We start from the raw sequence: 72,089 nt of genomic DNA, 5'->3' as shown, positions 1-72,089 counted from the left end.
AGTGCAAAATGGCTAAGCAGGGATGGCTAGAGGACAAATGTAAGGATGTAGAGGCTTGTCTCACTAGGGGTAAGATAGATACTGCCTACAGGAAAATTAAAGAGACCTTTGGAGAGAAGAGTACCACTTGTATGAATATCAAGAGCTCAGATGGCAACTCAGTTCTAAGCAAAGAAGGGAAGGCAGAAAGGTGGAAGGAGTATATAGAGCGTTTATACAAGGGCAATGTACTTGAGGACAGTATTATGGAAATGGAAGAGGATGTAGATGAAGATGAAATGGGAGATAAGATACTGCGTGAAGAGTTTGACAGAGTACTGAAAGACCTGAGTCGAAACAAGGCCCAGGGAGTAGACAACATTCCATTAGAACTACTGATGGCTTTGGGAGAGCCAGTCATGACAAAACTCTACCATCTGGTGAGCAAGATGTATGAGACAGGCGAAATACCCACAGACTTCAAGAAGAATATAATAATTCCAATACCAAAGAAAGCAGGTGTTGACACATGTGAAAATTACCGAACTATCAGTTTAATAAGTCACAGCTGCAAAATACTAACGCGAATTCTTTACAGACGAATGGAAAAACTGGTAGAAGCGGACCTCGGGGAAGATCAGTTTGGATTCCGTAGAAATGTTGGAACATGTGAGGCAATACTAACCTTACGACTTATCTTAGAAGAAAGATTGAGAAAAGGCAAACCTACGTTTCTAGCATTTGTAGACTTAGAGAAAGCTTTTGACAACGTTAACTGGAATACTCTCTTTCAAATTCTGAAGGTGGCAGGGGTAAAATACAGGGAGCGAAAGGCTATTTACAATTTGTACAGAAAACAGATGGCAGTTATAAGAGTCGAGGGGCATGAAAGGGAAGCAGTGGTTGGGAAAGGAGTGAGACAGGGTTATAGCCTCTCCCCGATGTTATTCAATCTGTATATTGAGCAAGCAGTAAAGGAAACAAAAGAAAAATTCGGAGAAGGTATTAAAATTCATGAAGAAGAAGTAAAAACTTTGAGGTTCGCCGATGACATTGTAATTCTGTCAGAGACAGCAAAGGACTTGGAAGAGCAGTTGAACGGAATGGACAGTGTCTTGAAAGGAGGATATAAGATGAACATCAACAAAAGCAAAACGAGGATAATGGAATGTAGTCGAATTAAGTCGGGTGATGCTGAGGGAATTAGATTAGGAAATGAGACACTTAAAGTAGTAAAGGAGTTTTGCTATTTAGGGAGTAAAATAACTGATGATGGTCGAAGTAGAGAGGATATAAAATGTAGACTGGCAATGGCAAGGAAATCGTTTCTGAAGAAGAGAAATTTGTTAACATCGAGTATAGATTTAAGTGTCAGGAAGTCGTTTCTGAAAGTATTAGTATGGAGTGTAGCCATGTATGGAAGTGAAACATGGACGATAACCAGTTTGGACAAGAAGAGAATAGAAGCTTTCGAAATGTGGTGCTACAGAAGAATGCTGAAGATAAGGTGGGTAGATCACGTAACTAATGAGGAGGTATTGAATAGGATTGGGGAGAAGAGAAGTTTGTGGCACAACTTGACTAGAAGAAGGGATCGGTTAGTAGGACATGTTTTGAGGCATCAAGGGATCACAAATTTAGCATTGGAGGGCAGCGTGGAGGGTAAAAATCGTAGAGGGAGACCAAGAGATCAATACACTAAGCAGATTCAGAAGGATGTAGGTTGCAGTAGGTACTGGGAGATGAAGAAGCTTGCACAGGATAGAGTAGCATGGAGAGCTGCATCAAACCAGTCTCAGGACTGAAGACTACAACAACAACAACAGAGGCATATAGGCAGTCATTTTCCCTCGTTCAGTTTGGGAGTGGAAGAGGGAGAGAAGATGCTAGTTGTGGTACGAGGTACCCTCCGCCACGCACCGTATGGTGGATTGCGGTGTATATATGTAGATGTAGATGCTGCTCCTGAATGTTCTTGTCCGTCTGAAGCAAGTAGAACTAAGATAAAAATATAATGCGGGCGAAAAATGTGGCAGAAGCGCCACAGACTAAGGACAAACACTGGCATAACTATACACGAGTGCTTCCTTTATTGTGTTATTGACACTATCGCAAGATTGTTTCAAAACGTGACTAGTTTAAATCCACACACTGCCTTCAGTAACTGAGGCGAGTTAAGGAACGCTCAACTTCCGCCAGGTGCCTGAATATAACTAGGCTGTGGCTGAAATCCGATAAATTGTGAAATGTTCTTATAATTGTGTCAGTAACAGGATAAATCTATATAACGTAATTTTGGTCTGCAATAACTTCACCGATAACAGTTTTTCCACGAGAGAAAAGTAAATTATCTCAAATGTTACGGAGAACTGATTCTCAGCCTATGCCGACTGTTTCTGGCGACAAAGATTAAACGGAATTTAACAAACGTCTGAAATTTCGCAGAATAGATAGCGCGGAATAATCCGTCAGCAAGGATTCGGTGCAGGTTCCTAGTTGTCGACAAATTCCGACGGAGACGAGACGAAGCTTGTGAATACCTACTTATTTCCGTGCTGGTACACATTTGGAATGCAATTTAGCAACGATTATGGGTGGCATGATGTCGACAAGCTTTTGGTTGTCATGAGAGGTCACGCAGTTCCCTTAAATTACAAATGGTTCAAATGGCTCTGAGCACTATGGGACTTAACATCTGAGGTCATCAGTCCCCTAGAACTTAGAACCACTTAAACCTAACTAACCTAAGGACATCATCACACACATCCATGCCCGAGGCAGGATTCGAACCTGCGACCGTAGCGGTCGCGCGGTTCCAGACTGTAGCGCCTAGAACCGCTCGACCACCGCGGCCGGCACGCATGCCTGTACTAATTTCTTTGGCATTTCTGTATACTTTCCTTACCGCAGCGCCAACATACAGCATTCAGTTACGCGTTGGGCAGTGAGCACACTATTTTGGTTCGTCATCGTTTTTCGCAACTACTTAGTGCAGCATCTATGCTCCTAATGTCACTCTACGATGCGTCGCGGAGGTTAGCTGACATCACTCGTACGAGTTTGTGTGACATAATGAATGAGAATTATCGCACAATCAGCTTAACAGCTCATGCATCGAAGCTGCTTACAAGAATAATACACAGGAGAATTGAAAAGAAAATTGAGAATGCGCTAGGTGACGATCAGTTTGGCTTTAGGAAAAGTAAATGGACGAGAGAGGCAATTCTGACGTTACGGCTGGTAATGGAAGCAAGGCTAAAGGAAAATCAAGACACTTTCATAGGATTTGTCGACCTGAAAAAAGCGTTCGACAATATAAAATGGTGCAAGCTGTTCGAGATTCTGAAAAAAGTAGGGGTAAGCTATAAGGAGAGACGGGTCATATACAATATGTACGACAACCAAGAGGGAATAATAAGAGTGGACGATCAAGAATGAAGTGCTCGTATTAAGAAGGGTGTAAGACAAGGCTGTAGCCTTTCGCCTCTACTCTTCAATCTGTACATCGAGGAAGCAATGATGGAAATAAAAGAGAGGTTCAGGAGTGGAATTAAAATACAAGGTGAAAGGATATCAATGATACGATTCGCTGATGACATTGCTATTCTGAGTGAAAGTGAAGAAGAATTAAATGATATGCTGAACGGAATGAACAGTCTAATGAGTACACAGTATGGTTTGAGAGTAAATCGGAGAAAGACGAAGGTAATGAGAAGTAGTAGAAATGAGAACAGCGATAAACTTAACATCAGGATTGATGGTCACAAAGTCAATGAAGTTAAGGAATTCTGCTACGCAGGCAGTAAAATAACCAATGACGGACGGAGCAAGTAGGACATCAAAAGCAGACTCGCTATGGCAAAAAAGGCATTTCTGGCCAAGAGAAGTCTACTAATATCAAATACCGGCCTTAATTTGAGGAAGAAATTTCTGAGGATGTACGTCTGGAGTACAGCATTGCATGGTAGTGAAACACGGACTGTGGGAAAACCGGAACAGAAGAGAATCGAAGCATTTGAGATGTGGTGCTATAGACGAATGTTGAAAATTAGGTGGACTGATAAGGTAAGGAATGAGGAGGTTCTACGCAGAATCGGAGAGGAAAGGAATATGTGGAAAACACTGATAAGGAGAAGGGACAGGATGATAGGACATCTGCTAAGACATGAGGGAATGACTTCCATGGTACTAGAGGGAGCTGTAGAGGGCAAAAACTGTAGAGGAAGAAAGAGATTGGAATACGTCAAGCAAATAATTGAGGACGTAGGTTGCAAGTGCTACTCTGAGATGAAGAGGTTAGCACAGGAAAGGAATTCGTGGCGGGCCGCATCAAACCAGTCAGTAGACTGATTAAAAAAAAGACAAAAAAATGAATGATGTGAATAAAAAACATTGAGTCACTGAAGGCCAGTTACCCCCAACGCCGTTCCCTTATTGGGATCTCACATCGACGATAACGAAGGTTGCGTATCACGCTTATAACTGTGAATGGCATATCTCTCAGCACTTTAAGCGCGTCCACCTGGCGGCCATACAACCGAACATCTCTTCTCGATCATGATTCTCCTTGGCATTCCTGCAGGAACAGAAAATTGTGTTGATAATTATTACTCGGGGTTCGTCTAATGACAGATGAACGAAAATAATTTTTTATGTCACATGCGACTTGCCATTATTACACTCCTGGAAATGGAAAAAAGAACACATTGACACCGGTGTGTCAGACCCACCATACTTGCTCCGGACACTGCGAGAAGGCTGTACAAGCAATGATCACACGCACGGCACAGCGGACACACCAGGAACCGCGGTGTTGGCCGTCGAATGGCGCTAGCTGCGCAGCATTTGTGCACCGCCGCCGTCAGTGTCAGCCAGTTTGCCGTGGCATACGGAGCTCCATCGCAGTCTTTAACACTGGTAGCATGCCGCGACAGCGTGGACGTGAACCGTATGTGCAGTTGACGGACTTTGAGCGAGGGCGTATAGTGGGCATGCGGGAGGCCGTGTGGACGTACCGCCGAATTGCTCAACACGTGGGGCGTGAGGTCTCCACAGTACATCGATGTTGTCGCCAGTGGTCGGCGGAAGGTGCACGTGCCCGTCGACCTGGGACCGGACCGCAGCGACGCACGGATGCACGTCAAGACCGTAGGATCCTACGCAGTGCCGTAGGGGACCGCACCGCCACCGCACGGCATCATGGTGTGGGGAGCGATCTCCTACACTGGCCGTACACCACTGGTGATCGTCGAGGGGACACTGAATAGTGCACGGTACATCCAAACCGTCATCGAACCCATCGTTCTACCATTCCTAGACCGGCAAGGGAACTTGCTGTTCCAACAGGACAATGCACGTCCGCATGTATCCCGTGCCACCCAACGTGCTCTAGAAGGTGTAAGTCAACTACCCTGGCCAGCAAGATCTCCGGATCTGTCCCCCATTGAGCATGTTTGGGACTGGATGAAGCGTCGTCTCACGCGGTCTCCACGTCCAGCACGAACGCTGGTCCAACTGAGGCGCCAGGTGGAAATGGCATGGCAAGCCGTTCCACAGGACTACATCCAGCATCTCTACGATCGTCTCCATGGGAGAATAGCAGCCTGCATTGCTGCGAAAGGTGGATATACACTGTACTAGTGCCGACATTGTGCATGCTCTGTTGCCTGTGTCTATGTGCCTGTGGTTCTGTCAGTGTGATCATGTGATGTATCTGACCCCAGGAATGTGTCAATAAAGTTTCCCCTTCCTGGGACAATGAATTCACGGTGTTCTTATTTCAATTTCCAGGAGTGTATTTACAAGACATCTGCCTGGACTTACGCATACAAATACACTATGTGATCAAAAGCATCCTGACACCTGGCTGAAAATGACTTTCAAGTTCGTGGCGCCCTCCATCGGTAGTATTGGAATTCAATATGGTATTGGCCGACTCTTAGCCTTGATAACAGCTTCCACTCTCGCAGTCATACGTTCAGTCAGGTGCTGGAAGGTTTCTTGGGGAATGGCAGCCCATTCTTCACGGAGTGCTCCACTGATTAGAGGTATCGATGTCGGTCGGTGAGGCGTGGCACGAAGTCGGCGTTCCAAAGCATCCCAAAGGTGTTCTATAGGATACAGGTCTAGACTCTGTGCAAGCCAGTCCATTACAGGAAAGTAATGTGTAACCACTCCGCCCAGGGCTGTGCATTATGAACAGGTTCTTGATCGTGTTGAAAGATGCAGTCGCCATCCGCAAATTGCTCTTCAACAGTGGGAAGCAAGAAGGTGCTTAAAACATCAATGTAGGCCTGTGCTGTGATAGTACCACGCAAAACAGCAAGGGGTGCAAGCCCCCTCCATGAAAAACACCACCACACCATAACACCACCGCCTTAGAATTTTACTGTTGGCTCTACACACGCTGGCAGATGACGTTCACTGGGCATTCGCCTTACCCACACCCCCACATTGTGTACTGTGATTCGTCACTCCACACAACGCTTTTCCACTGTTCAGTCGTCCATTTTTGTGATACAATCATGTGCTCAGGTATCAAATTGACGAAAAGTGCTTTGTAATCTGTGTCCCTGCAGGCATCTTCACTTTCAATGGACGACGTGACTATAATCGGCTCGTGTACTAGCACGATGCGACTAACGTTTGGTGTGAGCACAATGGGCCGAGTGGGAAGGGGAAAAGGGGGGGGGGGCAAGGGGAAAAACAGCACAGCTACGGTTCGTAGTGAACAGGCGAACGCTGATACACCCCTGTAGAATCTGTTTGCATTTTCTCACTGTTCAGGACGCACCTACATAGACTCAGCTCTAATCGACAAACAGTAGGCGCTAAATCTGGAGATAGTAGCCCCTGTGTTTTGTGTTATTTCTTTATTTTGGCTTTGAGTTACAAGGAAAATACAGGGTTATTCTAAATAATGTACCAATTTTCAGAACTTCGTATTTATTCAAGTACAAAGCGAAACAAGCTATATGCCAATGAAAAGAGGAAGTTTCAAAGATATTTTCATAATGACAAACTGCCTATTGGCTTCTGTCTCGGGTTCTTCGGCCGACTGAAACTTGCACCAAACGACATCCTGGTCAGCTTTGATGTTGTTTCGTTATTTACGAAAGTGCCACTCAGTGACGCTCTGGAGCACATCGGTTCCATTTTTCCGCTAGACATCAGAAAGCTCTTCCATGCATGTCTCACCACGAGCTATTTCACGTGGAATGGCGATTTCTACGAACAGCTGGAAGGCGTCGCCATGGGTAGTCCTCTCAGTCCAGTGGTGGCCAACTTCTTCATGGAACAATTCGAAGCACAGGCACTGGACTCGGCGACTTGCAAACCTAAGGTGTGGTACAGGTACGTCGATGATACTTTCGTGGTGTGGAGCCATGGTGAAGAACAGCTCGGTGACTTCCTAAGACACTTGAACAGCCTCCATGCCAACATAACATTTACCATGGAAGTAGAAAAGGACAAGAAACTGCCATTTCTAGATGTTCTGGTCACAAGGGACGGCGAAGATCTGGGACACAGCGTGTATCGAAAACCGACTCACACGTCCCGATACCTGCACAAACTGTCAAACCACCACCCGAGCCAGAAAAGAGGCATGATTAGTACGCTCGTAACGAGAGCAGGACGAATATGTGAGCCGCAACACCTCAAACGAGAAATGCAACACCTGGAAACTATCCTGAGGAGCAATGGTTACTCCACAAATTATATTAGAAGTGTAACTGAGCCCAACCCTCGGCGAAGTAAGGAACCGGAAAAAGAATTGTCGGGTACGGCCTTTCTGCCATACATTCCCAGAGTGACGGACAGAATCGGCCGTATATTGCGCAAACATGGCGTAAAGACGATTTTCAAACCGACAAGGAAGATCAAAGAGTGTCTTAGATCGGCGAAGGAGAAAAGAGACCCACTTGCAATGTCGGGAATATACCGCATACCATGCACATGCGGAAAAGTTTATGTCGGAATGACTGGACGATCCATTAACACCAGGATCAAAGAGCATAAGCGACATTGCAGGTTGGGGCAGGTGGAGAAATCGGCCGTGGCAGAGCACGCACTGAATGAGACCGACCATGTAATAAAATTCGCCGACACGGAAGTTCTGGCTGTAGAGAAGCACTATCACACGCGCTTGTTCAGAGAAGCTGTAGAAATACAAAAACACGCGAACAGTTTGAACAAGAAAGAGGAAAGCCTTAAGGTCAACGGATCCTGGCTTCCCGTACTGCAGCGAACGACCGTCGCAGGTAGCAAGAGGAGAACCGCACCGGAAATGACCGCGGAGAAGCCCTCGGACGTTGGCGCGCCAGGTACATATAGCCTGCGCCCGCGAGCTCGGCTCCAGTTCACCACCGGCAATGGAGGGTGAAGCTTTGACAATGCCAGCCACTCGTGCTGGCGAAACGTCAGAAAAATCATTAGATGAACGTCGGCCGAAGAACCCGAGACAGAAGCCAATAGGCAGTTTGTCAACAAGTGGCCACGAAAGCCTCAACAATTTTGTATTTTCATAATGTTTGACATCAATTAAACATGGCAGCTAGGGAAAGGCAGGATTCAGTTACCGGTAGTTGCTCATCTTTTTTAAGTCACGTACACTTTATTTACAACCAATTGCAAATAGGGTTGACTATAATGAACAATTATCAAATTTGACTGTTAAGACACAATGTCTAATAAAAAAATTTCTTAAGCAAGTTGCTCTTATGGCTGAAGGCCTTATTGACCAGAAATTCAAATTATTTTTCGGCTGAAGGCCCCAATAGTAATAACTCAAAGAACAATTTAACAGCTGAAGGTCTGGATAGCAAATTCTTAAGAACAATTACACTTCTCCAAGAGATAGTAAAATATTTTTTTTTGAAAACACAATCATCAAATTTTCACTGAGAGACAATATCTAATTAAACATTCCTAAGACAAATTGCATTCACAGCTAAAGGCCTTATTGACAAGAAATTAAAAAAAAATAAACAGTCATCACAATCTGATCAAACCAAGAGAGATGTGGGCCTCAGACAGTGCTCCAAGGTACCAAAATGTAGACTTTCACGGCCAGAAATGTCATGTCCATTATGGTTATCCGAGCTGTTATGGCGTGGTCGGTTGATGAATTTTTTCTCAATTCCCAACGTTTCGTCCCGGTCTGCGGGAGACATCTTCAAGGGGGTCTGTAGCTCGATGGAAGGTCCAAAACACCCGCTGTAGCGAGCCAGCGGGTGTGTTGGACCACCCTGTATACATCGCAGTAATGTTATTGTTGAACGACTAACATTGGATAATGGTGCTGATAAGAAGTTCTTTGAAGAACAAGGTAACATGGAGAAGGTTAAGTTATGTGTTAGTAACGAGCTAGGAAAATTTAGTATTCAAGGCTTTGATTCGACAGGTGTGTCTTGGAGAAGGTATACCGGCAAAAATTCATACCGCTTTGTGACATGTAGCCGTCCACAGAAATTCGTCCCTGTTAGCAGTGTGACTGATAGGACAAGTATTGAGAAGCAATGTGATGCACGAAATACTGTTTTTCAGACTAATCCATTTTATATTGGTGTTCTGGTATGTGGTAGCGAATCAAAAGCTGATGATAATGTTCAGTCAGAAGTTAAATACACTCCTGGAAATTGAAATAAGAACACCGTGAATTCATTGTCCCAGGAAGGGGAAACTTTATTGACACATTCCTGGGGTCAGATACATCACATGATCACACTGACAGAACCACAGGCACATAGACACAGGCAACAGAGCATGCACAATGTCGGCACTACTACAGTGCATATCCACCTTTCGCAGCAATGCAGGCTGCTATTCTCCCATGGAGACGATCGTAGAGATGCTGAATGTAGTCCTGTGGAACGGCTTGCCATGCCATTTCCACCTGGCGCCTCAGTTGGACCAGCGTTCGTGCTGGACGTGCAGACCGCGTGAGACGACGCTTCATCCAGTCCCAAACATGCTCAATGGGGGACAGATCCGGAGATCTTGCTGGCCAGGGTAGTTGACTTACACCTTCTAGAGCACGTTGGGTGGCACGGGATACATGCGGACGTGTATTGTCCTGTTGGAACAGCAAGTTCCCTTGCCGGTCTAGGAATGGTAGAACGATGGGTTCGATGACGGTTTGGATGTACCGTGCACTATTCAGTGTCCCCTCGACGATCACCAGTGGTGTACGGCCAGTGTAGGAGATCGTTCCCTACACCATGATGCCGGGTGTTGGCCCTGTGTGCCTCGGTCGTATGCAGTCCTGATTGTGGCGCTCACCTGCACGGCGCCAAACACGCATACGACCATCATTGGCACCAAGGCAGAAGCGACTCTCATCGCTGAAGACGACACGTCTCCATTCGTCCCTCCATTCACGCCTGTCGCGACACCACTGGAGGCGGGCTGGACGATGTTGGGGCGTGAGCGGAAGACGGCCTAACGGTGTGCGGGACCGTAGCCCAGCTTCATGGAGACGGTTGCGAATGGTCCTCGCCGATACCCCAGGAGCAACAGTGTCCCTAATTTGCTGGGAAGTGGCGGTGCGGTCCCCTACGGCACTGCGTAGGATCCTACGGTCGTGGCGTGCATCCGTGCGTCGCTGCGGTCCGGTCCCAGGTCGACGGGCACGTGCACCTTCCGCCGACCACTGGCGACAACATCGATGTACTGTGGAGACCTCACGCCCCACGTGTTGAGCAATTCGGCGGTACGTCCACCCGGCCTCCCGCATGCCCACTATACGCCCTCGCTCAAAGTCCGTCAACTGCACATACGGTTCACGTCCACGCTGTCGCGGCATGCTACCAGTGTTAAAGACTGCGATGGAGCTCCGTATGCCACGGCAAACTGGCTGACACTGACGGCGGCGGTGCACAAATGCTGCGCAGCTAGCGCCATTCGGCGGCCAACACCGCGGTTCCTGGTGTGTCCGCTGTGCCGTGCGTGTGATCATTGCTTGTACAGCCCTCTCGCAGTGTCCGGAGCAAGTGTGGTGGGTCTGACACACCGGTGTCAATGTGTTCTTTTTTCCATTTCCAGGAGTGTATGTTTCTATGATGGCTAAGAATACTGTAACACTAACGTTTTGTAAGAGGAAGCGTAATATAACATTTTCAATAAAGGTGTATTTTTGCAGCTAATGTCGGCGTTATTATTTTTTTACGGAAATTGGAACCACATCTGACACTATCCTGACAATCTCCGGCTTACTTTCCCGGTGCCTGATACGGACGCACGAATTGATATTGTTGCCCAGTGATATTCTGTCAGTAGTGGTGTGGTTTGCTGATCTGCTCCCAGTACCTGGTACGCTTCAGCACCTTGAGGTGCTTGACTGCTGAACAGGAATGCAGATCCGAAGAGGCCCTGTTACTTGCTTCTGTGTTGTAAGCACTCTGCAATGCAGTGTTGTCTGAAGACAGTCAGTTTCTCCATGCACATGGTAGGTGGCAAGCAGCATGAAGTTCATCACCTTTACGTCTTCAGCTCGTTCAAAGACAGTGATGGAGCATCTAGGAAGTAGATTTACTGCACTGTCGTACTCATGGAATCCCTTGCTACAACTGCAAATGCCATTGAAGCCAATGATAAACTCGTACGAGAGCTGGAACGCTTGAATATTTAAAGGGAGTTAGCATGTGGCTATGATGCGATGCTCAGCTGGTAATGGCCGCATCTGTCCTCCTTATTTTGCTGTGTTCACTTAACAGTTTGTTAAGTTCAGTGTCAGTTAATTTTTATTTTAATAAACAACAGCCTCAGTTGCACCGTTTGCCTAGAATTTACCTAGGTTTCAGTTGGGATAACCCAACCCTCTTCAGAATAACTACCATGTCCATTGCGCACATCGCCAAACTAAAACTACAAATCTATAAATTACTGCAGTTCCAGTACAGCACTTGTGGCTGCCGCATCGCGGTCGCGAAGTGGGGCCGAGGCAGTTTCAGTTAAATATTTACAGTCTGACGATAATTTGTGGATTTGTAGTTTTAGCTTGACGATGTCCACTATGGACAAACGATAGATATTGTTATTCTGAAGAAGGTTGGGTTATCCCGAGTGAAACCTAGGTAAATTCTAAGTAAACGATGCAACTGAGGCTGTTGATTATTGCCGGCCGGTGTGGCAGTGCGGTTCTAGGCGCTTCAGTCTGGAACCGCGTGACCGCTACGGTCGCAGGTTCGAATCCTGCCTCGGGCATGGATGTGTGTGACGTACTTAGGTTAGTTAGCTTTAAGTAGTTCTAAGTTGATGACCTCAGAAGTTAAGTCCCATAGTGCTCAGAGCCATTTGTTGATTATTAAAATTAAAATTAATATTTATACAGTTGCTGACAGGTCCGCGAAATGTTGAAGATATTTCAGTGTCAGCTCCTCGCTATGTGCTCTTGTGAAAGAGATAGAGTTTCTTGCAACATGTCTTACCAGCTAACAAATATGCTTGTCTCCCTGCCATTGGTTTTCTGTCTTAGTCTCTTTTCTGGCAAATGTGTCTCCTTTACTAGACAGATGATGTCGTAATGGGTCAACGACCTGACCTACTTGCTTCTACCTCTCTCTCTGGCCTGACTTGAATTAGCCTGTGGAAATAATGAGTTTTAAAAAATTTTCTAATTTCTACGAGTTTGGTAACCTATGCGACAACAGTTATAAGATTGTCTATGTTGTAGGTTGTTTCCGTATCTATACTAAGTAATAACAATGGGAATATTGATCTACCAAAGTGTTACTTTCATGTGGCAAAGCAATTTACGATTGCACTGGAAGAAACAGTTGATATAAAAATATATTTTTATGTTTCTCTTTCTTTCTAGCCAAATATGGAGAAATCACGACATGAATGGGACGAAGAAAATGAAGAAGCCGTACAAAAAGTCAGAATTCTTGAAATGACAACAAACTAATATTTAGCTCTAAGGAATAGAACAGGTTCAAATGTTCAGATGTGTGTGAAATCTTATGGGACTTAACTGCTAAGGTCATCAGTCCCTAATCTTACACACTACTTAACCTAAATTATCCTAAGGACAAACACACACACCTATGTCCGAGGGAGGACGAACCTCCACCGGGACCAGCCGCACAGTCCATGACTGCAGCGCCTCAGACCGCTCGGCTAATCCCGCGCGGCTCTAGAACAGGTAATATCAGGGAAAACAAAGAGGTGTCCATGATACCTAGCCCTGGCATTGTCGCGTGTGAAAGGAAATAAGTGCCACCACTGATGCAGCTGCTACCAGATGGTCCAACAGGATGTGTTCGATGTAGTGCCTGGCGGTAAGGCGCCTGTGGACAACGGTAAGATCCATGAGGATCTCACCACTGAAGCCTCACCACAAAAACGCAGAACCTTGGTAAATTGTCGATTTCCTGGACAACATTTGACAGGTACCGCTCACCATGAGCTTCCGCACCTGAACATGACCATTACCTTCTGTCAGACAATATCTGGACTCGTCTGTCAATAACCCATTTCCTAGGTGACAGGGTCGCCAGATTACATGGAAATGGCAGACCTGAAGGCGAGGTACAGGATGTTGTCAGTTGAAGCACGGTACTCGAACAGAGAGTCTCGGTCGTAAGCTCCTTTGTTGTAACCTGTTCATTTCAGTTGATCAGTCACAATGACTTCAGTGATCCCCCTGAGATTGTCTTGTACGAGGTGCATTCAAGTTCTAAGGCCTCCGATTTTTTTTTCTAATTAACTACTCACCCGAAATCGATGAAACTGGCGTTAATTCTCGATGTAATCGCCCCGCAGACGTACACATTTTTCGCAACGCTGACGCCACGTCTCCATGGCAGCGGCGAAGGCTTCTTTAGAAGTCTGTTTTGACCACTGTAAAATCGCTGAGGCAATAGCAGCACGGCTGGTGAATGTGCGTTCACGGAGAGTGTCTTTCATTGTTGGAAAAAGCCAAAAGTCACTAGGAAGCAGGTCAGGTGAGTAGGGAGCATGAGGAATCACTTCAAAGTTGTTATCACGAAGAAACTGTTGCGTAATGTTAGCTCGATGTGCGGATGCATTGTCTCGGTGAAACTGCACAAGTGCAGCCCTTCCCGGACGTTTTTGTTGCAGTGCAGGAAGGAATTTGTTCTTCAAAACATTTTCATAGGATGCACCAGTTACCGTAGTGCCCTTTGGAACGCAATGGGTAAGGATTACGCCCTTGCTGTCCCAGAACATGGACACCATCATTTTTTCAGCACTGGCAGTTACCCGAAATTTTTTGGTGGCGGTGAATCTGTGTGCTTCCATTGAGCTGACTGGCGCTTTGTTTCTGGATTGAAAAATGGCATCCACGTCTCATCCATTGTCACAACCGACGAAAAGAAAGTCCCATTCGTGCTGTCGTTGCGCGTCAACATTGCTCGGCAACATGCCACATGGACAGCCTTGTGGTCGTCCCTCAGCATTCGTGGCACCCACCTGGATGACACTTTTCGCATTTTCAGGTCGTCATGCAGGATTGTGTGCACAGAACCCACAGAAATGCCAACTCTGGAGGCGATCTGTTCAACAGTCATTCGGCGATCCCCCAAAACAATTTTCTCCACTTTCTCGCTCATGTCGTCAGACTGGCTTGTGCAAGCCAGAGGTTGTTTCAGTTTGTTGTCACACGATGTTCTGCCTTCATTAAACTGTTGCACCCACGAATGCACTTTCGACACATCCATAACTCCATCACCACATGTCTCCTTCAACTGTCGATGAATTTCAATTGGTTTCAGACCACGCGAATTCAGAAAACGAATGATTGCACGCTGTTAAAGTAAGGAAAACGTCGCCATTTTAAGTATTTAAAACAGTTCTCATTCTCGCCTCTGGTGGTAAAATTCCATCTGCCGTACGGTGTTGCCATCTCTGGGACGTATTGGCAATGAACGCGGCCTCATTTTAAAAGAATGCGCATTTTTCTATCTCTTTCCAGTCCGGAGAAAAAAAATCGGAGGCCTTAGAACTTGAATGCACCTCGTAAGTGCTCTGGCAGAAGCTGTACGATGCCGCAATGCAGACATTGCCAAATGCACAGCCTTCATATGGGGCTGCACTGCGTTATAGGCCTTGTCCAACTCACTCTGATACTGACCCGTTTCCCTGTGGCATGTCCATGACCTATGGCGACACATGAATTGTCATGTGCAGCAATACGACGGAAATTCTATTCTTTTTGGGTCAACCTGCAGTGCATTAAGATGTAGCACTGCGTATGTCTGTCTGAATACAGCGTTCACAAATAACAGCTGGCTTTTCTGTACCTTGCTATAGAACCATGGGACACGGGTACTGACATTATTGTCAGGGTCACCTGATACTATAAGACCTGACACAGCAATTAGATCGCGAACGACTTAAGCTGTTGCATACATTGATTGCGAACACCTCGAGTTATGTAATAAGACCACAGGTACACCAGTATCAAAATAGATTAAACGTATCGGAAGTTGATACTTGTGATCTACTAATCCTTTTGAGTTGTTTATAAAATTAACGAACGTATATTTTTATGATAACGAGTTTTATAATTCTGTAAAACAACGTGTCTAAGTGTACTTTAGTGTGAAAAAGTTTACCTCAGATTCCCTAGAAACTACTCAGAGAGACACGTACCTGCTTCACATATCATCTGCGAGAGGAATTTGATGACAGTCTCTGTGATGTTACTGCGCTCACTAAATGAAAACTTTAAGGAAAATATATTGTTACTATCTTGTGTACCTGCATATACAAAAGGCAATATCCTGAATAATTAACTCACTGACTCATCACCACCCATTCCAAACCGCTAAGGAAAGAAATTTGAAATTTGGGGAGGGTGTTAATCCTAAACTGCAGGTGTCGTTTTAGAAGAGATTCCTGTAAATTACACTCCTAATGGAGGAAATAATGGATAAAAGTTTTTTTTTTTTGAAAATATGAAGCTGTTAATGCAATTTTGAAGCTAGAGTTCCAAAAATTGGTGTTTTTGGAAATAACGAAATACATGTTTCAGCATTATTGTAAATTTAACTCTTACAGGGCTGACAAAGTTAATGAAAACTTTTTTTAAAACAAGTCATTATTGAAGAACAACTAAAGCACTTTTGAAGCTACGTCGATGAAAACTGAAATTTGACTTATCCCTTGGAAATAAGAAATACATGTTTCAGTGTTTTTGGAAATTCAACCGTTAAAGGGGGATGAAACTCTTTAAGAAAACATGTCATTACGAAAGCACTTTCAAAGCTAAATCTATGATAAATTCTATTTGGCTTCTCACTTAGAAATAAAAAATACGTCTATCAGAGATTTTTTTTTTGGAAATTCAACCACTAAGGGGGTGAAATATAGGATGAAAATTTTATGAAAATATTTTTTGTATTAAAACGTTTTTAAAGAAAAATCTGTGCATATTTATATTTGACTTATAAAGAAATAAGTGTTGGTGGATGAAAGATTCTGTGGCGGTATCACCACAGGAACTCAAAAGGCAGGATTAACAAAGACATCCGACTCCAGGTGCCAGAATGGCATTTTAATCAGAAGTACATTCGGAAAAGACCATGGTTCTATGATCTTAATTAGTGTGCAAAGCTTAGAAGATAGTGCAATTTTTCAACAACATAAAAATTCGATTAAGGGAAAACAAAAACAAAAAAAAAATCTATCTGGACCATACAGTTTACGTAAGCGAAGGAGCAGGCGATAAGCTTGTTATCCGGCCGAAGTGGCCGAGCGGTTGTAGGCGCTGCAGTCTGGAAACGCGAGACCACTACGGTCGCAGGTTCGAATCCTGCCTCGGGCATGGATGCGTGTGATGTCCTTAGGTTAGTTAGGTTTAACTAGTTCTAAGTTCTAGGGGACTAATGACCTCAGAAGTTGAGTCCCATAGTGCTCAGAGCCATTTGAACCATTTGACATGCTTGTTATTCATACACGGTGTTCCAGATTGCCAAGTAATTCTCAAAGATTCGCAACACTAATTTTTTGTAAGCTACTTGTTTCGTGGATGAATTATATTTCTGTAGGGTTCTTCTAATCAGTCTCATGCGTCTATCATCAGAATTATTGCTGTTGCCGTTGGCAGTCGTCTATTGTCAATAATGAAACGGAACTGCAGACAGCTTTCCACGTAACTATTACTAAAAAGCGTGCCTCTGTGAGTACTTAAATATCAACCTGTGGATCGAGAGGTCTGGGGTTTGCCCCTATGTAGGTTAGCAGCACGACTTGCGTCTCTCACTTATCCCCTCTTTGACAGCTGGCAATGTTACATGATATTGAAAACACTAATCTGCGGCGTGGCCACGTTTTCTACGTTAAACTGTAGGCGACCCCAAAAACTGACTGGATATTTCGTAAACTGATCAGAATGAGGAGAACGACAGCCTACCTCCATTAGAGTTACTCAGACCGTCTTCAGGCTGATGGCAATTTTTTCTTGTGCTCGATACGTTTCGCTAACTTTCGCTAAGGACCAGGCGTAGGTATTTCCATTTCACTTCACTGTTTTGTCGTTGTCTTATTACTGCATAGAACAGAATCATTGCGAAATATTCTGCCATGCGTTCCCACACTATCCATGTTGTCATTAATTACGGAAAATTTTCGAAATTTGTTGTAAAGTCGCATAGCACCAAACTAGTGAGGTCATCGGTCCCTAAGCTTACGCACTACTTAATCTAACTTAAACTAACTTACGCTAAGGACAACACACACACAACCATGCCCGAGGGAGGACTCGAACCAGCGACGGGGGGAGCCGCGAGTGCCGTGACAAGACGCCTCAGACCGCTCGGCGTTTATTATGCTTGCAAACGCTCTCGCATAGCACATTTGAAATAAAAAAAAGTTCTGAGCGTTCTCACGGTTTAAAGTTTACAGTGTCATTGATCTGCAGGAATACCATTGCGGGACACGTGCACCAGGACAAACTGGAAAATTGCTTCGCAACACAAGCAGAAACTGTTATACCGGAGCCAAGGTAGCCCCTGAGGGCCGGCAACCTATACAACACCACAGAGAACGAGGTTGTCTATGCCCAAGGCGTACCCACAAGCACTATGGTAAACACCGACTATTTACATACAAGATAATGGAAACAGACATTCCGAGCACTACTTCCTGCAGGGGGAAGCTCGAGCCACGGCCTGCAGGAAGTACCACTACACCGAAACCCGATTGGTTGGAGGCAGCTATTTAGGGGCTTCAACCAGGCCCAAAGTTCAGTTCACGCTGGATGCCGACCTCGTGTACTGCGACCGTTGGAGATTACGTCTTCGTCTCGGAATTGAACTGTTACTAGAGTGTGAGTGTGTTACCATGAACCTTTGTTTAAAAAGTAGAAATGAACTTTTGTTTTCCTCAATTAGAAGCCTTTTTTCGTTATTGTTACCTCTCGTTTGCATGTTCAGTCATCAACCTTGTGAACTTACATCAATACGAGGTGCGGCTAGAAAAAACGGGACTGATGCTGGAAAAAACATTTATTTACAATTATTTACAATTTCATGTTATCTCCTTCAATGTACTCTCCTCCTCGGTCTCTACACCGCTCCATACGAATTTTCCACTGTTCATAGCAATGCTGCAGATCATTTTCGGTAAGTCCATACATTACTTCCGTCGCTTTTTCTTTTACTGCTTCAACAGTCTCAAATCTAGTTCCTTTCAAAGCTGACTTGACTTTAGGGAAAAGAAAAAAGTCACAGGGGGCCAAATCAGGTGAGTAGGGTGGATGATCTAAGATAGGAATGTTGTGTTTTGCCAAAAACGTCTTCACTGACAACGCACTGTGAGCTGGGGCTTGTCTTGGTGAAGGATCCATGACTTTTTCTCCACAAATCGTTCCGTTTTCTCCGTACTCGCTCACGTAGGGTAGCCAGGACGCTAATGTAGTAATGCTGATTCACTGTTTGTCCCTCTGGTACCCAATCAATGTGCACAATCCCTTTGATGTAAAAAAAAAACAATCATCATTGCCTTGAATTTCGATTTTGACATTCGTGCTTTTTTTTTTTTTGTTGTTGTGGAGAACCAGGAGTTTTCCAATGCATCGATTGGCGTTTAGTTTCGGGATCGTAAGTAAAAAACCACAATTCATCGCAAGTAATAACATTTTGTAAGAAGGTGGGATCACTTTCAATGTTTTCCAGGATGTCAGAACAAATCATTCTTCGGCGTTCCTTCTGTTCAATTGTGAGACACTTTGGAACCATTTTTGAACACACTTTGTTCATGTTGAAACTTTCATGAAGAATCTGCCTAACACTTTCCTTGTCAACTCCTGTTAACTCAGACACTGCTCTGATTGTTAAACGGCGATCTTGTCGAACAAGTTTACCGATTTTTTCAATGTTTGCATCAGTTTTTGCTGACAATGGTCTGCCAGTGCGAGTGTCATCACTGGTGTCTTCGCGGCCATCTTTAAATCGTTTAAACCACTCAAACACTTGTGTTCGCGATAAACAATCATCGCCGTACACTTGTTGTAACATTACAAACGTTTCACTTGCAGATTTTCCTAGTTTGATGTTAACACGCTGTTCTTTCTGTACACTCAACATTTTCCGACGCACAGACAAAACGTCAACTACTTAAAACAGACGCCACGGGCAGACTGAGTGCAGGAGGCAGATGAAACTCGAGCAGTAGGCGGAGCGAGAGTCACGTGACAGGCCACGCGTCTTTCAGCCTTATTGCATTCGTTTTATTGTTTCACCAGTACTAGTCCGGTTTTTTTCTAGCCACACCTCGTAAGAGTTGTGTTTGTGAAAAATTGCGAATTGTCAGTGACAACAGAAACCCAAAGTGTGGATTTCATCTACTATCACGTGGAAGCTCCACCCCACTTCCCTCATACTCCTAGTGAGCTTTTAAACAGAATACTAAGAAACTGATCGACTAGTCTGAGGGGGGTTGATGAGCCGCAATTTATGCCATGGCCTGCACACTGTCCCAACGTAACCTGCAGCGATGGAGTTGTGTGGGACTATGTGAAACATTAAATGTTTACACCTACTCTACGAACGGAGCTATTGGAACTACGACCTGGCATCAACAGTGATTTTGAACAGATTTATGAGGACAAGTTGCGCAAAACATGGAAACAACTTGATTAGCGACTTCATTGCTGTACGATCAGTAGAGGGCACATATGGTGCACATGTAATATGTCGAAATAAAGTTTTTGAGTTTTTCTATGAGTGTGCAAAGCCCTGTGACAATATGTCAAATAACAGAGCTACAACAGATATGTGAAATCGCCTCAATCTACATGTAAATCCTCGTTTGTTCAAAATCCTGTAACTCCAAAAACCGGTTACTTTGAACTTTTGTCACAACATTGCCTTCTAATGTAGGTGTGCTTTTAGGTATCTATTTCTTTATATATATACACACGTCTGTACTATTTGAGACTTTTGTAACATTTTCCTGTTATTGAATTTAAAACAAATTATACAAATATTACAAAATAAGTATATAAAAACACACGCATATTCCAGTGTCACGTTCTGACAAAGTTTAAAATCATGTGCTGGAATAATTTCAGAGATATTTGCGGTCAGGAACATTTACAGTTTCTATCTAAGTAAAAAGGCAGTCGTTAGTTTCTACAGAACCTGAAATCTTCGAAATCTGATGGCAGACTGCTTTAAAATTTTGAAACGACATTGCAATCGAATATTCACATGTTTTTACACTGAAGCGCCAAAGAAACTGTTATAAGCATACGTATTCAAATACAGAGATTCGTACAAAGGCAGAACACCGCGCTGCGGTCGGCAATGCCTATGTAAGACAGCAAGTGCCTGGGGCAGTTGTTATATCGGTTACTGCTGCTACAGTGGCAGGTTGTCAAGATTTAAGTTAGTTTGAAAGTGATGTTATACTCGGCGCAGGAGGCATGCCACACAGTATCTCCGAGGTAGCAGTGAAGTGGGGATTTTTCCGTACGACAATTTCACCAGTGTACCGTCAATAATAGGAATCCGGTAAAATATCAAATCTCCGACATCGCAGCGGCGAGTAAAAGATCCTGCAAGAACGGGACCAACAACAACTGAAGAGAATCGTTCAACGTGATAGAAGTGCAACCCTTCCGCAAATTAATGCAGATTTCAATGTGGGGCCATCAAGAAATGTCAGCATGAGAAACATTCAACCAAACATCATCGATATGGGCTTTCTGAGCCGAAGGCCCACTCGTGTACACTTGATGACTGCAAGACACAAAGCTTTACGCCTCAGCTGGGCCCGTCAACACAGACTTTGGACTGTTGAGGACTAGAAACATGTTGCCTGATCGTACGAATCTCTTTTCAAATTATATCGCGTGGAAGGAAGTGTGCGGGTATGGAGAGAACCTCATGAATCCAAGAACCCTGTATGTTCAAGCTGGTGGAGGCTGTGTAGGGCATGAGGCGAGTGCAGCTGGAGTGATATGGGACCTCTGATACGTCTAGATACGACTCTGACCTCCACTCAGTTCTGTTCCTTAAACATTCCAGGAACCTTTCGCTTTGTAGACACCCACAAGTCGAGATAGCAACCACTGCTTTTATATTTTCTCATTGCACACATACAGGGTGACAAGTATTGGACCATACGAAAAAAAAATCGTCATAACTTCTGAACGGTTTGCGTTAGCACAGTCAACTGCACGGTTGCCCTCGGGGTATGATGGGAATTAGTATGCGCTGAATGGTTTGGTTTAGCGACTAAGCTCACTTTCATTTGGATGGGTTCTTCAATAAGTAAAATTGGCGCATTTGGGGGACTCAGAATCCGCATTTCGCGACGTAAAAGTCACTTCAATTTGTAGGGAAATACATCAAGTTTTGTCTCGCGTAGTTCGCTAGTAGTGAATAGCGCCGTAAGGAGCGCTAGCGGCAGTTGCGTTCAAGATGGCTACCTCCACTGAACAGAGCGTCCTAGCTGTGTGTTTTGGTTTGAAGAACAGAAGTCGGCGACAGCAGTTCAGCGTAATTTCCATACCAAGGTCATTAAACTTCCTCCTAGTAGACCTACAATTTATGAGTGGTATAAATGTTTTGTAGAAACAGGGTGTTCGGTAAGACATGGGGAACCATCAGGTCGTCCAAGCACATCTGACGACTTCGTTGAGCGTTTTCTCAAAAGCCCTACGAATTCGACCTGGTGTTCATCTCACGAAATGCATATGCCACATATGACTGTTTGATGTATGTTGAGAAAACTTTGGTCGAACGAAGAAGTCATGTTAATAACAACCAATGACTTGTAAGTTCTACCCACAACTGCAAGACATACGAATTGCGACTACGGGGGCGTTGTGTTGTGCCTAGTGAAAATATCGAAAAAAAAACCTCTAAACATAAGTATGAACGAGAGCTTTCATCTCGATGCAAAATATTATACTGAGTGAGATACAGGCCGCACAGGCTAAAAAAAAAATTTCCCATTTGTATTTTTATTATATAAAATGTTAATTTCAGTTTTCGAGTGCAAAGATTACTAATTATGTACAACACAATCAATGGACGTTTAATGTGAAGAAGAACGGAACTCAGTTGTTCTTTTCGTATCCTTCTTCTCTCTCTCTTGTCTGATGTGGTAGAGGTCGGACATGCTTGTTAATTGCTGGTGAATGTCAGCTCATTTGTGATATTAATTTAATAATATAATAGTTTAAAGTTATTGTTCACTTTTATTTGTAGAAGGTGAGCCCTGTGTCATGTCCACTTCTTTTTTTTAAAATCATTATTCTAAGTAATTTTCAGCGCAACAGCACCAGCCGCCGCTGCAGCAACAGACGTCATTACGTGGCAATTTTAATTCACGAATTTAGCGGAAGCGAAGAGATCACCCGCTCATAATATAACAAATACTTTTTCCACAGCCGCCTGACGCACGGGAAGGAAAGATAGTTTTTGAGATTTTTATTTTCATTTACTCGCCGAGATGCAGAGCCACGACTCAGACTTCAATTGTTTGTTAACGGCGGTAAGAACAATTCTCTCGCCTGTGTGGGCAGTTGCAAATTATAATAAAGAACTAGTGCTTGTAAAAGAAAAATATTAGCCTTGGCAAAATACTAAAATATTATTTCTGTTTTCAAATTAAATGTAATGTGTTCCTAGATTGGCTCTCATTACAGTAATTAATGTGAACAAAAAGTTTGGTCATATTAATCTTTATTAGTCAGCCAGTTATTAAAAGTATAAAGTAAAAAATATTTTCAATTCAGTTTAACGTTACATGCAAATTTCAACCATTTAAAAAGCCTTGCGCTGCCCAATACAAATTTTCATTCTTGCCCCGCGAGAAGGGAAACACATCAAGTTTTGTCTCGCGTAATTCGCTAGCGCCGAATCGCACCGTAAGGAGCGCTAGCGGCAGTTGCGTTAAAGATGGCTGCCTTCACTGAACCAAAGCATCCTAGCAATGTGTTTTCGTTTGAAGAACCGAAGTCAGCGACAACAGTTCAGCGTAATTTCCATACCAAGTTCACCAAACAGCCTCCTAGTAGGCCTACAATTTATGAGTGGTAAAAATGTTTTGTAGAAACAAGGTGCTCGGTAGGAAGTGGGAATTCATCAGGTTGTCCAAGCACTTCTGACTATGTGGTTGAGGTAGTGCGAAAACGTTTTGTCGACAGCCCTACGAAATCGACCCGGCGTCCATCTCGCGAACAGCAAATCCCACATACGACTGTTTGGCGTGCGTTGAGAAACCATTCGCATTTGAAACCATACAGATTGACGATCTTACAAGCAATTAAAGACACTGATAAAATTGCTCTTAAGAACTTCTGTGTGTATATCATGGGCGTACCCAGCGAGGGGCAGGGGGGGGGGGGGGGGGCAGCTGCCCCCCCACCCCAGAAGATATTCGCAGTTTTTCACTAGTTAACTGTTTTATTTAATAAGAAATGCTGCATGTTTTCTCGGATTGTACAAGTGCATTCTTGTATTTATAATGTTTATTAAAAGCAATTTTTCACTGATTTACTGTTTTATTTAATGTGAGACTAGTATGAGCTGCCCCCTCCCCCCTAGTTCAGATCCTGGGTACGCCCTTGGTGTACATGTTAAATCGATTACATGAGGATGAACATTTCTTGAACAAAATCATCGTTTCTGACAAGTGGTAGGGTTAACAGTGTCAGTGAAAATCCACATCAAACATTGCAACATGTTCGTGATAGCCCTAAACTGAACGTTTTTTGTGCATTGAGCGAGAACAAAATGTACGCCCATTTTTTTCTTCAGGAGAGAACCATCAACGGGATATGTTACAACAAATTTTGATACCACAGATCGACGAGGATGACCAAGAACGAAATGTTTACTTCATTTACAGGTAATAACAGTGGCATGTAAAGTGCCCTCCGCCACACACCGTTGGGTGGCTTGCGGAGTATAAATGTAGATGTAGATGTAGATGTAGATTAAAGATGGTGCACGCCCCAATATCTGGCTGACGTCTGGGATTTTCTCAGTGACCGCTTTGCAGGTCAATGGATTGGCCGTGATGCACCAGTTGCTTGGCCCACACGTTTCCCAGACCAGACACCACTGTATTTTTTTTAATGGGGATTCGTCAAGGACTTAGTGTTTGCATCTCATGTTGCGGATTCTCTACCTGAACTTATGTCGCCACTGAGCAAGTTACACCTGCAATGATACAGCGAGTTTGAGAAGAAATTGATGGGATGTGTGCAGGATAACCAGCGGAAGCCACATACAACATATTTAGTTTAAGGTAAAAAAAATCCCGCTCTTTGTCTTCTTTCAAAAATTTTATATGAATTTTTAAAGTTGTAAAGTCCTTTCTGAAACACCCTGTATTGTCTGCGGCTGCGAGCTCGGCTCCAGTTCATCACCAGCAATGGAGGGTAAAGCTACGACAATGCCAGCCCCTCGTGCTGGCAAAACGTCAGAAAAATCATGAGACAAACGTCGACCGAAGAACTCGATACAAAACCCAACAGGCAGTTTGTCAACAAGTGGCCACGAAAGCCTCAACGATCTTGCAATTTCGCACTTGTTAATAGCAAATGCATGAAGTACTGTAAACTGAGCCGTTCCACATATTTATGATATGTCGCGCGCAGTGGACATGTAACTAACTGACTGACTAACTAAGTGAAAAGGAATGAATCGTTAGTCACTTTTTCTTTTCTTCTTGGCGCAGTGTGCCGGCCGCGGTGGTCTCGCGGTTCTAGGCGCGCAGTCCGGAACCATGCGACTGCTACGGTCGCAGGTTCGAATCCTGCCTCGGGCATGGATGTGTGTGATGTCCTTAGGTTAGTTAGGTTTAAGTAGTTCTAAGTTGTAGGGGACTGATGACCACAGCAGTTGCGTCCCATAGTGCTCAGAGCCATTTGAACCATTTCTTGGCGTAGTGGCTCGTCTGACAACTGAAGCTACACTACTGGCCATTAAAATTGCTACACCAATAAGAAATGCAGATGATTAACGGGTTCATTGGACATCTACATTATACTACAACTGACATGTGATTACATTTTCACGCAATTTGGGTGCATAGATCCTGAGAAATCAGTACCCAGAACAACCACCTCTGGCCGTAATAACGGCCTTGATACTCCTGGGCCTTGAGTCAGAACTTGCATGGCGTGTGCAGGTACAGCTGCCCATGCAGCTTCACGATACCACACATCATCAAGAGTAGTGACTGGCGTATTGTGACGAGCCAGATGCTCGGCCACCATTGTCCAGATGTTTTCAATTGGTGAGAGATGTGGAGAATGTGCTGGTCAGGGCAGCAGTCGAACATTTTCTGTATCCAGAAAGGCCCGTACAGGACCTGCAACATGCGGTCGTGCGTTATCCTGCTGAAATGTAGGGTTTCGCAGGGATCGAATGAAGGGTAGAGCCACGGGTCGTAACACATCTGAAATGTAACGTCCACTGCTCAAAGTGCCATCAATGCGAGCAAGAGGTGACCGAGACGTGTAACCAATGGCACCCCATACCATCACGCCGGGTGATAACGCCATACGGCGATGACGAATACACGTTTCCAATGTGCGTTCACCGCGATGTCGCCAAACAAGGATGCCACCTTCATGATGCTGTAAACAGAACGTGGATTCATCCGAAAAAATGACGTTTTGCCATTCGTGCACCGAGGTTCGTCGTTGAGTACACCATCGCAGGCGCTCCTGTCTGTGATGCAGCGTCAAGGGTAACCGCAGCCATGGTCTCCGAGCTGATAGTCCATGCTGCTGCAACCGTCATCGAACTGTTCGTGCAGATCATTGTTGTCTTGCATACGTCCCCATCTGTTGACTCAGGGATCGAGACGTGGCTGCACGATCCGTTACAGCCATGCGGATAACTTGCCTGTCATCTCGACTGCTAGTGATACGAGGCCGTTGGGATCCAGCGCGGCGTTCCGTATTACCCTCCTGAACCCACCGATTCCATATTCTGCTAACAGTCATTGGATCTCGACCAACGTGAGCAGCAATGTCGCGATACGATAAACCGCAATCGCTATAGGCTACGATCTGACCTTTATCAAAGTCGGAAACGTGATGGTACGCATTTTTACACGAGGCATCACAACAACGTTTCACCAGGCAACGCCGGGCAGCCGTTGTTTGTGTATGAGAAATCGGTTGGAAACTTTCCTCATGTCAGGACTTCGTAGGTGTCGCCACCGGCGCCAACCTAGTTGAATGCTCTGAAAAGCTAATCATTTGCATATCACACCATCTTCTTCCTGTCGGTTAAATTTCGCGTCTGTGGCACGTCATCTTCGTGGTGCAGCGATTTTAATAGCCAGTAGTGTCAAAATTAACAAGGAAAACAAAGAGAGAAAGATACATCGTCCACCGGTCCTAAAGATATGAAATCAGCGATGGAGATGCGATAGTCAGCTGATACGCTGCGTTTCAAGTACTCGAGCCACTCTGAAGGAAGTAGGGAAGCCACGCTACAGCATTGCCAATCTCCGCTGGTACCGTTTTTGATCACAAAGCACTCTAATGTCGTGTTGTATGCTAGGAACATTCAGCTGACTCAACACCTGTGTTCTTATGTATCTCCGCCACAGAAATGTGCTACGCAGCCCCACAATACTGCAATAGCTCCGAGAACGGAAAATTGTATTGTCGAAGTGCATTGGAGACGCAACGCAGTGGCAAGCGTGCAACAAGTAGACTCCAGATACCGTGACGAGCATCACGTGTTAACCAGATACTGCACAAGCTGACTGTTTTAATAAACAGCTGATACCGTGCCCTGCGCGACTGCAAGGAACTGTACCGTTACCTGCGTGACTATATTTTTTTCACAAGATCAACGCAGCTGCATCTACTGCAAAAGTAAGTTCACATTTTGCAGCTCGCTGTGTTAATAGCAGCTTTGGAAGCTTTTGCACTCTGTACTTCTCTTGTTGGCATGCTGAGATCGTGTGTCTTTGTTAAATCGGTTTAACAATGTAGTGAACAATAAGTGAAGGATCCGCTGAGAATTGTAGCAAGTTTGCAGTTTGCGTGTAGTTCTGCTGGTAATTTTCATACCTTGCGTGAAGTCTGAACACGCCTGTGGCGACCACAAGAATACGCATTTCTCTGGCTACAGTGGTTTCGAAATTTTACCTTTCGCATTACACTATAATTTCATTATTCTGTCGTTTATATCTACATTTAAATATACAAGATAATATTATAATAATATAAACTGTTTGTTTACATGCAATTAAATACTTCAATCTATAATAACCTTTTCTAATCAAAAAACATAAGTAGCTATAATCCTAGCTTAAAATAATCAATATTAATAAAATAAAACTTATAGCTATATACAGGGTAATTCACGAAGATATGAAAATATTTTAACATGCTGCTCTACAAGTAAGACTAAAGAAAAAGGTTCGTATAAGCATAGTCCGTAAATATTTAGTTACGGAGTTACGGCTAATAAAAGATTTTGCCTGAAATTTAGGCACTTCGCTAATATGAAGAGCTCCCAAAACTGTACGAGCTTAAAGTAAATCACGATTTCCATTGACTTTGTTGTTACTGGTCTGGTGAATCTAATAAAACATGTCCCGTACGTCTATCTGCAGTAGTTTTCCAGAACATCCGCAGAAGTAAAGATTATTTTACAAATAAATTTGTTTACTTTCCATGAGAATGTAGCAACGTTTATGTCATTGTTGGCAACCGTTAATGAGTTGTTTCTGTCGTATGTACACTGTACCACTTCATTAACATTGAGCGTTGTTTTTTTTCGGTTTAACAAGAATTCACGAGTGCTATGTTATTAACAAAAGGAGATTATCTGACACACTCGTGCACTTTCAGTTAACTCTATTACCATCATTATCCAAACTTAAATTCTCTACCACTTCTATTGAAAACTTTGTACAATTGTCTGGAGTTTAAAAAACAAATATTGGCAAGTAGTTAATAAGTTAAAAATTTTACGAAATTACGTCTCTGCTTCTGTGGATATTTTGGAAAATTGCTGCAGGTACAGGTCTCGGACATGTTTTATTAGATTCACCAAATCAATAATAGCAAAATAAGTGGAAATCGTGCTTTACTTTAACCTCGTACAGTTTTGCAATGGCTTCATATTAACGAAGTTCCTAAATTTCAGGCAAAACCTTTTATTAGCCGTAACTCCGTAAGTAAATATTTACGGACCTATGCTTATATAATTTTTTTTCTTTAGCTTTACTGGTAGAATAGCATATTAAAATATTTGCATATCTTCGTGAATCACTCTGTATAATCTATTAAATGTAATATATTAAAATAAACTGTTCATATTAAATAAGTATCATAAACGAAATATATTACAAAATCAAATAAAATTAGTCGCAAAACAAAGAAAAAACACAGATATGATTCCAGAAAAAAACTTTCTGTTCATATATTAGATAACAAAGAAGAGCCTGATTGAAGATTTGTATTGATAGGGTAACTGACGCGTACGTCAAACATTTTTAGGAGGAAATTGCGAACAGCTGTGCGCCATTTGACGAAATGCATGACACAACTGTGCGTAAGCCTTCAGTAGCACTAACATCTCTACTGTGGCTTCTTAATATTTTCATTATCTGTACTTACGTGGCAGTTTACGTATTTACACTACTGTCTCTGAGATGTTACTCGTCTTCAGTCTTTACCATACTGTTGCACAACTGTCTTGCACTTCTGTAGCACACACTTACCGTGCATCTGTGTCTAGAATCGAATGCATGAAGCAGCACCAACTGTGTCTTTGCTTTGTTTTCTAGGGTCGCGTGCCTCAATGTATAAAAACAGAAGCCTTACAGGATAGTTTTGATATCTGCCTGTTGAGAACCCTCTTCCCCAGGAACGGGTAGTCGCATAAGGCCCACACTTGTCACACGTTAACATCTGTGGTCGTCTGGCAGTGTAAGGATTTTAACCTAAGTCAATTCACCCACAATCTGCGGCCATTTATATCACATATTTCGGTTCTCTAAATCAGACTCACCAGAACCTATACGGTACTTCCTGTTGACCTGGGACCATGAAATTTGGCAACAAGAAGCAAAGTTCACAGTACAAGTAAAGTAAAAAGAATATGAAAATTGTTAAATTACAGCAATTTTAAAAAAATTGCCATTACAACATGCACTACATTCATTATAAGTCAAAAGTATAACTGTTGAACACTACTGCATGCAAATGCAAAATGTTAGTTGTTGTGGGGTTTTAGTAAGTAAATAAAAACATTTTATTAAATCTTCTATATCTACGTGTATAAACTGAGGTCATCTGCTCGCTTCTTTTGTATGTCCCGGCTAGTCTGAGGAACTACTGTAGAGATTTTAGTACCGATTTGGAATTCCTTGGACCGATATCTTGCCACTGACTATATCGGAAACAGGCAAGAGCTGTTGAGATTCTCGATCATCGCACGGAACCGTCAGTGCCCTAGTTCTATTCGCATTGCGCTGTTTTTTTCCCCTAACCCGCTTCTATAGTCGATAACTCTTTCATTTATTGATAAATAGCTGATAATCAGTTAAAACTCCACTTTCACATATGACAATCCACTTCTTGAGTGCGGATACCTGTTTGTTCTTTTCCTTTCTCAGTTCTGGTTCTAGGCGCTTCAGTCTGGAACCGCGCGATCGCTACGGTCGCAGGTTCGAATGCTGCCCCGGGCATGGATGCGTGTGATGTCCGTAGGTTAGTTAGGTTTAAGTAGTTCTACGTTCTAGGCGACTGATGAGCTCAGATGTTAAGTCCTATAGTGCTCAGAGCCATTTGATCCATCAGTCCTTGTGGGGCTGGAGTCATAACAATGCCAAACTGCTACATCACATGAAACTTAAATAATATATAAAATTTTGTATGTATAAAATCATACCATCTCTCGTGTAAGGCCGCGCGGGATTAGCCGAGCGGTCTAGGGCGCTGCAGTCAGGGACTCTGCAGCTGGTCCCGGCGGAGGTTCGAGTCCTTCCTCGGGCATGGGTGTATGTGTTTGTCCTTAGGATAATTTAGGTTAAGCAGTGTGTAAGCTTAGGGACTGATGACCTTAGCAGTTAAGTCCCATAAGATTTCACACACATTTTAACATTTTTTCCTCGTGTAAGTGATTGTGTTCCATGCGTTTCTGGTGTTATGTTGCCTCACTTTTCTGTATACAGATACTGTGATGATGGCTACTAATCAAAACCGGCAGTGATAACGAATACACCAGCGAAAAAAATTCTCCTGGCGTGGCCCAAAAAAGGTGAATGTGAAAGTATTTGAAAGACTGTGGGTGGAAAGTCGAGTACGAGCTACTTCATTTTACCTTCCTTGGTACCTTTAAAAATTTTCCCAAAACCTTTGGCATGCTAAAATACTCGCGCTCTTTTTAACATGCAACTCATTTCCCATTCCCAACCCCCCCCCCCCCAACTGTAACTCTTTCACACCCATTATTCCATTAAGTCAGTCATACCCATTCTTCAGTAGCTTCTCTTTCTTTTTTTGTTGTTTCCTATGTTTCCGGTCCCCCCTCATGTTCTCCCCATGTTGCCTTTTCCTTTCTTCCGTCATCGTTGCTTCCAGTTTCTTGTTTCTTCCGCCTTGAAAACCTTCTAAATTTATGATTTTGTTCTTGAAAAGGTTTATTTATATCCTATTCTTACAGTTGTTTTTTCTAGCTCTGTTCTTCTTTCTGTAATCCATGCCAGTGTCGATTTCTTATTCCACAGATACACGAATACTTGTTTGGGATTTCTTTTTCCAGAAATACTGCCACATTTGTTTTGTTTCTTTAGCCTGTCCCCGTTCATTCAGTAGAAGTGTCCAACGAAGACCGGTCCTTCCTTTGTCATTACTTCCGATATTTTCCCTATATTCGCGTAGAGATCCTCGTTACGTCTTAATCTCCAACCAACTTCAGTTTGAATTCGGCCCAAATATTTGTAACTATTCGTCCTTCAAGTACCTCTACCCTGTAAAGCTTGTAGCTAATTTTTAAGCATTCGCATGCAGGTGAACATTCTGGCTTTACCACTGCGAGACAATGTTTTAGTTTTGTTTTTCTAGATTTCTGTTTCTTGTCGTATGGTTCAAATGGCTCTGAGCACTATGCGACTTAACTTCTGAGGTCATCAGTCGCCTAGAACTTAGAACTAATTAAACCTAACTAATTTAAGGACATCACACACATCCATGCCCGAGGCAGGATTCGAACCTGCGACCGTAGCGGTCACGCGGTTCCAGACTGAAGCGCCTTTAACCGCACGGCCACACCGGCCGGCCTTTCTTGTCGTAGATTTTTTTGTCAGACCATATCATCTTTGGACTGTATTAATGCCAACATCGATTGAAAATTTTTCTAGACACTCATTTCGGTTATTTTATCTAATTTATTATCCCCCTCCCCTCACTTCCTATGTAAGTGGGACGCAATGAAGTACAGGATGTCCATAAATGTTTATCATGGCCACAAAATAATGAATCTTTTCACTGGATACAGTAAATGAGACGTCCATTATTCCACATACGTCTCTACTCATTAAGTTTTGAACCTTAGATAAACATTTAATACAGGAAATATTCTTCAACATTTAAATAACTTCAGAGTGTGTATCCCTGGGAAAAAGCAAAATATCAAGCCGGTATTAAATCCCTTGCCATACATCCTACAACATTTCTGCTGTGTTTGTGCCAACGTCGTCTCTGATACGCTGTTGCAATATCCAGAAGTGTCCGATTTCACTCGTCTGCTTTGACCCATGACGTCATCAGTATGGCGGAAATGGCTATTCTAAGCGTCTCCAATATGGCGCTTGTGACGTCACTACATACACACGGCAACGAACACGAAAATACATATAAATAAGACAATAACATCTCCCTCCAAAAATACAATCAAACTAACTGGACAATTGGGGGGTTTTAGGGTGGGGACAAGCTACGTATAACAGTAAAGAACACACCACGATCCGAAAACACACAAAATGACAAAGAAAAAAACAAAAATACTACATTCCGCGATACCAACAAAACCTACAGGAATCGGACACTTGCCTTGACCTACATAGGTCAACCACAGCACCTACAACTTAAACTACGAAAATCGGAATACGACATTTCCTTTGACCTGTATAGGTCAACCACAACTGACGATACCAAAATGCCGACACCTACAACCAAAACTACGAAAATCGGAATAAGACATTTCCCTTGACCTATACATGTTAAGCACAATTATTGATACCAAAAAACCAACACCTACAAGTAACAAAAATAAAACCAAAACGACAATGCCTCAGTCTAAAGATCAAACATCCCCCCCCCATAAATTAAAATACGTTCAATACACCATAAATACACAAAGCATCATAACTTTAGAAGAATAGACTCAAAATAACAATTAATTACCACCAAAAAATTTCGGCGCTCCAACAAACTAGGTCATCTTCCCCCCCCCCCCCGACACACACACACATATATACACACATGTCACATGTACCCGTCCCTCATCCGAGACGACGGAACGCTGATCAACCTCATATTCTCGCGACAAATACTACACAATCTCAGCGATTAGTCCTAATAACTGGAGGAATTAAATAATGGACAACATGTCCTCCCTCATCTTCAACCAAAACATATCACTGTCATATTTCATCGTCATATTCATACCTAACAACAGAAGCCACACAATAAATTGAACGTCTTACCGCATCACAAACAGCAAACCAGTAACGCCAAATACATAAACAAACAAAAAAAAAATTCATTGGTAACTCACTGGAAAAGCTTCCAAACGCTATGTCCCTAAATACAAACACTGCCAACGATTTCACACATCCAACACCAAGGCTCAGATCAATCAAATACAACATATTGCACTCAGTACACACCCACACACACACCAGCAGAGGGCACCATCAGATACGACAAGACGCCATCTACAAACGCAACCAACTCATAAACTCCGCGGCGTAATGACGTCACTCGCAACATCCTTACGTCACGGGTCAAAGCAGACGGGTGGATTCGGACGCTTCCATTAACCCTGCACACGGTATCCTTCACATACCACCAAAGAAAGAAATCTGAAGTGGGGTAATGTGAGGTGATCTCGGAGACCATGGAACTGGGCCATCTGTGTTGGGGAATGTCTTACTAAGAAACTCGCGCACATCTCAAACCCAAATGGAGAGAGCGTTATCTTGCTGAAAGATGATAGGGTCTTGCACATACTGTAGCTGGGAAAAGGACATAACTCAGCAACACGTCTAGGTGAAGGTATCCACCTCAGTTGCTTTCAAGGAAGAAAAATGAGCCAACGGCTCGATCACAGGTTACCCCACACCACACATTAACTTTTGGAACGCTCCGAATGTGTTCTTGTACGACATGAGGATTTTCTGATCCCCGATGCTGACATTATGGCGATTAACCCTTTGTTGCCTGACGGTACTTAAAAGTACCAGTAAGTTTTGACTCTCATTATTTTCTCGCGGTGCAGTTTCGTGATCTGAGAGCCTGTCGGTACGTAACAGTAACTCTGCTCTACTGTCTCATAGATGTTATTGTGCAATACATAGACCTCTCTGGCGGTCAGAGCTTGAAATTGTTTTTCGCGCGCTGCTGTGAGAACAGAAGATTGTATGTGCTTGTTTCCATGGAGTTGCCTGAATTTGTGCGCAATTTATTGAAACTTCCGTTGAGTTTTCCATTGTACGTACTTAGCTTCTTTGTTTTTTTATAATAGTTTGAAGCATTACGTTACAATTAAATGAGATAAAGTGGAAAATATAAGGCGGACTTATTAGTACCGTCAGGTTGTGCGAACACTTTATTGTAGCAACAGTGCGTTACCTCTCACTAGTTGTTCTGTCCACTTTTTCTCACACAGAAATCGGTAAATACATTTGCCTGTGGAACAATTAGAACAAACAGGAAAGGTTTTCCAGGGAATTTACCTAAAGAAAAATGTCTAAATCCAATCACAGACAGCCATCTTTAGACCTAACAGTATTTCAATGGAAGGAAAATAAAGTAGTGCATTTTGCGTCAAACTTCCATGGCACTGAACAGAGCGTAGTGACAAGAAAACAGAAAGATGGAACTAGTATGACTATACCATGTCCAGTTATTGTATGTGATTACAATAAAAACATGGGTGGTGTGGATCATGCAGACAGATTACGTTCAACTTATGGTCTTGACAAGCGATCAAAGAAATGGTGGCACCGTCTCTTCTGGGGAGCAATACAAATTGCTTTTGTCAATGATTACGTCATTTTCAGTGATTTACATGGGGCATTGCCACTGCTGGAATTCAGGCGTGCTGTGGCACTAGGGCTAATGAATGAACAGCAAGTGCCAAATCTCAAGAAGAGAAACTCTTGTAAAGATGAAATAACTCTCCAAAGAGAAGGAAGGATAACTTTTCTGTTCCGAAGGATGTACGTCTTGGCAATAGAGGAAACCATTTTGTAGTGTTCAGTTGTAAAAGAGGACGATACGAAATGTGTGCGAAAAATAAAATTCAGTCGAGACCACATTCACAATGAAGTACATGTAAAGTGTATTTGTGCTGCAATGAGAAAAAGAACTGTTTCCTACAATTTCATGAGGTATCACTAAATATGTGATATGTATATACTGTCAAAAATGTATAGGTAAGTTACTATGTATTGTGAAGTTGTTCTAGAATAAATTTATGCGAAATTAAAAAAAAAATTCTGAAATATATTTCTGTAAATTAATTTTCTAATGTAAAAATATTTAATATCTATGTGGAATAAAGTACAAGTTATAAAAATTGGAGCATTTTTCTGCGAATGTTGTGATTCTGTCCATGGAGTCTGACGGTACTTCTGAGTACCAGGTGAGAAAAAAATTGTGAAAAATAAAATAAAATTTTACAAAAAATCCTACAGTCATTTGAGGCCACAATAGCATAAATTCTGCAAAGAAAATGTTAAAAAGTAAATTTTTTCTTATGTCAGGAAACAAAGGGTTAACTGACAAGGGGACCCTCCCTACTGTAATTCACGGATTTTGATGCGCTTCGAATATGTTGTAAGGACACCTAACCTGATTACATGGCTGTCCGGTTTTTTAGCAACGGGACTTGGTTTTCGAGAAAATCGATTTTGAAGTTCATTGCGCGCTTTGTATATGTTGTAGTTTGGCAGGAGCCAACCCACGGAGTTTGGAGGAAGCCGAAAGGCACGCGTTTAGCTCACGCAGGCTGGCGTGAGGTCTGTAACAGGTCAAGGAAATTAGACTAGCAAAAAACGTACGTAGCTGCTGGAATACTTAACTTTAATCCGTTAATGTTGAACGTAGCTCTTGTCTGTACATTCTTTACAATATCAATAGCAACTGATAATGGCGCTTTGCTAGGTCGTAGCAAATGACGTAGCTGAAGGCTATGCTAACTATCGTCTCGGCAAATGAGAGCGTATTTTGTCAGTGAACCATCGCTAGCAACGTCGGCTGTACAACTGGGGCGAGTGCTAGGAAGTCTCTCTAGACCTGCCGTGTGGCGGCGCTCGGTCTGCAATCACTGATAGTGGCGACACGCGGGTCCGACGTATACTAACGGACCGCGGCCGATTTAAAGGCTACCACCTAGCAAGTGTGATGTCTGGCGGTGACACCACAGTATATATGTAACATTACTTACATTCCCAACAAGTCAGCGTAGTGCAGCGGTAAAAATTCACGGCTACCGCGCTGGAGATACCGTCTTCGTATTCTGCTGTTGTACTTTTGTTTTTTCGTTTCAAAATCGACCAAATTTTTCAGTTTTATTTCAAAGAATATCAACAAACAGCGTAAGGGGTGCGAAATTATAAAGATATATTCAGTTATTAATTTTTCTGTCATGCAATATTACAAAGTCTTATTTTTCATCGTCCACATTGCTTGATGTGCCAGAACAATATTGTGGGTGATACTTATCATAGAAACAACTGAGACACAAATTTTCGCAGCACCACGCGCGTTTTATGAGAGCACCCGTCTTGCAGGCGCACGGTTTCTTCGTGAGCGATATCAAGAAACACAGTTCTTTCGAATTCAAAAAGATTTCTCTCTCATCCGCTAATTTCGATGCGAACCGTACGTACCTAACCATGCTTTCAAAATTAGGTGCGCTGATGTAGGATTAGCGAATGCAATTTTATCGAATATTACCTAGAAGCGATCTCTCTATTGTCTTGCATCAAGTCGGCAGCATTCTGAATAAATTTCGTGAAGACTTTCTCCTGTCGGTAAAAGTAAACGTCGCAATGATGGCAATAAGGAGTGCACTTTGGTGGGACCACTTTTAGGGTGCAGGTGCTCGCTTTCCTTTCATCAGTTAATATCGTATAAAGTTGAATCGGTTTGCCCTCCCCACCAATCGATGATGTAAAAAAATTCGTACACCAGTTTCGTGGACTTCCCGAATTTCGTGCAGGACATGACTACATTTCTGTGTTTCCCAGTTAATTTGTCTATTCGTTTTTGAACGTTAGGACCAAATTTTCCGGACGGTTCTTGCATACATAAAAAAACATGCGGGAGCAGGATTCGAACACTGTACCTCCAGCGTGGTAGCCACTAACCTCTACCGCTGCGCTACCCTGACTTGCTGGTAATTTAAGTATAGTTACAGGTAAACAAAGCGCGCAATGAACTTCAAAACCGATTTTCTCAAAAACCATGGCCCGTCGCTAAAAAACCGTTTAGCCATGTACTCAGGGTAAGTGCCTCTACAACATATTTGAAGCGCATCAGAATCCGTGATTTACAGCTTGGAGGGTCCCCTTGTGAGCGACAAACGTTAAATCTAGCTTCATTGGAAAATCACACTCTGTTTAGGAAAACATTGGCTTCAGACAAAAGGGCCTCAGCATGTCCATTACAAATCGTTCACGTTTTGGGCGATTATCTGGTTGTAATCCCTGAACAATTCGGACCCTGTACGCATACAATTTAAAACTTACTGGAACCACTTCATGTGCTGTGCTTCCTGGATCTTGAAACTCCCTCGAAACGTATCGAATCCATTTGTGTGGCAACCTCGTGAATGTGGTTTGAACGGCCTGCACATTCTTTTACAAAACAAATGGCCTGTAACTACTTTTCCGCCTCTGAAACTACCCGGCTGCTAAAGACGTATCCGTCCATGTGCTATCTTTCCATAACGGGACACAAACATCTGCTGCACAGGGCTTCTTTTGAATGAGAAACTGTTGTACAGAAACACTTTATAAGTTCACTAGTAGACCTGTAACAAGAAAACCAACATTGCCATTGTAAACACACTATAACGCCAAAGAAACTGGCATAGCCATGCGGCTTCTTGTACGTAAACAACCAGCAGAATACGGCCTACGTATATACAAGGTGCATTCAAGTTCTAAGGCCGATTTTTTTTTCTCCGGACTGGAAAGAGATAGAAACATCCGCATTGTTTTAAAATGAGACCGCGTTCATTGTCAATACGTCCCAGAGATAGCAGCACCGTACGGCAGATGGAATTTTACCGCCAGTGGCGAGAATGAGAACTGATTTAAATACTTAAAATGGCGACGTTTTCCTTACTTGAACAGCGTGCAGTCATTCGTTTTCTGAATTTGCGTGGTGTGAAACCAATTGAAATTCATCGACAGTTGAAGGAGATATGTGGTGATGGAGTTATGGATGTGTCGAAAGTGCGTTCGTGGGTGCGACAGTTTAATGAAGGCAGAACATCGTGTGACAACAACCTCGGGCTTGCACAAGCCGGTCTGACGACACGATCGAGAAAGTGGAGAGAATTGTTTTGGGGGATCGCCGAATGGCTGTTGAACAGATCGCCTCCAGAGCTGGCATTTCTGTGTGTTCTGTGCACACAATCCTGCATGTTGTTGTTGTTGTGGTCTTCAGTCCTGAGACTGGTTTGATGCAGCTCTCCATGTTACTCTATCCTGTGCAAGCTTCTTCATCTCCCAGTACCTACTGCAACCTACATCCTTCTGAAAATGCTTAGTGTATTCATCTCTTGGTCTCCCTCTACGATTTTTACCCTCTACGCTGCCCTCCAATACTAAATTGGTGATCCCTTGATGCCTCAGAACATGTCCTACCAACCGATCTCTTCTTCTGGTCAAGTTGTGCCACAAACTTCTCTTCTCCCCAATCCTATTCAATACTTCCTCATTAGTTATGTGATCTACCCATCCAATCTTCAGCATTCTTCTGTAGCACCACATTTCGAAAGCTTCTATTCTCTTCTTGTCCAAACTATTTATCGTCCATGTTTCACTTCCATACATGGCTACACTCCATACAAATACTTTCAGAAATGACTTCCTGGCACTTAAATCTATACACGATGCAAACAAATTCCTCTTCTTCAGAAACGCTTTCCTTGCCATTGCCAGTCTACATTTTATATCCTCTCTACTTCGACCATCATCAGTTATTTTGCTCCCCAAACAGCAAAACTCCTTTACTACTTTAAGTGTCTCATTTCCTAATCTAATTACCTCAGCATCACCCGACTTAATTCGACTACATTCCAATATCCTCGTTTTGCTTTTGTTGATGTTCATCTTATATTCTCCTTTCAAGACACTGTCCATTCCATTCAACTGCTCTTCCAAGTCCTTTGCTGTCTCTGACAGAATTACAATGTCATCGGCGAACCTCAAAGTTTTTATTTCTTCTCCATGGATTTTAATACCTACTCCGAATCTTTCTTTTGTTTGCTTTACTGCTTGCTCAACATACAGATTGAATAACATTGGGCTACAACCCTGTCTTACTCCCTTCCCAACCACAGCTTCCCTTTCATGTCACTCGACTCTTATAACTGCCATCTGGTTTCTGTGCAAATTGTAAATAGCTTTTCGCTCCCTGTATTTTACCCCTGCCACCTTCTCGAATTTGAAAGGGAGTTTCTGGGGTTACTTTCTTTTTCGATGCACACGGGGGCATGGGCACTTCAGGAACAATGTTTCCTTCACTGCTAGCACACGTGTTTTCAAGTAGTTAAGAAGAAAATGCAGGTTTCACGTATCTTTTACCTGCAAATTTGCATTTCTTGAAATTACTTTTACGGTTAGCCATTTTACTTACGTATAAAAAGCAATAGAAATTAGCTTAACTACAAAAATAGCCGATAATCACAGTACTTTCAACGAAAACTAGTATCAGAAACAAAGGACTGATTTGTTTACTTGTAAAGCCAACTTCTGAGACGTAGCAGTCGACTCAAAACAAAGCAATTCACAGCCTTATAGACTGTGTAGTTCCCAAGATATGACTGCTGAACTGTGGCAGTATATGCCTAGCCGCGAAACTTTAGTCACACGTGAACATTCAAAATATTATTTGAACGTCTCACAGTTGTCTGATTTTAATGTATTATACAGGGTGGTCTATTGACAGTGACTGGGCCAAATATCTCACGAAATAAGCATCAAAGGAAAAAAAAAACTACAAAGAACGAAACTCGTCTAGCTTGAATGGGGAAATAAGATGGCAATATGGTTGGCTCGCTAGATGGCGCTGCCATAGGTCAAACGGATATCAACTGCTGTTGTTTTTAAAATAGGAACCTCCCACTTTTTCTTACATATTCGTGTAGTACGTAAAGAAATATGAATGTTTTAACATCTTGGGTTGTCGGGTGTTCTGCCGGATATCAGCGTCGCTGATATCCGGCAGAACACCCGACAACCCAAGATGTCATTAGATCGCCGGGAAAGCCTGAAGAGTTACATGAATGTTTTAGTTGGACCACTTTTTTCGCTTTGTGATAGATGGCGCTGTAATAGTCACTAACATATGGCTCACGATTTTAGACGAACAGTTGGTAACAGGTAGGTTTTTTAAATTAAAATACAGAACGTGGGTACGTTTGAACATTTTATTTCGGTTGTTCCAATGTGATATATGTACCTTTGTGAACCTACATTGATGTTTTAAGCACCTTCTTGCCTCCCACTGTTGAAGAGCAATTCTAGGGTGGCAATTACATCTTTTAACACGTTCATAACGCACGGCCTGTGGCGGAGTGGTTACACGACAATAACATCCCTGTAATGGACTGGTCTGCACAGAGTCCTGACTTTAGTCCTACGCAAAACCTTTGGGATGTTTTGGAAAACGATTTCGTGCCAGGCCTCACTGACCGACATCGATACCTTTCCTCAGTGCAGCACTCCGTGGAGAATGGGCCGCCATTCCCCAAGAAACCTTCCAGCACCTGACTGAACGGATACCTACGAAAGTGGAAGGTATCAAGGCTAAGGGTGGGCCAACACCATACTGAATTCCAGCATTATCGCTGGAGGGCGCCACGAACTTGTGATTTTCAGCCAGGTGTCTGGATACTTTTGATCAAATTGTGTATTTAACACATTAGCCAATTTTAAGGTAATCGAACTTTTGAAGCTGCTTTGGACAATGAAGTTCGATTTTTTCAAGAATCTGGGGTGGAGAACTAATTTATGCTTGCTTTACAAGTAATTAGCTGATCGTCAAACACGAACTTCTTTACAACCATTCCATAGTACAAAAACTGGTATAGTTACACATATGTTATGTGATCTCCAAATGTGCTACTGCAGCCCTCCATGTAAGATCCTCCTAGCTTCTGGTGTACTGAGTGAAATGACCATTGTGCTCTGCGTTATCGCAACTGAAACTGGAAAGCCCACATCGTGAGTTACGAATACCGCCCTCAAGGGTTCGACAGTGTTCAAGCCCAGGGACTGTGCTGGCCAGGGATGACGCTGCAGTTCAAAAAATGGTTCAAATGGCTCTGAGCACTATGGGACTCAACTGCTGAGGTCATTAGTCCCCTAGAACTTAGAACTAGTTAAACCTAACTAACCTAAGGACATCACAAACATCCATGCCCTAGGCAGGATTCGAACCTGCGACCGTAGCGGTCTTGCGGTTCCAGACTGCAGCGCCTTTAACCGCACGGCCACTTCGGCCGGCCGCTGCAGTTCAGTTGAGTGCTCCTCATACCACGACTGTGCTGTCATGACTGCGTGATTGGGCGCATTATCGTCCTGAAGTATGGCATCATTGTTGGGGAACAAGACTTGAACCACGGAGTGCAGCTGATCACCTAAAATATTCACATACTCACATAATCGTCGGCTGTAATACGGCCTTTGACAGTAACGACGGAACTAGCTCAATACCATGATATGACTGCTCACACCATCACACTTCCACCACCATGCTTAACTGTTGGAATGAAGCAATCAGGATTGTAGGCTTCTTTTGCCGTTCCCCATTTGTAAACTCGGCCCCATGTTGCAAGTAACGAAAACGTTGACTCGGCCCATTTCACGTCTTTCCATTAATCAACCGACCAGGATTTATGCTTCTGACACCATGTTTTACGTTTCTTTGCGTTATAATAAAATAAATGTCTTGTGACTAGGGCCTCCTGTCGGGTAGACCGTTCACCGGGTGCAAGTCTTTCGATTTGACGCCACTTCGGTGACTTGCGCATCGATTGGGATGAAACGGGGTGATTAGGACAACACAACACCCAGTCCCTGAGCGGAGAAAATCTCCGACCCAGCCGGGAATCGAACCCGGGCTCTTAGGATTGACATTCTGCCGCGCTGACCAATCACCTTTGCGTTGATTGTCATCACTGATGGTATCAGTACAGCAGCTAATCCACGAATATTCGCTTTATGGAGTTTTCTGCGGGCAATGGCGATAGATAGGGGGTGTGGAAGATGGTTATTGAGCTCTGCAGTCACTTTAGCCGCCGTATACGTGTTATTTTGACACGATTCATGTTAGCGTACTACGATCTATGTCATTTAGAGTTGATTTGCGCCCAATATTCCGTTTTCAAGATTACGTCTCTCATTGTTTTGTGTAGGTTGTTATGACTGTTGAAAACAGTTGGTCTTGAAACATTCAATAAGTTGGCTGTCTTGGTTACTGATGCTCTAGCTAATCGGGCCCCCACAATATGCCCTCTTTGGAACTCTGGTTTTTCAATCGGACGTCCACCTAGGCCTCTGAATGCAAATACGAAGTGCGCTCTACTCGTAAACAACCCGCACTGATGCGTAGTCAGTACCGAGCACGCACAGTATAGAGCGACGCGAGCATTACCTGCATTGTTAACCGTCAAACACAACCATCTCCCATTATTACTGGTGTTAACATTATTTTGCCTATCCCCTGTATGGCCAATAGTGCAACACAATTTGCCTCACCGCCGGTTTCACCGGCTTTGGATAGCGCCATTTCACCATTCACGGTGTACTTACAACTCGGCGACATGTTTACAAGCTTTTAGATGATCCATCTTTGAAGTGTACGTGAGACTGCAGCTGGTCATAAACTTGTAGAGATAATGAATACCAATAGCCGTACATTTCATAAAATATCTCAATTAGGAGACCATTATCGAAAATACATTAGTGTATACCAACGTCTAAAATTAAAACAAAGCAACACGGAACAACGCTTGCGGTTCTAGGTGCTATAGTCTGGAACCGAGTGACCGCTACGGTCGCAGGTTCGAATCCTGCCTCGGGCATGGATGTGTGTGATGTCCTTAGGTTAGTTAGGTTTAAGTAGTTCTAAGTTCTAGGAGACTGATGACCTCAGATGTTAAGTCCCATAGTGCTCAGAGCCATTTGAACCTGAAAAACTAGCTTCTCTTAAACACGAGCAGCAATTACCCGAACCATACGAATCCAGTATTTCATAACGAGAGCACTTAACGACACTCTAGAAATTTTAAACATAATTTCAAACCTTTTTCATTAGCAGTCAGATGAATAACTCGAAACTAATAAAATAATTAGGTTTTACCGTCATGAGGCACAAATATTTTCATGCTTGGCATAAAGTACAATACGTGATCAAAAGTATACGGACATCCCCCAAAACATATTTTTTTCATATTAGGTGTATTGTGCTGCCACCTACTGCCAGGTACTCCATATCAGCGACCTCAGTAGTCATTAGACATCGTGAGAGAGCAGAATGGGGCGCTCAGTGGAACTCACGGACTTGGAACGTGGTCAGGTGATTGGGTGTCACTTATGTCATACGTCTGTACGCGAGATTTCCACGCTCCTAAACAGCCCCAGGTCGACTATTTCCGATATGACAGTGAAGTGGAAACGCGAAGAGACACGTACAGCACAAAAGAGTACAGACCGACCTCGTCTGTTGACAAACAGAGACTGCCGACAGTTGAAGAGGGTCGTAATGTGTAATAGGCAGACATGTATCAAGACCATCACATAGGACTTCCAAACTGCATCAGGATCTACTGCAAGTACTATGACAGTTAGGCGGGAGGTGAGAAAGCTTAGATATCATGGTCGAGCGGCTGCTCATAAGCCACACATCACGCCGGTAAATGCCAAACGACGCCTCGCTCGGTGTAAGGAGCGCAAACATTGGGCAATTGAACTGTGAAAAATGGTTGTGTGGAGTGAAGAATTACGGTACACAATGTGGCGATCCGATGGCAAGGTGTGGGTATGGCGAATGCCCGGTGAACGTCATCTACCAGCGTGTGTAGTGTTCAACAGTAAAATTCGGAGGCGGTGTTGTTATGGTGTGGTGGTGTTTTTCATGGAGGGTGCTTGTACCCCTCGTTGTATTGCGTGGCACTATCACAGCACAGGCCTACATTGATGTTTTAAGCACCTGCTTGCTTCCCACTGTTGAAGAGCAATTCGGTAATGGCGATTGCATCTTTCAACACGTTCATAATGTATGGCCTGTGGCGGAATAGCTACACGACAATAATATCCCTGTAATGGACTGGCCTGCACAGAGTCCTGACCTCAATCCTACAGAATGCCTTTGGGGTGTTTTGGAACGGCGACTTCGTGACAGGCCTCACTGACCGACGTCAATACCTCTCCTCAGTGCAGCACTCCGTGGATAATTGGCTACCATTCCCCAAGAAACCTTCCAGCATGTGATTGAAAGTATGCCTACGAAAGTGTAAGCTGTCATCAAGGCTAAGGGTGGGCCAACACCATACTGAATTCCAGCATTATCGCTGGAGGGCGCCACGAACTTGTAAGTCATTTTCAGCCGGGTGTCTGGATACTTTTGATCAAATTGTGTATTTAACACATTAGCCAATTTTAAGGTAATGGAACTTTTGAAGCTGGTTTGGGCAATGAAGTTCGATTTTTTTAAGAATCTGGGGTGGAGAACTAATTGATGCTAGCTTTACAAGTAATTAGCTGAGCGTCAAAGGCGAACTTCTTTACAACGATTCCATAGTACAAAAACTGGTATAGTTAGACATATGTTATGTGATCTCCAAATGTGCGACCGCAGCCCTCCATGTACGATTCTCGTAGCTTTAGGCGTACTGAGTCAAATGACCATTGTACTCTGCGTTATCGCAACTGAAACTGGAAAGCCCACATCGTGAGTTACGAGGACCACATTCCTCTATGTATACCAACGTCTAAAATTAAAACAAAGCTACATGAAACAACGCTTGCGGTTCTAGGTGCTATAGTCTGGAACCGAGCGACCGTTACGGTCGCAGGTTCGAATCCTGCCTCGGGCATGGATATGTGTGGCGTCCTTAGATTAGTTAGGTTTAAGTAGTTCTAAGTTCTAGGGGACTGATGACCTCAGAAGTTAAGTCCCATAGTTCTCAAAGCCATTTGAACCATTTTTGAACAACGCCCGCACTGCAACATACTAGCGAACCAGGCATTGCTCTGGAACTGCTAAGTATGTATTGGAATCGAATGTACGTCCTAATCTCTTTCTTTTCCCTCTCTCTGCCCATCTTCTCCTCCTACTGTCACTGTTCATTTCCTCGTCTATATCTACATCTGCATCTACATAGAACCAGCAAGCCGCCGTAAGGTCAATGGCGGAGGGTACTCTGCACAACTACTTGTCATTTCCCCACGCAAATAGGCCGAGGGAAATACGACTGTCTGTACGCCTCCGTATGAGCCCTAATTTCTCGTATCTTCGTGGTCCTTCCGCGCAGAGTATGAAGGCGGCAGTAGAATCGATCGGCAGTCAGCTTCAAATGCCGGTTCTCTAAATTTTCTCAGTAGTTTCAGCCATAGTGTCGGTAATTCCTTTACAATTCTTGAGGGTATTTTCTTTCTGTCGTTGCAACTACAAAAACGTGTGATTTTTTTCACCAGACGCGTGGAGCACACCGATGTATTCTATTTGTTTTTGTACTTCTAAGTACACTCCAAGAAATGGAAAAAAGAACACATTGACACCGGTGTGTCAGACCCACCATACTTGCTCCGGACACTGCGAGAGGGCTGTACAAGCAATGATCACACGCACGGCACAGCGGACACACCAGGAACCGCGGTGTTGGCCGTCGAATGGCGCTAGCTGCGCAGCATTTGTGCACCGCCGCCGTCAGTGTCAGCCAGTTTGCCGTGGCATACGGAGCTCCATCGCAGTCTTTAACACTGGTAGCATGCCGCGACAGCGTGGACGTGAACCGTATGTGCAGTTGACGGACTTTGAGCGAGGGCGTATAGTGGGCATGCGGGAGGCCGGGTGGACGTACCGCCGAATTGCTCAACACGTGGGGCGTGAGGTCTCCACAGTACATCGATGTTGTCGCCAGTGGTCGGCGGAAGGTGCACGTGCCCGTCGACCTGGGACCGGACCGCAGCGACGCACGGATGCACGCCAAGACCGTAGGATCCTACGCAGTGCCGTAGGGGACCGCACCGCCACTTCCCAGCAAATTAGGGACACTGTTGCTCCTGGGGTATCGGCGAGGACCATTCGCAACCGTCTCCATGAAGCTGGGCTACGGTCCCGCACACCGTTAGGCCGTCTTCCGCTCACGCCCCAACATCGTGCAGCCCGCCTCCAGTGGTGTCGCGACAGGCGTGAATGGAGGGACGAATGGAGACGTGTCGTCTTCAGCGATGAGAGTCGCTTCTGCCTTGGTGCCAATGATGGTCGTATGCGTGTTTGGCGCCGTGCAGGTGAGCGCCACAATCAGGACTGCATACGACCGAGGCACACAGGGCCAACACCCGGCATCATGGTGTGGCGAGCGATCTCCTACACTGGCCGTACACCACTGGTGATCGTCGAGGGGACACTGAATAGTGCACGGTACATCCAAACCGTCATCGAACCCATCGTTCTACCATTCCTAGACCGGCAAGGGAACTTGCTGTTCCAACAGGACAATGCACGTCCGCATGTATCCCGTGCCACCCAACGTGCTCTAGAAGGTGTAAGTCAACTACCCTGGCCAGCAAGATCTCCGGATCTGTCCCCCATTGAGCATGTTTGGGACTGGATGAAGCGTCGTCTCACGCGGTCTGCACGTCCAGCACGAACGCTGGTCCAACTGAGGCGCCAGGTGGAAATGGCATGGCAAGCCGTTCCACAGGACTACATCCAGCATCTCTACGATCGTCTCCATGGGAGAATAGCAGCCTGCATTGCTGCGAAAGGTACTAGTGGCGACATTGTGCATGCTCTGTTGCCTGTGTCTATGTGCCTGTGGTTCTGTCAGTGTGATCATGTGATGTGTCTGACCCCAGGAATGTGTCAATAAAGTTTCCCCTTCCTGGGACAATGAATTCACGGTGTTCTTATTTCAATTTCCAGGAGTGTATGTGTTGTGGTTTGTGTTTCATAGTGTTACTTTTCCACTACTTTGCTTTTGGCCTACATAATTTTTGATTATTGTATATGTGTAGGTCTATTGAATTATGTTTCTATGTATTTGTGTACGATAATCTAATAATAAAAAATTTTAGGTCAAAGACGAGGTATCGGAAAGGTTAAGTTGGCAACAATAAATAACACAAACCACAACAATTACTTAGAAGTACAAAAACAAACAGAATACAGTGGTGTGAATAGTGTGTTATGAAAGAAGTAAGAAATACATAGTGCTGCAGAATAACTAAAAGTTAGACCAAAATTTTCAGTGTCTAACAAAGAAAAACAAGGATGTGCTAGCAGACGGTATTTTCCGATGTAACCGGAAGTACAAATCAACTTATTGTTCACGACTTTGAACGATGCGATTCCAGTCATGGGTTATAGTTCAAAATATTGTGTACCCCCCCCCCCCCCCCCCCCCCCCTACGAGTTGTAGAAGTCTGTAACGGCAATTTCCGAAGATCCATTATAATGCGTATGTATTTGTATAGCGTATGTACCAAATATCTGTAGGCTGTGTCCTTCCGAATCTTTATTAGAATAATGTGCAAAAATTTGAAGTAAATCTTTCAATAACTTTTCTACATATTTGGTAACGACGTTAAACAACGATTTGTCTTTCATGGCAGTATAGGGTACAATACAAATACAAGAATATTTGTGATTTGTGCACAGTACCAGATCAAAACTTTTTCAGGACCGAAACGTACTGCATCATCAGTTTTAGTTGAATTATACAGTGTGTAATTTTTAAGTTAACAAACCAGAATAAGTTGAAAAATAAATTACACACGAAAAAATGTGTAGAATCCAAAGTTGATTATTTTCGAGGAGGACATCTGCTGGTGCTGAAAATAGTCCGCCACCCCAGCCCCCTGGGGGTGGAGCGGGAGGTAACTTTAAAATTTCAAATGGGAACCCCTATTTTTTATTGCAGAATCAGATTCTACATAAAAAACTACGTACATTTTGTCTTAAACGGCACTGCAATTCAAGAAAATCCATGTTCTCATTTTTGCGTGGAAAATGGTTACGGATAAATAAAAAATACTTATTTACTTCGTAAATTTTGATTCGCTAAAACTAAAATTCTCCGTCTCTTCTCGTAGGGTGGGTTTTGACAGAGAGGAATTAGAGTTTTACAAATGTTGACCCGAATGTGCGGAAAAAATTAATATTTGGGTCAACATTTGTAAAAGTCTAATTAGTCTTTCTCAAACCCCACCCTATGTGAAGAGAGGGAGACTTTCAGTGAATCAAAATTTATGAAGTAAATAAGTATAAGTATTATGCGTAATCATTTTCCACTCTAAAGTCAGAACATGGATTTTCTTGAATTACAGTGCCAACTACCAAGAATCAAAACAAATGCTTAAGAAAAAATGTACGTAGATTTTTATGTAAAATCTGATTCTGCAATACAAAATTGGGGTTCGCAATTGAAATTTAGAAGTAGGCTTCCGCCTCACCCCCAGGGGGCTGGGGTGGTGGGCTAATTTTAGCACCAGCAAATGACCACCTCGAAAATAATCAACTTTGGATTCTACACATTTTTTTCGCGTGAAGCTTATTTTTCGAGTTATTCTGATTTGTGAACTTAAAATTTACACCCTGTATAGTAACCTGTACATTCTTTGTTCCATCAGTATATTTTACGTTCTTGTTTCCAATTAATTAAAATATCCCACCTTTCCCTCTCCCGCCCACAGCTTATTCGACTGCCATATCATTAGTACATGTGTTGTATATTTTAACTCATCCACGCAGATATTCTTCGAACTAGTTGTAACGTGGATATTGCATTAAGAAAAGTTAATTCTTCTTCAAAAAGTCGAAATAATAGTACTCAGTCCGTATATACTTGTTTTGCTTCTGCCGTAAAGTGTATTATTAAGTCGCACCACAGACGAATTGTGCGAATGGGAAGGAAATCGGTAGATGTGATGTGCATCCGAAGACAAACAAATTATTGCAACATCACGAAGACTGGATGATTTATTCAAGGGAAACAGCTTTAGATGTGACTCCGAAGGCTTTCCCGGCGTAATAGCGTAATTGATAATATTCTTCTCGGGCGAGCAGCCGAATCATAACGTCATCTTGACACAATATTTCCGCAGTCCAACTGTCCGCCATCTTCAGGTGATAGTGCTGGTACACGATCTCGCCTGAACTGACTTCTCAGCGCAAGCGGCGGCCCCTATATAGGCCGCACAAGGCGAAAAGGTGCTGTAACTGCCCTTTAGCGCAAAGTAAACATAGCGCCCCAGTGGTGGAAACAAGCGAAATCTACATCTACATCTACATACATACTCCACAATCCACCATACGGTGCGTGGCGGAGGGTACCTCGTACCGTAACCAGCATCTTCTCTCCCTAGGGCCGGTCGGAGTGGCCGAGCGGTTCTTGGCGCTACAGTCTGGAACTGCGCGACCGCTGCGGTCGCAGGTTCGAATCCTGCCTCGGGCATCGATGTGTGTGATATCCTTAGGTTACTTAGGTTTAAGTAGTTCTAAGTTCTAGGGAACTGATGACCTCAGAAGTTAAGTCTCACAGTGCTCAGAGCCATTTGAACCATTTTTTCTCTCCCTGTTCCACTCCCAAACAGAACGAGGGAAAAATGACTGCCTATATGCCTCTGTACGAGCCCTAATCTCTCTTATCTTATCTTTGTGGTCTTTCCGCGAAATATAAGTTGGCGGCAGTAAAATTGTACTGCAGTCAGCCTCAAATGCTAGTTCTCTAAATTTAATCAGTAGCGGTTCACGAAAAGAACGCCTCCTTCCCTCCAGAGACTCCCACCCGAGTTCCTGAAGCATTTCCGTTACCTACCAGTAACAAATGTAGCAGCCCGCCTCTGAATTGCTTCTATGTCCTCCCTCAATCCGACTCGATAGGGATCCCAAACGCTCGAGCAGTACTCAAGAATATGTCGTATTAGTGTTTTATAAGCGGTCACCCTTACAGATGAACCACATCTTCCCAAAATTCTACCAATGAACCGAAGACGACTATCCGCCTTCCCCACAACTGCCATTACATGCCAGTCCCACTTCATATCGCTCTGCAATGTTACGCCCAAATATTTAATCGACGTGACTGTGTCAAGCGCTACACTACGGGATTCTTTTTCCTATTCATCTGCATTAATTTACATTTATCTATATTTAGAGTTATCTGCCATTATTTACACCAATCAAAAATCCTGTCCAAGTCATCTTCTACCCTCCTACAGTCACTCAACGACGACACCTTCCCATACACCATAGTATCATCAGCAAACAGCCGCACATTGCTATCCACCCTATCCAAAAGATCATGTATGTAGATAGAAAACAACAGCGGACCTACCACACTTCCCTGGGGCACTCCAAATGATACCCTCACCTCCGATGAACACTCACCATCGAGGAGAACGTACTGGGTTCTATTACTTAAGAAGTCTTCGAGCCACTCATATACTTGGGAACCAATCCCATATGCTCGTACGTTAGTTAGGAGTCTGCAGTGGGGCACCGAGTGAAACGCTCTCCGGAAGTCAAGGAATATGGCATCCATCTGATACCATTCATCCATGGTTCGCAAGATATCATGTGAAAAAAGGGCGAGTCACGTTTCGCAGGAGCGATGCTTTCTAAAACCGTGCTGAGATATCGCTATCAAAAATAAAACATGATTCCGACGATCGAAACACAGGCCGTTGTTTTTTAATGTCTGATAACACCGGGTTCCAAGTCTTACTTAAAAGGTAGCCCTTGTCTCTATTAATAAGATTATCAGATAACCGAATCTCTCTGGATTCTTTTAAAACACAGTCCCAATAGCGAGATGCAGGGGTAACCATTTGTGTCTCGTCATATAGCATTCTGTGTCCCTCGGTAAGACAGTGCTCCGCCACTGCAGATTTCCAAGGCTGAAGCAACCGTGTGTGCCGCTGGTGCTCAACACATCGGTCCTGAATGGTCCGGATTGTCTGACCAATATAAGACTTCCCACAGTGGCAAGGGATCTTCTACACACCGGGCTTACTCAGACCCGAGTCAACTGACCCAAGAAGCCCTCTAATTTTGGCTGGCGAACGAAAAATACTTTTGGTATGATATCTTTTTAGAATTATTTTCGAGGAAATGCTCCCAGTAAAAGGTAGAAAAGCCACCGATTTGTAGGTATCTTCTGGTGGTTCAGGCGAAGGTCCAAACTGGAAAGCAAGATGGATCTGTTTATCTGTATAGCCATTCTGCTTGAACACAACCTTGAGATGGTCCACTTCTTGTGTCAAGCTTTCTCCATCTGAAATGGCATAAGCTCTTCTCGCCAACTAAACAAATTAATATTGCGTTGGTCCACCTCTGGATCTTATGCAAGCAGCTATTGGGCTTGGCGCTGTTTGTTGGAGTTGTTTGATGCCCTCCTGAGGGATACTGTGTCAAATATTGTCCAACTGGCGCATTGGATAGTCAAAACACTGAGCTGGTCGCAGGGCCCTGCCCATAATCCTCCAAACGCTCTCAGCTGGAGAGAGATCCGCAACCTTGCTGGTCAAGATATGGCTTGGCGAAACACGAAGGCAAGTTCTAGAATCTCTAGCCGGCCGTGTGAAGACGTGCGTTATCTTGCTGAAACGCAGGCCCAGGATGGCTTGTCATGAAGGTCAATAAAACAGACCGTGGAATATCGTCGACGTACTGGTGTACTGTAAGGGTGCCGTCCATGGTAACTACAGAGGCCCTGCTACGAAACCCAAGTTGTCGGGGCATACTTTGGGTGACAGTCTGGTTGGTATCCCATCGCTATCCGTAGCGTCTCTAGACACGTCTTAGCTGGTCATCGAGGCTCATTTTGAAGCGGGACTCATCAATGAGACACAAGGCCGAATCTACTGGACACCACTGTAAATGGTCTTATTGGTGTACAGATGACAATGGTTGTAGGTTCAAGGGGCGCTGTGAGCTCAGCCCACTTCCTGTGTGCCGTTTGTTAGCGGCCCTTGTGGGCACTGAAGCAAGCTCCATTTACACGTTGGATCGATGATAATATCATCTGGGGCTCTGAGTGCCTCTCTTATTATCTATCAGTCCTCATCTTCAGTCGCCTGTCTATGTAGACCGCTTCCTGAATGAGGTTTTCACTGTGCAGCGGAGTTGCGCTGATATGAAACTTCTTGGCACATTAAAACTGTGCACCAGACCGGGAATCGAACTCGTGACCTTTTCCTTTCGTGGACAAATGCTCTACCATCTGAGCTACCCAAGCATGACTCACGTCCCGTCCTCACAGCTTTACTTCTGCCAGTACCTCGTCTCCTAGCTTCCAGACTTTACAGAAGTTCTCTTGCGAACCTTTTCAGACCACTTCCTTCTTGATGCTGTGTTCGGTGATGGATCACTCATTCCAGCCAATATCTTCAAATAGTAACATCTCTCTAGTTCAAATGTCCAGCGACTACTCAATTTCTCCAACTGGCGTGGTTGAGCCCAAGTACATGTCCTCTGCGTATCTTGTTCACACTCCTGTCCGCGAGGCATAGGTACTGTCCAACTGAGTCCACCTGAAGAATTTCGTAAAGAGTTCAAGCCCTGGTATCGACATGCCTCCTGTTTACAATCCTTGCCAACTACGCAGTGAAATCGCTCTGCAGCGTCACACATTTACCCACTGGCCACCAAAGTTTACAATGTGTTACTTTCTGCCGATACCTCTATGAGTACCAGTTTGCGATTAATTTGGACAACACCTTCGTGGTGTGTCGTTTTATTTATTTATTTTGGAGTCTACTGTCAGCGTGTGTTACACGATAACTCTCTTCTTTTCTATTCGCAGGACGAGAAACGAATCTGAAGTATGAGCTACAAATCGATTATGCGTTACGCCAGAGCAAATGATTTGTATGAAGATGTGTCTGTGGCGAAAATTTCAGAAGAACACAGAGCGAAGACTGGCGAGGACGCGGTGATTGCAGTGGACGGAGTGGGATGCGTGTGGTACCTGTACCGGAACTGCGATTTTCGCTGTGGTGGGCAGTACAAGGAATTCCGGGAGGCGTGCTGGAACTTTGTGGAGAAATTCAGTAAATCTGGCGTTAGACTCGTGATCTTCTTCAATGGACTACCACCTGGTGAGAAGAAGGAGAAATGTCCAGACGTGTCTAAAGATAATGTGGAGAAAATTAAGCAGAATCTGCACGTGACTGGTGATACAACTACTGGGTCGAGATGCCTACCAGAGGGGCTGATGCCGTGTGCCCGGGTGAACTTCAGGAATGTACCATCAACTGAGGTGCGCCTCTGTGTGGAGGATTATTACCAGGAGACCGCTCAGTACGCAGCTAGCTGCAAAAATTGTCTCGGTGTGATGTCAAATACTGCAAGTTTTCTGATATATAAGGATGCACAAAGCATGTTCACATTCGACGGAACCCATCAGATAGATGGCGAAGTGAGGATGATGCGTTTTCCTTCCTCTGACCTCGCCTCCCACCTTGGCATCCAGCAGCAAGACCTGCCTGAGCTTGTAACATTCCTAGGAAGTGATAACATCAACTCGGAAGAGTGGCGAAGAGTTCACGGGCGACTTGGCACTCGTTACGGCCGAAGAGAGCATCTAGCCAGCGTTGTAGCGGAGCTGGTGAAGAACAACACGGTGGAGGAAATGTGCCGCATTGCGTTTGGTTACAGGTGGCGAGAATTCGTCGACACCGTGAAGGCAGACATTGACCACTTCAGGTACAAGCGAAGGGCAACTGTAAGGGCCTCAGATAAGTCTAGCTGGTCTGATGTCCTCCAGCGCATTACAGCTAAACACTTGTCTGGGGAGATACCAGCAGCTGTACTCTCAGTTGCCAAGTGTCACATGTTGGACACGGGTGCTGCACTGGAAGAGCTCTTCCAGGACGAGTATGCTGGAATGGCGACAGGAGACGTGCTTAAAAGTATGAGGAACAGGATGTACACCGTGCTGCTGTGGGAAAGTGGAGATGGTCCATTTTACGTGGAGGAGCTGGTGACCAGGAAGACGGAGGTGTACCGGGAGCAAGTGGAGGTCCAGAAGCACCTGCCACTCAATGTGCAACACCCGGGCCTGCTGAAACTGTGGGCTGGAGAAGTGGACACGCGCTGGAGGCTATTCAGCTGGATAGTAGGGGCTCCTGACTCAGAGGGTTCTGTCCTCAGGTCGCTGGAGCCCCAGTGTCTGGTCGTGCCAGCTGCCGCACTGCACTTTCTCCGCCATGAAGCCAAAGTCCTGGGGTGTCACGAGGCTGAGATCTTTGCCGTGGTCGCCATCACTGTACGCAATTTCACACAAGAGGAACTGGCCCAAAAACACATCCCCATGCTGGATACACGTGCCGCCTTCCTAGCGAGACTCTTCGTGCGTACCACCCTGCAAGTGCTGGATGCGGCCATTGTCTGTGGTCTGTCCTTCTCAACGGAGGCTGACTGCCAGCTGGATGCCTACTTTGATGGAAAGTTCTTCCACGAACTCTACCTCAAGGCTAAGAGTCAATCGTTCTCAAGGGTGGGAACTCATGCTCCCTGGGACCCTTCATACCTCGACCCAATTCACAAGTTGCTGAATGTTGTAGAACGCACCCATATTGGTCATGAGTGAATGGACAGTCACCATGCAACGTATGAAGTTAATGCAGTCCCGCCTACTGCTAAGGGGCATTATATCTGTTTTGAAAATGTCTGTATCTGTTGTTGAACAAGATGAAAATTACAATTAGCTTCTTAACAGCCAATCATGAGTAACATGTGGAATCAGAAACACCATCATGTCAAAAGCGGCCAAAATATATTAAAACATTGGTTGGGAAATACTAATGCACCAGAATCCAGAATAACATATGGTCAACATTGACTGGTCCAAGTACACCACAGATACACTTATGTATAAAACTCCAACGTATGACTAATCATGCCACTGTGAAAGATACAACGAATATTAATAAGTTGTGTTATTCTTTTTCACTGAAAAACTATGTGCACTGCATTTTAGTTTTTTAAGTATTTCTAAGTTATTTGCTGTATATATCAATGTGTTATTAAAATCTTTTGTAACTAAGAATTCACATGTTCAGCTGATATCGAATATTACGTGAGTTATAATTAAAAGGAAGATAAATGGTGAAAAAGTGTTATAAAATAATTTATGACAGAATTATTTGTACAGACTAGCATAAGAAAATCGCATGTTTAGAATACTTGACCGTCAAAATTGATCCTCTGCTCTCTTGTTTATTTATTCCATTTCCTTCATTTACCTTTCCGATTTCCCTCTGCAGAACTTCGCAACTTGCAGAACGTGACACAACTGTAAAACCATTCCCATGGAATATGTCTCATTGGAATACGTATCTTTCCCATTTTCGACTATGTTGCTCTTTAAGTTCTTTATCATCTGCTGTACTGAATTCTCTCCCAGCTTTTATCTTTGCTACACACAGTATTTCATCGCCAAAAACATGTTCTGGTTACCTGTTCCATGAAGAGTCGTCCAAAGTTTCCTTATCAATGTGAGTTCCATAGTAAGCCTTTAGCAGAATACAGTAGAAGCTATATCTTCTTTCAAAATGTTTCGACCCAACATTAGTGTGAGAGGATACAGAAGTATCTGCAGTTTGTTTGTAATGCCATAACGGCGAATTTATGCCGTACGAATATATAAGCTACAGTGGCTGTTCATAACGCGACGTAAAAGGGCTGCAGTGTGGCTCAAAGGGGCGTGGAGTTCTGCTATGTAAACATCTTTCTTTGTAAGGAATATTGACTGTAGGCTTATCCTACAACCACCATCACATTGCAACACTAAATTTCAAGCACACTTCACAGAGAATTGTGCTTTCATGTGTGTATTTTTAAAATGGAGTGAATCAAATGGAATCGTATATAAAGAAGGTGGACGTACTGCATTGTAGTAACGAATAAATTAACATAGCCACAGAACAGTATGCGCGCACACACACACACACACACACACACACACACACACACACACACTACAGTATTCTTAAGCACGCCCGATAATGACATTCCAAATTTCTGGAAACAAAACACTGTTACACTACAAATACAGTACTGTGAACTCAGCGTGAGGATATTTAAGTACGAAACACCACCTAACAAATTCACAATACTAAAATATGGTCCTAGTAACGACTTTAGAAGCAGTTCCTGAGACGACCTGCTATTCCCGAAGGACAGGACAGATAGTATAAACTGTGGAAAGGGGCCAAAATAAGAGGTTGTCAGTTACACTCGAACATACAACTCTATTATTGATCAAACATTACAAGAGCCCAAAAAAGTATATATATTTTTTAAACACACAGTTTTAATTTTTGGGACTTAATTACCAACTGAAAGGCACTTTAATTTAAAAACGGCTGAAGGTCAATAACTTAAAACGTAAGCATAATCAGAAATGTAAAAGGCAAGCCTTATCTTAAAATAGTTTGTAAGACGTTGTGGTCTTCTGACCTTCATTGCTTACATATTCCGCCCTCACAATCATATTCTGCACATCAAGACACTTCATTCGAACCCAAACTCGATAAGATAAAGTCAATGTTGTTTGAATTCATGTAAACGATATGGAAATAACAAGTAAATCGCAAGTGCGCACCAAGATTGAAATACTCGAGGTAGGCGTACACACACAGATTCAAGACAGGACGGTCACAACAGCTTTTAGTTCGGGAGAGGCAAACCACATGCCCGGAGGCCAGTCCCTTCAGAGGACGAGTCAACGTATCTATGTCGACCAGCGACCGCCTGTAGAGCAGACAGCATTTTCCCAAGTGAAAGGGAGAACGAACCTCATGTTCAGCTTAAAAGATAATTCCGAAACATTGTGTGGAAGCGCCCAGCCTATGCATTCTTTACAAATATAGCACGCAGTTTCTTAGGTTTTCACAGGGAAACAGAAAACGCCAAACGCTAATGCTACAGATTTCCGGATTGGTCGCCTTAAACGAAACATTATTCCCCCATTTTAGAAGAGCAATGCCGATTGGCAGACGATATTCCTGACACCTTGAGCTGAAGGAGTAATGGAAGAGACCAAAAGATATACCCCTTCACGTCTGCCATGGAGAGGGGCCGCTCTTGGAGCGAGAGCATGTAACGAGAGCGTGTGCGCTCGTACGTGTACTCAAAGAGTGAGGAACAAGTCTCTCCTCAGTACTTCACTGGGAGAGCACCTCTGTCGAGAGCGAATCGAAGTGCGACTCTATATTGAGTCCTTCCAATTAAGCATTGTTCACTGTGTTGGCCGCCACACTTGTTGTGCAGTGTGAACGGACAGAGTTATAGTTAAACACCTGCGAGCGAATTTTTGAGTGGGATCACGGTGGACTGCTTATCTGACCAGTGTACCACGCCAATAGTTAGTCTAGGGGCGAATAGGAGTCCTTGACTTCATCAAGGCGTAGGGAGTGTTTGATTGGCGAAGGTCAATCCAGATAGAACGAGAGTTATCTTATTAGTCAGCAGCGAGCGGCGCAGACAGCAGTCATCGCAGCTTACAGTATTGTGCGCTACAGCTCCTGCGAGCCCCATATTTCCTCCACAACAGTACACTTCACTGCATTTCACATGCAACAGCCTCGACCGTACCTAGCAACATTCGAATGGATAATTATTCAAGTTGAGTAGGCGCGGCTCTCAGCCATTCTGCCAAGTCAATAACAATCTTAAACTTTCTATAGAAATTTCTTTAGCGAATCCTATCCTTAAGTAACTTCACATTCCGAAAAGAACCTGGAAATAACTTGTTCTGTTCATAACTAAAAGAGCCATTGTGATTTCTCAGAATTTTTGAAAAAAAAAAAATAATAATTTTCGTTAGTTTCATGTTTTTCTTACACTAACTAGCACTACTTCAGTACCCAAGTATCCCACTAGTTACGTAAGAAATTTTTTAAATTTTTGTGTCATTTCCTTACAGCGGACTACTCCAGAAGATATTTCTTGCTGAAAGTTTTTCAAGCATTTGTCTTCAGAACGTTAGGAGCGTCTGTCTGACTTCTGTAGCAGTGTGGGGGTGGAAATTGCATCTTGCAGGAGCCACAGGGTAAAGGGTACATCTCAGATTAATCCGTTGCGCAGAATGACACAATAGCACCCACACGCTCACAAGTTATTTGTAAACAAGTTAAATTCAAATCGGCTGAAGGCCTAACACTTAAAACTCCATAACATTATTTTTTTAAATACCAAAAGCCTTACGTGAAACAGTTCTTTAATTTAGTCTGAAGGCCTTAAGAGCAAAACAACTCTAATTTAAGAAAAAAGATAACAATCGGCTAGAAGCCATACAAGTGCAAACAGTAAGAACAAAAAATATACTAACGCTCGCTTATGTGAGACAGTCAGTCGGGCCAACCATTCACGAGCCAGCGACAACCCAACTGATACACAATCAACAGACCAATGATCAGTGCTGCTCCACACTTCCACCAAAACTCACCAAATGCTAACAGCGGAGAGTGTAACAACAACGAGAACGGATCACACACAACCCATAAGCAGTTGACGACCCAAATACATGTCGGATAATCAGATGGACGATCAAACAACCGAGCAAGGTGGTTACCACTCAAACGTGCGTGTCGGCAAACGTCGGGCGAGTGATGGCTATCGTCGCTACGTCGCTACTGCACGCCAGCCGACCAATTCAGAGCCAGTGCGCCGACAACATTTAAATGAACTTGTCAGTCAAAATCACATAAACTACTGACAGATTCATGAACACCTGCACGACGATCTAGACGATGGCAGTGACAATGCAATAACAAGGACGACCCACGAGTCGACACACACAGTCAACCCATATGTGATCGCCAGCCAAATACACGTCGTCCGACAAGACCGACGATCAACCAAGTCGTCTCCACTCAAATCACGTGTGTAGGCAACCATCAGCGAGTGGTGGCTATCCGCACCTCCCTGGCGCTGCATGCCCCACTGGTGCTACGTCGCGACTGCGCCAAACCAACCAACTGCTACACATCAGCACGGAGCACTCCCGTCTTCAAGCCACGAGTGGCCTACCGGGACCATCCGACCGCCGTGTCATCCTCAGTGGAGGATACGGATAGGAGGGGCATGGGGTCAGCACACTGCTCTTCCGGTCATTATGATGGTATTCTTGACCGAAGCCGGTACTATCCGGTCGAGTAGCTCCTGAATTGGTATCACGATGCTGAGTGCACCCCGAAAAAGGGCAACAGCGCATGGCGGCCTGGATGGTCACCCATCCAAGTGCCGACCACGCCCAACAGCGCTTAACTTCGGTGATCTCACGGTAACCGGTGTATCCACTGCGGAAAGGCCGTTGCCATCAGCATGGAGACAGCACTAAAATAACTGGGCAGTCGACAGCACAGGCTACACACAATTTCACAAACACCAAGCCAAATAACGCGACCTTTGCTAAAAGTAATGACTGTGCAATCACAAGGACGAACCACGAGTTGAAACACACACTCATTAGTGATCGGCGAGCAAATACACGTCGTCTGGTAAGACCAGCTGACCATCAACCAAGACCGTCCCCATTCAAGCCACTTGTGCCAGCAACGGTCGGGTGCGCCATGGCTATCCGAACCTCACTGCCGCTCCAACCCGACCGACTTCTGCCACGTCCCAACTGTCCGACTGCCAGGTCCTACCTCCACTGCTGCCGCGTTCAAACTGACTGGACGAAACATGACGACTGGGAAGTAATAGCAGTGCAGCAAAGATAATACCTATATCGATAAGCGCTGCTGCTGCCGCTGACGGGCAGGCAAAACAGCAACTCAGTGACACCAGTTATTGAAATTAACACAGCCCGAGGTGGCAGTACAGCAAATACAGGATGTTGTTGTTGTGGTCTTCAGTCCTGAGACTGGTTTGATGCAGCTCTCCATGCTACTCTATCCTGTGCAAGCTTCTTCATCTCCCAGTACCTACTGCAGCCTACATCCTTCTGAATCAGCTTAGTGTATTCATCTCTTGGTCCCCCTCTACGATTTTTACCCTCCACGCTGCCTTCCAATACTAAACTGGTGATCCCTCGATGCCTCAGAACATGTCCTACCAACCGATCCCTTCGTCTAGTCAAGTTGTGCCACAAACTCCTCTTCTCCCCAATTCTATTCAATACCTCCTCATTAGTTATGTGATCTACCCATCTAATCTTCAGCATTCTTCTGTAGCACGACATTTTTAAGGCTTCTATTCTCTTCTTGTCTAAACTATTTATCGTCACGTTTCACTTGCATACATGGTTACACTCCATACAAATACTTTCAGAAACGACTTCCTGACACTTAAATCTACACTCGATGTTAGCAAATTTCTTTTCTTCAGAAACGCTTTCCTTGCCATTGCCAGTCTACATTTTATATCCTCTCTACTTCGACCATCATCAGTTATTTTGCTCCCCAAATAGCAAAACTCCTTTACTACTTAAAGTGTCTCATTTCCTAATCTAATTCCCTCAGCATCGCCCAATTTAATTCGACTACATTCCATTATCCTCGTTTTGCTTTTGTTGATGTTCATCTTATACCTTTCTTTCAAGACACTGTCCATTCCGTTCAACTGCTCTTCCAAGTCCTTTGCTGGCAGGATGTTAAGTAATAAATGGCATGGACACGAGCCCCGTACGGCTCAATGTCTTTGCTAATAGCACGACATAACCTGCAGCACCTCTCCTGGGCTCCCGTCCATATCGGTTGGATCCTAGACGATGGCAAAACCGTGCACCGGTCAGATGAATTTCAAATGGTAGGAGCTGATGTCAGGTGCAGACTCCAGAAAGCCGCAGACCCATGTTATCAACAAGACCCTATGCAATCTGCTGGTGGTTCCATAATGGTGTGGTATGTGTTCACACGGAATGAATTGCTTCTTCTGGTCCTACTGAACCGATCATTGGCTGGAAACAGTTGTGTTCGTCCAGTTGGAGACCATTTGCAGCTGTTTATGTACTTCATGTTCCGAAACAACACTGGATTTCTTATGAATGACAGTGCGGAGTATCACCGAACCACAATTGTTTGCGATTGGTTTGAAGAACATTCTGGACAGTTCGAGCGAATGGTTTGGCCACCCAGACGGTCCGACATGAATCCCATCTAACATGTATGGAATATAAGCGAAAGGTCAGTTCGTCAAAATCCTGCACTGGCAACACTTTTACGACTTTAGGGGCAACATGACCAATGGCCTCGCCGCAGTGGTAATACCGGTTCCCGTCAGATATCCGATGTCAAACGCTGTTGATCTTGAGTAACACTTGGAAAGGTGACCGTTCGAGTCTGCAGGGTTCTGTTGGCAAGCGGGGTGCACTCAGCCCATGTGAGGACAATGCAGGAGCTACTTGGCTGAAAAATAGCGGCTCCAGTCACGAAAACTGACGTCCAGGAGAGGGGTATGCTGGCCACATGCCGCTCCTTATCCACATCCAGTGAACCCCATCGCTGAGGACGATACGGCGGCCGGTCGGTACCGCTGTACCTTCAGCAGCCTGTTCGGACTGAGTGATAGAGGCAGCATGGCTCAATATGTCCAATGACTCGTTGAGTTCGCGGTACGCCTTGTGCTGCAATACGCGAAGAAGGAGGTATGCCATGACATTTGTTACCACACTGTAGATGCTGGAAGTAAATATCTCACTTCAATATCTTTTGTAAAGAACTGTTTCCGGGTAGAGCAACAAACCAGAATTCGAAATATATTTAATTCCATACCACACTGGGGAGTTTCAAATGAATGAAAATAAATGAGGCGCATTTTCTGTAACTTCAAAGATGAATTTTATTAACCTGAGCACAGTTTCCTGTTATGAGAAGCAAATGAAGGCCATGTAGCCGTATTTAACCTGTACTCTATGTAAAAACAAGTCGACATCTAACGACGTCACCAAAAATCTGGAACAGTATTAACCTGTATATATATACTACTGGCCTTTAAAATTGCTACACCAAGAAGAATTGCAGATGATAAGCGGGTATTCATTGGACAACAATATTATACTAGAACTGACATTTGATTACATATTCACGCAATTTTGGAGCATAGATCCTGAGAAATCAGTACACAGAACAACAGCTTGGATGACGTGTACAGGTACAGCTGCCCATGCAGCTTCAACACGATACCACAGTTCGTCAGTAGTTACTGGCGTATTGTGACGAGCCAGTTGCTCGACCACCATTGACCAGACGTTTTCAGTTGGTGAGAGATATGGAGAATGTGCTGGCCAGGGCACCAGTCGAACATTTTCTGTATCCAGAAAAGCCCGTACAGGACCTGCAACATGCGGTCGTGCATTATCCCGCTGAAATGTGTTTCACAGGAATCGAATGAAGGGTAGAGCCACGGGTCGTAACACATCTGAAATGTAACGTCCACTGTTTAAAGTGCCGTCAGTGCGAACAGGAGGTGACCGAGACGTGTAACCAATGGCACCCCATACCATCATGCTGGGTGATACTCCAGTATGGCGATGACGAATACGCGCTTCTAATGTGCGTTCACCGCGATGTCGCCAAACACAGATGTAACCATCACGATACTGTAAACAGAACCTGGATTCATCCGAAAAAACGCCGTTTCGCCATTCGTGCACCCCGGTTCGTCGTCGAGTACACCTTCGCAGGCGCTCCTGTCTGTGATCCAGCGTCAAGGGCAACCGCAGCCATGGTCTCCGAGCTGAGAGTCCATGCTGCTGCAAACGTCCAACTGTTCGTGCAGATGGTTGTTGTCTTGCAAACGTCCCCATCTGTTGACTCAGGATCGAGACGTGGCTGCACGATCCGTTACAGCCGTGCGGATAAGATGCCTGTCATCTCGACTGCTAGTGATACGAGGCCGTTGGGATCCAGCACGGCGTTCCGTATTACCCTCCTGAACCCACCGATTCCATATTCTGCTAACAGTCATTGGATCTCGACCAACGCGAGCAGCAGTGTCGCGATACGATAAACCGCAATCGCGATAGGCTACAATCCGATCTTTATCAAAGTCGGAAACGTGATGGTACGCATTTCTCCTCCTTACACGAGGCATCACAACAACGTTTCACCAGGCAACGCCGGTCAACTGCTGTTTGTGTATGAGAAATCGGTTGGAAACTTTCCTCGTGTCAGCACGTTGTAGATGTCACCACCGGCGCCAACCTTCTGTGGATGCTTTGAAAAGCTAATCATTTGAATATCATAGCATCGTCTTCATGCCGGTTAAATTTCGCGTCCGTAGCACGTAAACTTCGTGGTATATATATACGAGGGGCGTTCAGAAAGTAAGCTCCGATCGGTCGCGAAATGGAAACGACTATGAAAATCCGATAAAGCTTTGCACAGATGTGTTGGGTAGTGCCTCTAGTATAACCCCAGTTAGCATCACGTCGCTCTTCTCATTTCTGAGCTCGCAGTGAGTGCGTAAAGATGTCTAGAAAATAGTGTCTGCCGCCAAGTACGAGGGCCTGGTGAGAAATTTCGCCTGAAGCTATGCAGCTAACATTACATAGCTGTCGTGCTGTTTCTTCTTCAAGACAATTCTCAGCCGCATTCTGCAGGGGCAATGAAGATGCTCCTGCATCGTTTTCAAATGTAAATGTTACATTACCCACAATACAGTCCGCAATTGTCTCCCCCTGAGTTTCATCTCTGGTCACATGAACCGCTGTCTTTGAAGACAACATTTTGACACAGACAACGAGGTGTAGGCCAGCGTGGAGAATTGGCGGAAAGCACTGGCGGCTGCCTTCTATGATGAGGCTATTGAAAAGTTGGTACAACGCTATGACAAAAGTCTAAGTCAGAACGGCGACTACGTAGAGAAGTAGCTGAAAGGTGTAGCTAATTGTTACAAGTAAAACATTTCTGATGTTCACTGTGGTTTCAATTTGGCAATCAATCGGAGCTTACTTTCTGAACAGGCCTTATATATAGGAACCAACGAAAGAGTTATGGGCATGCTTATTCAAATACAGAGATATGTAAACAGGCAGGAATACGGCACTGCGGTCGGCAACTTCTAAACAAGATAACAAGTCTCTGGCGCAGTCGTTAGATAAGTTACTGCTGCTACAATGGCAGGTTATAAAGACTTACGTGAGTTTACACGTGGTGCTATAGTCGGGGCACGAGTGATGGGACACAGAGTCTCCTACGTAGCGATGAATAGGGGATTCTCCCGTACGACCATTTCATGAGAGTGCCGTGAACGTTGGGAATCCGGTAAAACATCAGATCTGCGACATCGCTGCGGACGCCAAAACATCCTGCAAGAACGCGACTAACGACAACTGAAAAGCATCGTTAAACGTTACAGAAGTGCAACCCTTCCACAGACTGCTGCGGATTTCAGTGCTGGGGCATCAGTAAGTGACAGCGTGCGAACCATTCAACGAAACATCATCGATGTGGACTTTTGGAGCAGAAGGCCCACTCATGTACCATTGATGACTGCACGCCTCGCCTTGGCCCATCGACATGGGACTGTCGATGACTGGAAACATGTTGCATGGTCGAACGAGTCCCAATTCATAATATATCGAGCTGATGGACGTGTACGGGTATGGAGACAACCTAATGAATCCATGGACCCTGCATGTCAGCAAGGAACTGTTCAAGCTAGTGGAGGCTCTATAATGGTATGGGGCGTGTGCTGTTGGATTGATGTGCGACCCCTCATAGGTCTAGATAGCACTCTGACAGGTGACACGTACGTAAGCATCCTGTCTGACCACCTGCACCCATTCGTGTCCATTGTGCATTCCGACAGGCTTGGGCAATTCCAGCAGGACAATGCGACACCACACACGTCCAGAATTGCTACAGAGTGGCTTCAGGAACACTCTTTTGAGATTAAACACTTCCGCTGGTTACCAAACTCCCCAGGCATGAACATTATTGAGCATATCTTGGATGCCTTTCAACGCGCTGTTCACAAGATATTTGTGGACAGTCCTGTAGGTGTCGTGGTGTCAATTCTCTCCAGCACTACTTCAGACAATAGTTGAGTCCGTACCACTTCGTGTTGCGGCACTCGATACACGATATTGAGCATTTTCTTTGAATCTTCAGTGCAATTGGAATCTATAGAGAGAAAATATTGTTAGCCAGGATACCGAAAACTTCTCGTCCGATTTCGTTCAAATTGTTTCACGATACTATAATAAAGTTACAGAAGGTGTGGTCAACTGAGAATTCTTCTATGCTGTGGACACAAAATGACGAGGAGATGACTGCCCCATGTTATGGGCCAACAGTTAATTGACATCGATAATTAAATGAAATTAAACACAAAGGGTTTGAAAGTAAGGGGTTCCTGTATGAATGTGAACGATTGCTTATGCACTACTGGGCATTAAAATTGCTACACCACGAAGATGAGGTGCTAAAGACACGAAATTTAACCGACAGGAAGACGATGCTGTGATATGCAAATGATTAGCTTTTCAGAGCATTCGCACAAGGTTGGCGCCGGTGGCGACACCTACAACGCGCTGACATGAGAAAAGTTTCCAACCGATTTCTCATGCACAGACAGCAGTTGACCAGCGTTGCCTGGTGGAACGTTGTTGTGATGTGTCGTGTTTGCAACTTTGATAAAGGTCGGATTGTAGCCTATCGCAATTGCGGTTTGTAGTATCGCGACATTGCTCCTCGCGTTGGTCGAGATCCAATGCCTGTTAGCAGAATATGGATTCGGTGGGTTCGGGAGGGTAATATGGAACGCCGTGCTGGATCCCAACGGCCTCGTATCACTAGCAGTCGAGATGACAGGCATCTTATCCGCATGGCTGTAACGGATCGTGCAGCCACGTCTCGATCCTTGAGTCAACAGATGGGGACGTTTGCAAGACTACAACCATCTGCACGAACAGTTCGACGACGTTTGCAGCAGCATGGACTATCAGCTCGGAGACTGTGACTGTGGTTACCTTTGACGCTGCATCACAGACAGGAACGCCTACGATCGTGTACTCGACGGCGAACCTGCGTGCACGAATGGCAAAACGTCATTTTTTCGGATGATACCAGGTTCTGTTTACAGCATCATGATGGTCACATCCGTGTTTGGCGACATTGTGGTAAATGCACATTGGAAGCGTGTATTCGTCATCGCCATACTGGCGAATCACCTGGCGTGATGGTATGGGGTGCCATTGGTTAGACGTCTCGGTCACCTCTCGTTCACATTGACGGCACTTTGAACAGTGGACGTCACATATCAGATGTGTTACGACCCATGGCTCTACACTTCATTCGATCCCTGCGGAACCCTACTTCTCAGCAGGATAATGCACGACCGCATGTTGCAGCTACTGAACGGGCCTTTTTGGATACGGAAAATGTTAGACTGCTGTCCTGGCCAGCAGATTCTCCAAATCTCTCACCAGTTGAAAACGTCTGGTCAATGGTGACCGAGCAAGTGGCTCGTCACAATACGCCAGTCACTACTCTTGATGAACTGTGGTATCGTGTTGAAAGTGCATGTGCAGCTGTACCTGTACACGCCATCCAAGCTCTGTTTGAGTCAATGGCCAGGCGTATCAAGGCCGTTATTATGGCCAGAGGTGGTTGTTCTGGGTACTGGTTTCCCAGGATCTATGCACCCAAATTGCGTGAAAATTTAATCACATGTCAGTTCTAGTGTAATATATTTGTCCAATGAATACCCGTTTATCATCTGCATTTCTTCTTGGTGTAGCAATTTTAATGGCGAGTAGTGTATTATCAAGAGATGAGTGATGTGTACTTATTTCAGTACTGTTTACAAAAACCAAAACAAAATTATACTTCTCAGGGCCGATATGACTGTGCGTGGAGAGGACTCGGTTGTTGAGGGTATGGAGAGGGGTGGGGTGGGGTGGAGGGGGGGGAGGGAACGAATCGTCTCACTATTATTCGTCATCGTTCGTCGTGTAGTGCTGTAGACAGGAGGACTTTCGTCGGTATCGCGCGTCGCCTCGGAGGTATGCTGCCCGCATTAGCAGTCGCGGCTTTGCGTCCGGGCCCAGGTAACACGTTGTCTGCCTGTTGTCGGGTGCGTGGCCGAACCTGTGACATGACGGTGTCGGAAGGCGGATGTTAGCGGTGGCTGCAAGAGACCTCATGTCCTCTAGCTTGCACGATGTTTTCACGAACTCCGCTTTTCGCTCCTCCTGCATCTGTCACCGGAGCTCTGAAATATTCTTCCTTTCGACTTTGTCACTGGCGGGCTGAATTTGCTATGCAGCCCAATGCCAGATCGCTGTTTCACCGCCGCACCTCCCCCAGAGGAGGGTGGAAATACTTTATCTGGTGTGGTCTCCTGTGTGCCTCAGCAACTGGCATCTTTCTCGTGATTTCACATTCTTATGACGTTCTCCTGCATTCCGAGACTGTTGTGAGAGCGGCTACACAAAACTCCTTTGTAACCCCGATCTCTGTGTGAGGCCTGGAGAGACTCGTCTCAAAGTCTGCCGGTGACGGTGATTTATAAGGAACGTCCTTACTGCAGTTTGTGCACACTCCTTCCTGTGTGCGTGAGGTGCTGGAATTGTCTTCACATTCATGCTTTCTAAGGCAGGTACAATGACTGCCGCCAGGCCAGAGGAACTCTCATGCTTTCGCTCGTACATTCTTGATGTTCCGTCTTAATGGCTGCAGGTGTCCATCAGTTCCCGGCACGCTTCTCATTGTCAGCCAGGTCATCGCAATGTGTTCCTTCTCAAGTGAGGCGATGGCGTTCACCCGGCTTTCCATTGTGTGCTTGCAGAATGGCTGTAATGTCCTCTACTCGGGTACTTGCCGCATGTTGTTCGGATCCCTCCTCCCCTTTGCCCACTGGCGCTGAGAGTTGGCGAAAGTGACCACAACCCTAGGTATCTCAACGCACATAAGTTATGCTTTTTTAATGTACCGGGTGATCAAAAAGTCAGTATAAATTTGAAAACTTAATAAACCACGGAATAATGTAGATAGAGGGGTAAAAATTGACACAAATGCTTGGAATGACATGCGGTTTTATTTGAACCAAAAGGAAAACTTCACAAAATGTCCGACAGATGGCGCTGGACAGCAAAACTTCAGTGACTGCGCATGACAATCGTGTATAAAAAGAGCTGTAATGAGAGAGAGAATCAGATGCGGCAGCAGTCGCAGCATGTTGACGTTACCTGAAAAGGCGCTTTTAGTGAGGCTGTATTATCAGAATGGGGAATGTGCTAGTTCAGCGTTGCGATCCTATCGCCATAGGAAGGGGATTCGAACGGGTAAAGGTCGGTTGACAAATGCAGCTGAGGCGAGAATGATTTCGGAGTTCAATGCCACCGGTTGTTTAGACGATAGACCCCGTAGTGGCCGACCGAGCACAAGGCGTAATGCTGCTGAGACAGTTAAGAAAGAAATGGAGACTGTAGCGGGTTCGTCTATGCACGGGGAAGTCAGTGCTCGTGCAGTCGCACGTCGCACCGACATTCCATACACTACTGTTTGGTTGGCACTTAGGCGTACCCTCCGATGCTATCCGTACAAAATCCATCGGCATCATGAACTGCTACCTGGCGATTTAGTGAAGCGGAGGGCATTTGCGGTGTGGGCGTTTCAAAAGATGGCGTAAGATGACGATTGGTTGAGTAACGTGTTGTGGACCGACGAAGCTAATCTCACGCTCCGAGGGTCTGTCAACGCCCACAACTGCAGAATTTGGGCTACCGAAAATCCTAGAACTGTCGTGGAAACTCCATTGGACGACGAGAAAGTCACGGTATGGGTTGGATTTACCACATCTACCGCTATCGGGCCTTTTTTCTTCGAGGAAATGCCTGATTCTGGTTTTGTAACTGCTACCGTGACGGGTGAGAGGTACGCCGATATGTTACAGAATCGCATCATCCCCAGCCTGGCTGATAAACACCTGCTGGAACGTACGATGTTTATGCAGGATGGCGCTCCACCCCATATTGCTAGACGCGTGAAAGATCTCTTGCGCGCGTCGTTTGGTGATGATCGTGTGCTCAGCCGCCACTTTCGTCATGCTCTGCCTCCCAGGTCCCCAGACCTCAGTCCGTGCGATTATTGGCTTTGGGGTTACCTGAAGTCGCAAGTGTATCGTGATCGACCGACATCTCTAGGGATGCTAAAAGACAACATCGGACGCCAATGCCTCACCATAGCTCCGGACATACTTTACAGTGCTGTTCATAACATTATTCCTCGACTACAGCTATTGTTGAGGAATGATGGTGGACATATTGAGCATTTACTGTAAAGAACATTATCTTTGCTTTGTCTTACTTTGTTATGCTAATTATTGCTATTCTGATCAGATGAAGCGCCATCTGTTGGACATTTTTTGAACTTTGGTATTTTTTTTTTTTTTGGTTATAATAAAACCCCATGTCACTCCAAGCATGTGTGTCAATTTGTACCTATCTACATTATTCCGTGATTTATTCAGTTTTCAAAATTATACTGAGTTTTTGATCACCCAGTATATAAATATATATGACCACTAAAGCCCCAAAGAAACTGATACACCTGCCGAATATTGTGTAGTGCACCCACGCGCACACACAGGTGCCACAACATGACGTGGCATGGACACGACTAATGCCTGGTGCTGGAGGTGCTTGACACCATAAATCCTCCAGGGCTACCGCTAAATCAGAATATGAGAGGGGGGAGGTCTCTTCTGAACAGCACATTGCAAGCCATCCGAAATACGTTCATGTATGGGGAGTTTCGTGGCCGGCAAAAGTGTTTAAACTCACAAGTGTTCCTGGTGACACTCTGCAGTTATTCTGGACATGTGTGGTGTCGCAATATCCTGTTGGAATTTCCCAAGTCCGTCGGTATGCACAATGGACATGATTGGATGCCGGTGATCAGACAGGATGCTTACATACGTCTCATCTATCATAGTTGTATCTAGACGTGTCAGGGGTCCCGCATCACATGGATTCATCAGGTTGCCTCCATACTCTAGACATCCCTCCGCTCAATACAATTTGAAACGAGACTCGTCTGACCAGGCAACATGTTCCAGTCATCAACAGGCCGATATCTGTGTTGATGGGCCCACGCGAGGGTTCAAAATGGTTCAAATGGCTCTGAGCACTATGGGACTTCACTGTTGAGGTCATCAGTCCCCTAGAACTTAGAACTACTTAAACCTAACCAACCTAAGGACGTCACACACATCCATGCCCGAGGCAGGATTCAAACCTCCGACCGTAGCGATCGCGCGGTTCCAGACTGTAGCGCCTAGAACCGCTCGGCCACCCCGGCCGGCCCCACGCGAGGGGTAAAGGTTGGTGGTGTGCAGTCATCAAGGGTACACGTGTGGGCCTATGGTTCCAAAAGCCCATATCGATGATGCTTTGTTGAGTGGTTTGCACGCTTACACTCCTTAATATACCAGCATTGAAATCTGCAGCAATTTCGGGAAGCGTTGAACTTCTGTCACGTTGAACGATTCTCTCCAGTCGTAGTCGTTTCCGTTCTTGCAGGATCTTTTTGCAGCTGCCGCGATGTCAGAAATTTGATGTTTTACCAAGTTCCTGATATTCACGGTACACTCGTTAAATGGTCATACGGCAAAATCTGAAATTCATCACTGGCTCGTAGATGTAGCCATTGTAGCAGCAGTAACCAATCTAACAACTGCGCCACACTCTTGTTGTCTTACGTAGGCGGTGGCCACCGCAGTGCCGTATTCTGCCTCTTTACATATCTCTGTATTTCAATACGCATGTCTATACCAGTTTGTTTGACGCTTTAGTGTATACGTAATACATAAACGAGAAACGTTGATATCTAAAATTTCGAAAAGTTCTTGGCCGATTTACTTCAAATAAGCATTCAGGCGGACATAGGCCACATATTCTTTGGAACGACAATGTACAGAAGTTTTTCTCCTGTGTATATTCATTTCCTTTACATATGGTTTCAAACAAAAATTGTATACACAATACTGAACTGTTTTGCTTTCCTCTTCCTGGTTTTACAAACAACAGGAAGTTTTATCTCTGCCTTATCGGCTCCTGATTAGAATACTACTACGGAATATGAATGTTCCGAAACTTCGGAATTCTACTCGTTCGCGGATTAAAACCATGCGATATACTGTTATCAAAAGTACTATCCTCACAGATCTAACAACTGGAGAGGTCTGTCTCACAGTGCATATACCAATGACCCCCACGGATTTACCCATTCATATTAAGAGACCTCACTTCCGAATCCATGGAGAAGAAATAAAAATTTTGAGCTTGCCGATTACATTGTAATTCTGTCAGAGACAGCAAACGACTTGGAAGAGCAGTTGAACGGAATAGTCAGTGTCTTGAAGGGAAGGTATAAGATGAACATCAACAAAAGCAAAACGAGGATAATGGAATGTAGTCGAATTAAATCGGGTGATGCTGAGGGAATTAGATTAGGAAATGAGACACTTTAAGTAGTAAAGGAGTTTTGCTATTTGGGGAGCAAAATAACTGATGATGGTCGAAGTAGAGAGGATATAAAATGTAGACCCTGAATGGCAAGGAAAGCGTTTCTGAAGAAGAGAAATTTGTTAACATCGAGTATTGATTTAAGTGTTAGGAAGTCGTTTCTGAAAGTGTTTGTATGTAGTGTAGCCATGTATGGAAGTGAAACATGGGCGATAAATAGTTTGGACAAGAAGAGAATAGAAGCTTTCGAAATGTGATGCTACAGAAGAATGCTGAAGATTAGATGGGTAGATCACATAACTAATGAGGAGGTATTGAATAGAACTCGGGAGAAGAGGAGTTTGTGGCACAACTTGACTAGAAGAAGGGATCGGTTGGTAGGACATGTTCTGAGGCATCAAGAGATCACCAATTTGGTACTGGTTCAAATGGCTCTGAGCACTATGGGACTCAACTGCTGTGGTCATAAGTCCCCTAGAACTTAGAACTACTTAAACCTAACTAACCTAAGGACATCACACACATCCA

The 72,089-nt window shown here is 44.4% G+C and overlaps 1 protein-coding gene and 1 pseudogene across 1 annotated transcript; one reads left to right on the top strand and one right to left on the bottom strand.

Moving 5' to 3' along the window:
* The first annotated feature begins 27,171 nt into the window (after positions 1-27,171).
* On the top strand, positions 27,172-54,974 carry LOC126215201 (uncharacterized). Its single transcript, XM_049941866.1, has 2 exons — positions 27,172-27,301; positions 52,941-54,974. Exon 2 carries the CDS (start codon positions 52,962-52,964, stop codon positions 54,726-54,728), a length of 1,767 nt encoding a protein of 588 aa, XP_049797823.1. The 5' UTR covers positions 27,172-27,301; positions 52,941-52,961; the 3' UTR covers positions 54,729-54,974.
* A 4,369-nt stretch (positions 54,975-59,343) lies between these two features.
* LOC126215447 (5S ribosomal RNA) lies at positions 59,344-59,461 on the bottom strand (annotated as a pseudogene).
* Between the last annotated feature and the right edge of the window lie 12,628 nt (positions 59,462-72,089).

The sequence above is a fragment of the Schistocerca nitens genome, chromosome 12 (assembly GCF_023898315.1).
Source record: "Schistocerca nitens isolate TAMUIC-IGC-003100 chromosome 12, iqSchNite1.1, whole genome shotgun sequence".
NCBI lineage: Eukaryota > Metazoa > Arthropoda > Insecta > Orthoptera > Acrididae > Schistocerca > Schistocerca nitens.
Note: the sequence above shows the minus strand (reverse complement) of the source record. Positions and strands in the feature narration are given on the sequence as shown.

Excerpts from the sequence above, each read along its gene's own strand:
- LOC126215201 (XM_049941866.1), top strand. The coding sequence starts at position 52,962 with ATGAGCTACAAATCGATTATGCGTTACGCCAGAGCAAATGATTTGTAT.